This window comes from Epinephelus lanceolatus, chromosome 16, assembly GCF_041903045.1.
Source record: "Epinephelus lanceolatus isolate andai-2023 chromosome 16, ASM4190304v1, whole genome shotgun sequence".
In the NCBI taxonomy this organism is placed as follows: Eukaryota; Metazoa; Chordata; class Actinopteri; order Perciformes; family Serranidae; genus Epinephelus; species Epinephelus lanceolatus.
In genome coordinates, this window is record NC_135749.1 from 706,802 (window position 1) to 777,375 (window position 70,574).

Here is a 70,574-nt window from a genome sequence, read left to right on the forward strand (position 1 = left end):
TAATGACTAATGATGGCAGCAGCAGCAGGAGGCATCTGGCAGGACCACGGCAGCAGCACAACCACACACGTCACACTGTCCAGGCACCGCTGTGATATGAGTTAATCTGAGAGACAGTGGAGCACAAAGGCTCCGGAGAAGAAGCCGAGTTAGTGACATCCAGAATGGCCGAGTTAGCAAGATGCAGTAATAGGATACGAGAGAGAGAGAGAGAAGGTGCCCGGTGTATTATAGGGGGGTCCCCCGGCAGACTAGGCCTAAGTCAGCCTAACTAGGGGCTGGTACAGGGCAAGCCTGAGCCAGCCCTAACTATAAGCTTTATCAAAGAGGAAAGTCTTAAGTCTAGTCTTAAATGTGGAGACGGTGTCTGCCTCCCGGACCGTAACAGGAAGATGATTCCACAGGAGAGGAGCCTGATAGCTGAAGGCTCTGGCTCCTGATCTACTTTTGGAGACTTTAGGGACCACGAGTAACCCTGCGTTCTCAGAGCGCAGTGTTCTGGTGGGATAATATGGCACTATGAGCTCTCTAAGATATGATGGAGCTTGACCATTTAGAGCTTTATAAGTTAACAGTAGGATTTTAAATTCAATTCTGGATTTTACAGGGAGCCAGTGCAGAGAAGCTAAAACAGGAGAAATATGATCTCGTTTCTTAGTTCCTGTTAGTACACGTGCTGCTGCATTCTGAATTAGCTGGAGAGTTTTTAAGGACTTACTAGAGCTACCTGATAATAGAGAGTTACAGTAATCCAGCCTTGAGGTAACAAAAGCATGGACCAATTTTTCTGCATCTTTTCGGGTCAGGATAGGCCTAATTTTCACAATATTATGCAGATGAAAAAATGCAGTCCGTGAGGTTTGTTTTAAATGAGAATTAAAAGACAAATCTTGATCAAATATTACTCCGAGGTTTCTTACGGTAGTGCTAGAGGCCAGAGCAATGCCATCTAGAGAAACTATGTCATCAGATAAAGAGTCTCTGAGTTGTTTGGGGCCAAGAACAATAACTTCAGTTTTGTCTGAATTTAACATCAGGAAATTGGTGCTCATCCAGGTTTTTATGTCTTTAAGGCAGTTATGGAGTTTAGTTAATTGATTACTTTCTTCTGGCTTCATCGATAAATACAACTGTGTATCATCCACATAACAATGGAAGTTTATAGAGTGATTTCTAATGATGTTACCTAAAGGAAGCATATATAGAGTAAATAGGATTGGTCCGAGCACAGAACCTTGAGGAACTCCAAAACAAACTTTGGTACGTAAGGATGATTCATTATGAACGTCAACAAACTGAAAACGATCAGATAAATAAGATTTAAACCAGCTTAGTGCAGAACCTTTTAGGCCAATTAAGTGATCCAGTCTCTGCAGTAGAATTTGATGGTCAGTTGTGTCAAACGCCGCACTAAGATCTAATAAAACAAGAACAGAGACGAGTCCTTTGTCTGAAGCAATCAGAAGGTCATTTGTAATTTTAACTAGAGCTGTCTCAGTGCTATGATGCACTCTAAATCCTGACTGAAATTCCTCAAATAAATTATTATCATGGAGAAAATCACACAGCTGGTCTGCGACTACTTTCTCAAGGATCTTTGACATAAAGGGAAGATTAGATATTGGTCTATAGTTGGCTAACACCTCTGGATCCAGGGTGGGCTTTTTTAGTAGAGGTTTAATTACAGCTACCTTAAAAGACTGTGGTACATAGCCTGTTAATAAGGATATATTGATCATATCTAATATATGAGTGTTAACTAAAGGAAAGACCTCCTTAAGTAGCCTAGTTGGGATGGGGTCTAAGAGACACGTTGATGATTTAGATGAAGAAATCACTGCGGTCAATTCTTGAAGAGAAATTGGGGAGAAGCAATCTAAATATATATTAGGTCTTACAGCTGTGTTTGAGGTTAGATAGGTAGGCCTACCATCCGAGGGCAGGAGGTCATGAATTTTGCCTCTAATAGTTAGAATTTTGTCATTAAAAAAGCTCATAAAATCATTACTGCTAAGGGCTAAAGGAATACAAGGCTCAATAGAGCTTTGACTCTCAGTCAGCCTGGCTACAGTGCTGAAAAGAAACCTGGGGTTGTTCTTGTTTTCTTCTATTAATGCTGAGTAATAGTTTGCTCTGGCATTGCGGAGGCCCCTCTTATAAGTTTTGAGACTGTCTGTCCAGATTAAACGAGATTCTTCCAGTTTGGTTAATCGCCAATTCCTTTCAAATTTTCGCAATATTTGTTTTAACTTACGGGTTTGAGAGTTATACCAAGGAGCAAACTTTCTTTGCTTTTTTAACTTCTTTTTAAGAGGAGCTACAGAGTCGAGTGTTGTTCGCAGCGAGCCTACGGCGCTATCAACAAAATGATCAATTCGGGAGAGGTTAAAGTCGGTACGGGAAACCTCTGTTACTGAAGGACTTGGTATTGAATTTAACGACGAAGTAATCATTTCCTTAAATTTTGCGACAGCACTATCTGATAAACATCTATTATACTAACTATTGCTGAGTGGCGTGTAATCGGGTAAAAAGAAATCAAAAGTAATCAGATAATGATCCGATAGTGAGGGATTCTGTGGAAAGACTTTTAGGTTATCAATTTCAATTCCATACGTCAGAACTAGATCGAGGGCATGGTTAAAACAGTGAGTGGGTTCATGTACACCCTGACTGAAGCCAATGGAGTCTAATAATGAGATAAACGCGGTAGCCAGGGAGTCATTATCAACGTCGACATGAATGTTAAAATCGCCTACAATAATAACTTTATCTGATTTAAGAACTAAACTGGATAAAAACTCTGAGAATTCAGATACAAATTCAGAATACGGGCCAGGAGCACGGTACACTATAACAAATAAAAGTGGCTGCGAGGTTTTCCAGGTCGGATGTAAAAGACTAAGAACGAGGCTTTCAAATGAATTATAATCTAGTTTAGGTTTAGGGCTGATTAACAGACTAGAGTTAAAAATGGCTGCAACTCCCCCTCCTCGGCCGCTGCCTCGAGGAATGTGGGTATTATTATGACTGGGAGGAGTGGACTCATTTAGACTAACATATTCATCTGGACACAGCCAGGTTTCAGTGAGACTGAGTAAATCAATATGATTATCTGATATTAATTCGTTTACTAACACTGCTTTAGACGATAGAGACCTGATATTTAACAGTCCACATTTAATTCTCCTGTTTTGTCTTTCTGTCACAGAAGAGGTTTTAATTTTTATGAGGTTGTTATGCACAACTCCTCTTTGTTTAATTTTAGATTTAAATAATTTAGGTGGTCGGGGGACAGACACCGTTTGTATAAAACTATGAAAACTATGGCTGGGTAACTGAGCTAGAAGCTCAGAGAGGCGTTTAGGACTGCGTCTCCGAGTCCTGGTCTCAACTCTGGGTTGTCAGGGATTTAAATTACTAATAAAATTTGCCAGGTTCCTAGAAATGAGAGCAGCTCCATCCAAAGTGGGATGAATGCCGTCTCTCCTAATAAGACCAGGTTTTCCCCAGAAAGTTTGCCAATTATTAATGAAACCCACATCGTTTGCTGGACACCATCTGGACAGCCAGTGATTAAATGATGACATGCAGCTAAACATGTCATCAGTGGTCAGATTTGGGAGGGGTCCAGAGAAAACTACGGAGTCCGACATCGTTTTTGCATATTCACACACCGAGGCAATATTAATTTTAGTGACCTCCGATTGGCGTAACCGGGTGTCATTGCCGCCGACGTGAATAACAATCTTACTGAATCTATGTTTAGCCTTAGCCAGCCATAAGGAACTGGACTAAATAAATGTTACTGTGCGTTAAAAAATAAATATGAAAAAAAGTTACTATATGTTTAAATAAATACAATAAATAAAAAAATATTTTAAAAATATTAGTCACTTTAAATAATAATAATAAATAGTATTTAAAAGCTTATGTCTGTTAAAAAACAAAACAAAAAAACTAATTAATATATATGATATTGTGAAATACAAACAATTAATGTTATTACTTAGTTTATGGAATTTAATTTCTTATTGTTTTGTTTTAGATAGACACTTCTTTTGTGTAAATATGTTCGATAAATTAAAAAAAGTTCAGTTTTATGTATAATTTTACATTGAGTCAAAAAATATATTTAGAAAAGAAATTTACAAAATATAAACATTCAGCAAGTTAATTTTTAAACTCCACAATAATACTACATATTATTCTATTAATGCAACAGCTGGCATGTTTTTGTATCAAACTAAATAAAAATTCACATGAAAGTAAACTTTCTTGTTGAATTCATTCATTCATCTGATCATAAAAAAATAAAATCATCAGAAACTTTTTGAAAAACATGTAAAAATGTTTTATTGAAGCCTTTGACCTTCATTTATTCATTCATTCATATTCAATATGAATAAAAAGTTTCTGTAGCACGTCAGGATTACTAACACCAAGATAAACATCAGTACTTCCTACACTAATACCTACATAAGGCCACTAGGAATCATGGGACTGATGGGGCAGTTTAACCCCGGCGCATCATGGGAAGACTAATGGTGTAAATAAACAAGCAAACAAAAAACTAAGGAACATTAAAACAGACGGAAGAAATTTTGAATGAGAACTTGTTGAAAGTTTTTTTTCACAGTTTGTTTGTTATAGCGCTTCCTTCCTGACCTCACTGCGGCCACGCCCCCTTGTTTCCCAGAAGGCAGAGTCACAGTGAGGTCAGAGATGATAAATTAAAAATAAATAATCATTAAATATAAATAAAGAGGAGGACGGAGAGCTGCGATTGGTTCCTTCAAACCTCCAACAGATGAAACAATCTGTTGGTTCTGAACGAGAGAACCTTTGAAACATTCCCGAGTCCCGTCGTGGGATCAGGACGATCACTGAAACGGTCAATCTGATGAGAACGTTAAGAACGTCTTTGTACTGAGTTTTTATTTGCCTGAAGAACATGTTCTACCAACAAGGTTGCGTATTCTAGGGTAGCGAAGGAACAATCCACCCTACATACCCTCCGATTGGCCAGTACTTGTTGGCTCTGTTTGCATGATTGTTTAGGTTTAGGTTTAGGGTAAGAAGGTCAGGGTATGAACGTCGGGGTAAGGTCAGGGTATGAACGTCAGGGTAAGAACGTCAGGATAAGAACGTCAGGGTATGAAGGTCAGGGTAAGAAGGTCAGGGTAAAAACGTCAGGGTAAGAAGGTCAGGGTAAGAAGGTCAGGGTAAAAACGTCAGGGTAAGAAGGTCAGGGTAAGAAGGTCAGGGTAAAAACGTCAGGGTATGAAGGTCAGGGTGTGAACAGCAGGGTATGAACAGCAGGGTAAGAAGGTCAGGGTAAGAAGGTCAGGGTATGAAGGTCAGGGTAAGAAGGTCAGGGTAAGAAGGTCAGGGTGTGAAGGTCAGGGTAAGAAGGTCAGGGTAAGAAGGTCAGGGTAAGAAGGTCAGGGTAACAACGTTAGGGTAAGCAAATCAGAGGCAGAGTAAGGCGAACTATTCCTTCAATACCCTTGGATTGGCAAATTCATGAGCGTTTCACAGTGACTCATATTAGATCTAAGAACTCTACCGACCTTTAACCCCTCTCGTAGAACTCATTCCAGTAACACGTTCCTGAACACGGAACATGTTCCAGAGTCATTGATACATTCATGGATCATGTTTTATTAGCTTATAGTAACACTGTCTGGGTGTAACGGAAACACGACACATTTTCCATCTGGAACACATTCTCGTCTCTGATTGGCCACGCATTCAGTCCCGGGCTGCGTCCTGTCGGCTGATTGGCTGGCCCTTTTGGAAGGCGGAGTGGAAAAGGTTCATGAGGTCGTAGAAGCGCCGGCTCACCTGCAGGAAACAGGAAGCAGCCATTAATATTTACAGAGGAAGAAGAGCTGAGAGCATACACTGACGCTGAGGCCTCGCCCTCCTCTCACCTGTTGGGCGGTCTTGTTTCCCAGTTGGGTGGAGACCTGTCTGAAGGTTTTCTGATTGGCTCCTCTCTGCTGACAGGCTGTCAGGATGGCGCGGTCTGCCTCGCTGAAACAGGAAGAGCTCATCATTAAACTCACATTGTGGTAACGTAAAAAGTAACGTTTTGGTGTTCTTGAGGACGCACATTCACCAGATTGAGACACAAGGTCACATTGACCTTTGTTGACTAAATTCAATGAGGTTACCCATGACTCCAAGCGGAGGTTTGTGTGTTAGAGTGTGTTCATGTGTGTCCTGACCGTGTCCAGACGATGACCTTCTCTCCACTCGAGGTCATGGAGATGTTTTTGGCACAGACGGGTCGCTCCAACTCATCAGATGCCTCAGCTCTCTTCCTGTTCCCGTCAGGAGGATTCTGGGTGATGCAGTCCCTCTCTATGGTCTTTGGGCCAGTTGCTACTGGTGACGACTGGCCGTGAAGCTGCTTGAAGAATTCCCAGAATTCCTCCTGCAGGTCAGAGTGGCGTCTGAGCAGAGAGGAGATCTGAGAGGACAGAGATCAATAACTTTTCCCCCAATGTTTTAATACAAAATTTTCAGACATTTTATCGACATTTATTAAGACATTTTATTATTTTTCAAATGTTCAGTGTTTGACTTTGCAAAACTTTATTTACAAGTTTTGTTTTTTTATTTTAAGATTTTTTTGGGGCATTTTCGCCTTTATAGATAAAAAAACAAAACAAGTTGTGAGTACCTGCTCCATGTCCTCAGGTGGAGGGGTGGAGCTTGCCTGCAGCACTGACACCACATGTTGGTAGAGGGAGGAGCCTTCTCCCAGGCTCCGCCCCAGTAGCCGCAGAAACCGCCGGCTGCGTTCAAACAGCTGCTGCTCCTCCAGCTGACAGAGACATCACAGAAGAAGAGGAGGAGTTAACACAGGCTGGGTGTGTACCTGAGCACACTGTGAGGTAACAGTGATGTAACAGTGTCACCCACCAGCCCACAGCGGTGGGCCTGTCCTCGACTCAGGAAGGCAGCGAAGTCTCTGGTCAGCTGAGGCCACGGCTGCAGGACACACTTCAGTCCGTTGTACAGAACCTCTGCCGCTGCCGCCGAGGACCGATCCAACAGCTGCAGCAGCTGTTCAGAGACGCCTGGGGACACCTGCACCGCATCACACACCTGCACAGGAAACAGGAAGAACAAACACACACCTGGTTAGGTGGTAACTGATGTGTGTGATGTGTCTATCATCAGTGATGAACTTACTCTGAGCAGGTAATCCTGAGCGAACGCCTCGTCCTCACATTTCCTCTGACCTTCATCATCCTCTGAGGACTCCTCCTCCTGTGCGCATGCACACACCCACACACACACACACACACACACACACACACAAGTGTGTTACACAAGTTAACCTCATTTATGTTACACCTGTGTGTGAAACCTGCTCAATTAATATCCAAAATCTTAAAAAGGATAGTGCACCCAAAAATGAAAATTCATCCATTATCTACTCACCCATATGCCGATGGAGGCCCTGGTGAAGTTTTAGAGTCCTCACATCACTTGTGGAGATCGGCGGGGGGAGCAGCTAGCACACCTAATGGCAGACGGCGCCCCAGACTAACGTCCAAGAACACAAAATTGAATCCACAAAATATCTCCATACTGCTCATCTGTAGTGATCCAAGTGTGCTGCAGCCGCGACATAAAAAGTTGTTTCAATAAACATCATATGAACTCTGTTTTTAGCCTCATTGTAGCCTGTAGCTCTGACTGCTTCTCTGTGCTCCGCGCTCACGTGTGCGCGCTCAGGGTGATCGGTGATGCACGGTCTCTGAAGAGCAGCAGTCTCGTCAGTACTGATGTCCAGATTCTCAAGTGCAGGCATCGCCAACTCCCAGTCTGAGCAGCAAAGACTTTCCTCATCCGTTGGCATTGCTTTGCATTTGAAACAACTACACCACCAGGTTTCCAGTGCTCGACTCCGGTATTCTGCGGCTGGCTGAGGCTCATGAGCTGCGGCGGCTGCTTCGTCCAGTAGCCTGAGTTCCCTCTGTATACTCGGGCTCAAACAAATACGGCTCAACAAAGAAATGCTGTTCCTCCTCAGTTTCAAAGTCTTCAGACATGTTGGGCTGTACTTTGCTAAAAGACCGTAGTGCAAGTTATCTTTTAGCTCTGTGGTTACTGTTGTCTCTCCCTGCGGTGCACGTGTCACGTGATGTAAACACGGGTGAGCAAAGCTCATGCTTTCGCTGGTCGTAGTTGTTTCAAATGCAAAGCAATGCCAACGGATGAGGAAAGTCTTTGCTGCTCAGACTGGGAGTTGGCGATGCCTGCACTTGAGAATCTGGACATCAGTACTGACGAGACTGCTGCTCTTCAGAGACCGTGCATCACCGATCACCCTGAGCGCGCACACGTGAGCGCGGAGCACAGAGAAGCAGTCAGAGCTACAGGCTACAATGAGGCTAAAAACAGAGTTCATATGATGTTTATTGAAACAACTTTTTATGTCGGGACTTCAGCACACTTGGATCACTACGGATGAGCATGCTGAAGATATTTTGTGGATTCAATTTTGTGTTCTTAGACGTTAGTCTGGTGCGCCGTCTGCCATTAGGTGTGCTAGCTACTCCACCCGCCGATCTCCACAAGGGATGTGAGGACTCTAAAACTTCACCTGAGCCTCCATCGGCATATGGGTGAGTAGATAATGGCTGAATTATCATTTTTGGGTGCACTATCCCTTTAATAAAATGTTTATGATGCAACTTTAAAGCACAGAAGAAGAAATGATTTCTGTTTAATTAAGCCCTGAGCCTATTTTATAGGACTCTGATATTTGAGTGCTTTTGGTGTCATGGTAAAGGGAACACTTGTGAGATTTGTTAAGATGTGTAAATATCAGTATGTGTGTTATATGTGAGGAGTAGATGAAGATGGCACACAGCACAAATTAAACATTTTGAGGTCCGCCTAAAACAAAAAGCATTTTCAGGATGAGTATCAGTTTGTAATGATGCAGCTGCAGCTCTAAACCTCGATCACATCATAGTACAATATGTGAACATGAACTCTGCAAAGGTTGATTCTGATAAAGTGAAGCAGAACAATATTAGAGAGGTTTTAGTACAGAAAATTCAGGAGAGCTCTCCAAAATTCCACCATGTTTGCTTGTGATTTTTGAATGACCCTATACCCACCACAACAAGACTGACAGCACTATAAGCCAATCAGAGTCAACAGAACGCATTGTGTGGTGATGTCGGCTGCTGTGAGTGGTCATTGTTTTGGTTCCCCCAGAACCTTTTTTTCCACCCGGACTCATTTGAATGACGGACCACATCCGGTAATACGGGAACGAAACGTGAATCAACAGCAGAATACACTTTTCACGGCAAAAACAACAAGGTAAGAGAGATATTACAAATATATTTTGGTGAAAAGATTTCTGTTGTTGTTGTTCTTTGGCCTGTACTCTCTGATGGTTTGTGGTAGAGTGATTTGGTGCATATGTGTGAACACAGTGGAGTCTCTGCTTTCATTTGAGATGAACGGCGTGTGTTTTGAATGTGTGGTCGAGTTAGAGCCCAGAATATACTGAGTGGGTCGGGATATCAGTGCTGTATGGAGTTGGATTTGTTGTTTATTTAGTTGTTGTTTGAGCTGTGTTTGGGGCATGTAAAAAGGGTTTTACAGCCGTGTAGGTTCTGCTGTTTAATTTGATGTGCAGCATCACTATATTCCTCGTGATCATTGTTTCACACTGTGTTTGCAAAGTCGCTCTCAAAGTCCCCCAATTCAAGGACTTGCAGTTTTAACAGGTTTAAACTGACCTGCAGCTGGAGGATGGACTCATCTGAAGACGCCTCTCCTTCATCATCTTCATCATCATCATCATCATCATCTTCTGCTGCTGCTGCTCTGGATGGTGTCACGGTCACTTCCTGTCCACTCTCTAACTCCGCCTCCTCCTCAAGTGCCACACTTTCTGTTGAGCTGGACGAGGACTCAGAGAGCGCCAGGAGGACCTCGCTCTCCTCCTCTTCATCCCCCTCCTCCTCACTTGTCTTGATGACATCATCACCCTCCTGCATCTCCACCTGTGAGGGGGCGGGGCCTTCTGGAGGAAGAGGAGGAGTTACATCCTCTCCTTCCCTCCTCCTCACTCCTCCTCTGTTCTGGGCAGGAGGTGAAGCAGACAATGACCTCCTCCTCCTCTTCCTCCTCCTCTTCCTCAGGCTGGCGAGGGTCTTGTAGTGGTGCCTGATTCGATCTCTGGTTGTCATGCAGACGGTAGCGGTACTGATGACGTCAGGGGGGGTGTCAGTCCTGCTCAGGAGGAGGCGGCGGAGGAGAACCTGGGGAGGCCTGAGAGCTCGTGGGCAGCCCACCTGTCCGTCAGGGAGGGGGGAGGCGCCCACCTGTCTGTCAGGGAGGGGGGAGGCGCCCACCTGTTTGTCAAAGAGGGGGGAGGCGCCCACCTGTCTGTCAGGGAGGGGGGAGGCGCCCACCTGTCTGTCAGGGAGGGGGGAGGCGCCCACCTGTCCGTCAGGGAGGGGGGAGGCGCCCACCTCTCCATCAGGGAGGGGGGAGGCGCCCACCTGTCCGTCAGGGAGGGGGGAGGCGTCCACCTGTTTGTCAAAGAGGGGGGAGGCGTCCACCTGTCTGTCAGGGAGGGGGGAGGCGCCCACCTGTCCATCAGGGAGGGGGGAGGCGCCCACCTGTCCGTCAGGGAGGGGGGAGGCGCCCACCTGTTTGTCAGGGAGGGGGGCGGGGTCAGGGGGAGGAGGGGGGAGGGGCTGCTGCAGCTGCACAAAGCCGATGCGTCTGAAGTCGAGCTGTTTGGGGAGGCGGGGCGGGTACTTGGTGCCAGGAGGGAAGCTGTAGATTTGGGACGCAGAGCGCCGGAGGGTCATGTGACTCTGGCGGGCACCACCTGACCTGCAGGGGAGCAGGGCCTCTGGGGCGGAGCCAGAGGGGCTGTTGTAGTCTCTGATGGTCGGGTAGATGACAGGAAGGCTCCTCTGTGGGGGAGGGGGGGGGACAGATTTATTTATTACAACCTTCGATTACTAAATTCTGAAAAAAAAAACAAAAACAAAAAAAAAAAAAAACAGACAGGATCACAGTGACCTTGACCTTTGACCTATGACCATTAAAATCAAATCAGTTAATTGTTGAATCCAGGTGGACGTTTGTGCCAAATCTGAAGACATTCCCTCAGGTGTTCTTGAGACGTGTGCACGAAATGCCTCCAGTCAGCTATTGTTGGTGTGAAGGTGTGAGAGCACAACAGGAAGTTACCAGCAGCCACAGGGGCATTGACTCCTCCTCCCTCTCCACTGGGGGGCGCTGCTCTGACGGCTCCACCGGCCGGCACGCTACCATCATTGGCCACAACACCCGCTGGTACCTGAAGGCCTGCAGAGACACACACACCTGTGAGTCTGACACACGGTCACATGACATCAGCTGGAGGTTGTTGTCCTCAGTACGTTACCTTGACAATGTTGTCAGGGGAACCAGGTCTGCAGCACTGCAGGATCCTCCGCCTCACCTGGACCAGAGTCTTCCTCAGCAGGAACTGAGACACCAGCTTCGTCGGGTCACATGACCCCTCCATGTTTCTGAGGCCGAGGACCAGGAGGCTGATGAGACAACGTGACACCTTTTACGTTACCACAGCTACACGTCTACTGGCATTCGCCGCGTTTCCCAGTTAAGATCGATCTTAAGACTTAAGGGCACAGTTAAGAACGTCTTAGCTAAGAAGAGTTGCTAAGATAAGAGTGTTTCCCAGATGAGTTCTTAAGGCCCTTCTTAGGATCGCTCTTTAAGAAGTTTTTAACAGGAGCTGGACACTACCGCAGTGCTGAAACTAAATCAATTGATGTCAAGCACATCGATCACCCACCACTTCATCAGCGCGTAAGTCACTCACAGCGCTGCTACCTAACGCACTAATTCCCTGCTGCTCGTGTGTATGTATGTTCTAATAATTCTAATGAAAAACTAAGATGATAAATATTTGTTAATGACCTATTGTCATGACGAAAACAAGACTACGACTAAATAAGAAGTAGCCTTGGTAAGAGAATCATGAGGACATATTTTATATTTATATGAAAGACGGATGAATGGACAAATGAACTTAAGGACCTGCATTGTGTCCTACTTGCATTCATCAACGCTGTGTCTCTGCTAATGATCATCTTAACGAGACCAGTTCACGGAAGGACAAAACTGACAGATTTATGGACTATATCAATCTCCACTGAGAATTAGACAACACCCCGGGTATAAACTGTGAAAACACACAGGCAGCACGCTGACAGTTGTAAAAGAGTTAATGTGACATGTATGTGCAGATGTGTGAAAACACACAGCTGCTACCCAGCGCACTAATTCCCTGCTGCGCGTGTGTGTAATTACAGGTAACAGGTGTATCCAAGTAGCAATCACACCCATTTACGCACAGCAATTGGTTAATGCAGATATAAAATGACCTGTGGGTATAGGTGCACACATTTAGACAGAGGCGCAAGCAGGCCAAGCGGTCACCTGCATTCACCCCAGAGGAGATGACCATCCTGGTGGATGAAGTATGGCAGCAGCGGGACACACTCTTTGGCAGAACAAAAGGCAAAAAAAAAAAAATTAGTGGCCAAGAACCACATTTGGCACGCCATCGCCCAAACAATGGCTCCCTCCAGCCCCTGCAGCCTGCGAGACTGGTTGGCAGTGAGAGAGAAGTGGCAGGAGTTTCAGAGCCAAACGAAAAATAGGGCTGCAAGTGGCAGGCGAGAGAGCCAGGGCACAGGTGGTGATGGACCTGGTGACACTACCCTCACCCCTGACGAGGAGAGGGTCATGTCAATAATTGGCAAGACTGCCTCTGAGGGCATCGAGGGGGGGATAGGTGTCCTACGGGAACATGTTTGATGTGGCAACGCCTTTATGTAGAGTAGCAGGTGGAGCGTCCCTTGATGAGGTTCCAGCTGAGCTCAGTTACACCTGTCAGTTGCCTGATATCTGAATGTCGCAGGTTTGGAGGGTGGATGTGTTTCTGTTGAGCCCTGACACATTTTTGTGGTAAACTACCTGATACGTGCATGCATATGTGGGATATGTGCGGACAAGTTATGATAAATGATAGTCATGACGATTCATTTTATTTGTGTGCCTGATGTGCACAGCACATACAGGAACACACTTGTTATTCCTCATTCTTATCTTTCTTATTATTATTATTTTTCCGCCAGATTTCGGTGCGTAACTTGTGAAATTTGTTATTTTCTGTCACCAATTAATGCTCAACAACATAAATCTTAAGTATGAAATAGATCAAAATATATACGGTGCACACTGTTTTAACGTCTCCTTGCTTAGTGTAATATTAATGTGCCTGACGTGGCTAAATCTGTGAGCGTTTGGTCGCTAAGAAGACTGTTAAGAGTGGGTCAGCTCGATCTTACAACTCCTTCTTAGTGAAAGAAAAGATCTTCTTAAGTTAAGAGCGATCTGGGAAACATGTTTTTCTTTCACAGGAGGCTTAAGAGCGTTCTTAAGAAGCTCTTAGCGCTAAGATCTTCAAAACTGGATCTGGGAAATGCGGCCATTGTGTGTGTGTGTGTGTGTGTGTGTGTGTGTGTATACCAGTCCTCAGCTGCAGTGAACGCCGCCGTCCTGCGGGGACAGTACAGAGCCGGGTCCAGGCTGGCGCAGGGCAGCAGCTCTGGGTACAGGAAGACCAGACGGGTGGCGAAGAGCCAGGCAAGTTCAGTTGGCAGGACGGGGTAACAACGCACTGTGAGAACACACAAAAACGCACACATCATTGCCACATTTACACCACGACTCATCTAAGGGTCCTTGAACGCACCACAGGGTGGAGCTGTGATGCAGTCTTCATCGTACTCACTGTGTCCTCTGGCGTCCGGAGGGTGGTGCTGCTGCTGGTGGCTGATGGGAGTCTGCTGCAGCTCCTCCAGCAGCTGCAGGGCCCCCTGCAGGTTGGAGGCTCTGAAGGCGCTGCGGAAACCGGGACGCCCTGATGACATCAGCAGCTCACCCCTCTGAGCCAACAGGTCCAACTCAAACTGAGACACAGAGGAGACATTCAGAATCGGTGTGTTCACATATGTGTGTGTGTGTGTGTGTGTGTGTGTTACCAGGAACTGTCGGGTGGTCTCAGCCTCGCTTTGTAGTCTGACCACAGGTGAGCTCAGCAGGTGGATCTGAGTCAGCAGCTGGACATGCTGAGGGACAAACACAGTATTTAATAACCTTTATGTATACGTACACTGAAATAGGTACAACCCCATCATCCCCTGGCTGCGCCTAGAGATCTTGATCCTGATCAGTGACGTGGGACAACAGCAGCAGAGAAAAAACACCCACCGAGAACGTGATTGACTTTACAGGTGGCAGGAGGCAGATGCAGCTCTCACAGGAACCAGATGGCTCGTAGCGGCGACCCTGGTACCCCCCAAAAGACGCCCGCAGTCGTAACCCTTCTCCAAGTCCACACGTAGACTGGATGGGCAAACTCCCACAACCCCCCCAGCAGCCCTGCAATGGTAAAGAGCAGGTCCACTGTTCCACTGCCAGGATGGAATCTGCATTGCTCCTCCTGAATCAGAGCTTTAACAATTGGTCGTTCCCAGCACCCTGGAGTAAACTTTACCTGGGAGGCTGAGCAGTGTGATTTGATCACCACCCTGGACTGCCACTCTGCAGGCACCGTATCGGACCTCCATGTGACACTGAAAAGGCATGTCAGCAGAGAGAGCCCAACAATGTCCAGAGCCTTCAGCATCTCAGGGTGAATCTCGAACCTCTGCAAGGGATATGGGTGAGAGTTCCCCCAAGTCTTCAGGCTTTGCCTCCTCCAAGGAGGACTTGACGGCCGTGTTCAGGAGTTCCTCAAATACCCCTTTTCCACCAAAGCAGTTCCAGTGCTGGTTCTGGGCCAGTGCTTAATTTGGAACCGGTTTTCCTGTTTCGACCGACAAAAGAACTGGCTCTGTGGCAGAAAAACTGGTTCCAGAGTGGCACCAGTTCTTTGCTGGACTAGAAGAAAGAACCAATACGTCACAGGGAAGGGGGCGGGGTTATTGAGCTGCTCAGCCACTGCAATGAATGCTGGAGGCGATGGTGGACGAAAGCGCAAATGGACCCCGGTAAGTTTGTTTTCGAACATTTTCGCCTTGCACATAGTTGTTTAGTGTTACCAGTTTCTTCAGATAACAGCTGTGTCCCAATTTAGGCCCGCGTCCCTCGGAGGATGTGGCGCTAAATTGGGACACAGCTGTTGTATGTGATGTCTGCTCGGGTTAATGTTAACTGATCAACAGGTTAGCCTTGCTAACATTAGCTAACGTTAGCAAGTTACTTAGCCATGGGCTCACCTACCAGCCCCACTTTCAGTTGGCTAAACATTGTATAATGTGTAGTGGACAAGTCACTGTTTAAAGTGCTGTTTTTCATGTGGTCTACAGAGTTATCTGCCATCGAACAAGACGATGCTAACTTGGAGCTAACGTCGCTACTCCACTGCAGCTCGCCAACACCATCCAGCAGCTGAGGTCAAAGCAACACAACAAGAACCTGAATGATGCCCTGCTGCAGAAGCTGGAGACTGAGACCAGTCCAGTGGGAGCTTCATGGGAAGCTTTAGTTTTGCACATTCAGTGCACACTTGTCACTTTTATCATTAGCTTGTTTTTTGTATTTAAATTAAAAAAAAAATCTAAAGAGACATGTCTGCTTCTGTATGTTTTCACTTAATGATGTACAATTTAACTGTGTAATAAGTTCAAGTAAAGCTAGTAAAAACAAGTCAAGACCTCAACAGGTTACCCATTTATGAAGATGCTTTTCACAGATGTCTTCAGTCACTGTGTTTATAAAGAAATGAGAACATGACAGTCACAATCATTTCTATGAATTTATTAAACTGAAGGATGAAACAATATTGGTGACATGAAGTAGTCCAGCAAACACAGGTAAAAGGAGTCAGGTAAGCAGCAACAAAACAGCAAAAACAATGGAGAGTAGCAGCCATAACATGTGCAGCATACACAACCAGAACTAAATATAACAAACATTTGAATGGCAGGTTTTTAGGAGGCACCTTCACCGTCCTGTCAATCTCCCAAAACCCATTTCCACAACCGACCGTGCACTGCTTAATCTGTAGTTATAGGTGTGTTGTTCAGGGGTCAATCTGCCAGTGTCCGCAAAGTGCTTCATGAGCCAGCTCTGCATGGGGTAGGACAAAAATGTATAGGTAAATAAGCATGTTGAGTGGAGAGTGATCAATACTACAATTAATAGCTACGTATCCTCTTTTGTCCAGCTGAAACTACAATAAGCCCTCAGTTGTCTAAATAAGTACACAACACATAACGTTACACATTTGCATTGTGTATTAGCTGTGCTCTGCCAACTAACGTTAGCTTACAACAAAGGCTAACATAACAATCTCACGTTCAGTGTTAGTAAGAGACAAACCGTGTTAGGTTATTACCTGTCTTCTGGAACGTGATTGCTGTCCATACAAATCTTGTCGAGCAGCACAAATACGATGTATCTGCCGTGTTTGGCTGCCGATGAGGCCTCGTAGCTCCAGGAGTAACAGCTGCACAAGTACGTGGTCCGCCGTTGTTGTTGTTGTTGTTGTTGTTCTACGTAACTGATGTATACAGTGACGCAACGACGTGGCACCCTAACCACCTCGAGCTGTGGAAAAGCACATTGGTTCTCAGCTGGTTCGCAAGTTGAACCAACTGAGAACCAGCACCAGCACTGGAACTGCTTTGCTGGAAAGGGGGTAAAAGTGCTCCTTCCACTGCTCAACGATGTCCCCAGTTCAGGTTGGGTCAAGCCAATATATACACACATATATACATACATAAACACACACACACACACACACACGTATATATGTATACATACATATGCAAACAGTATTAGTATACATATATAATAGTGGTACGTACCTGTTGTAGCTGCTGCTGGAGGCGGGCCCTCTGCGGTCCTCCCAGCTTCAGTGTGTACGGCTCTGGACTGTGTGTGTGTGTGTTACACAGTGTGTGTGTCTGCTGTCTCTTCCTGATGGATGCAAGCTGCTGCTTCACCGTACGCAGCTCTGTGACTGGTCCGTCTCCGTCTGGTCCTCTGTGATGGAAGCAGAGAGGGTCAGTGGGTCATGTCTGATTGTGGTCGTGTGTGTTATGGTGTGTGTTACACACGTGTGGTGCAGCTCCTCAGCTGTGTGCGTTTGAACAGAGTGAGGCTCCTCCTGTGGCTCCTCCTCTTCATGGCCGTCATCTTCCACTTCCTGTCCCGCCAGATCTTCTTTCAGCTAAGACAAATGCATAGATAGCATGTAAATGCTACAGCGTAGGCCACATGTAAAGACTACAGCGTAGGCCACATGTAAAGACTACAGCGTAGGCCACATGTAAAGACTACAGCGTAGGCCACATGTAAAGACTACAGCGTAGGCCACATGTAAAGACTACAGCGTAGGCCTCATGTAAAGGCTACAGCGTAGGCCACATGTAAAGACTACAGCGTAGGCCACATGTAAAGGCTACAGCGTAGGCCACATGTAAAGACTACAGCGTAGGCCTCATGTAAAGGCTACAGCGTAGGCCACATGTAAAGGCTACAGCGTAGGCCACATGTAAAGACTACAGCGTAGGCCACATGTAAAGGCTACAGCGTAGGCCACATGTAAAGGTTACAGCGTAGGCCACATGTAAAGACTACAGCGTAGGCCTCATGTAAAGGCTACAGCGTAGGCCACATGTAAAGGCTACAGCGTAGGCCTCATGTAAAGGCTACAGCGTAGGCCTCATGTAAAGGCTACAGCGTAGGCCTCATGTAAAGGCTACAGCGTAGGCCTCATGTAAAGGCTACAGCGTAGGCCACATGTAAAGGCTACAGCGTAGGCCACATGTAAAGGCTACAACGTAGGCCACATGTAAAGGCTACAGCGTAGGCCACATGTAAAGGCTACAACGTAGGCCACATGTAAAGACTACAGCGTAGGCCACATGTAAAGGCTACAGCGTAGGCCACATGTAAAGGCTACAACGTAGGCCACATGTAAAGGCTACAGCGTAGGCCACATGTAAAGGCTACAGCGTAGGCCACATGTAAAGGCTACAGCGTAGGCCACATGTAAAGACTACAGCGTAGGCCACATGTAAAGACTACAGCGTAGGCCACATGTAAAGGCTACAGCGTAGGCCACATGTAAAGACTACAGCGTAGGCCACATGTAAAGGCTACAGCGTAGGCCACATGTAAAGGTTACAGCGTAGGCCACATGTAAAGACTACAGCGTAGGCCTCATGTAAAGGCTACAGCGTAGGCCACATGTAAAGGCTACAGCGTAGGCCTCATGTAAAGGCTACAGCGTAGGCCTCATGTAAAGGCTACAGCGTAGGCCTCATGTAAAGGCTACAGCGTAGGCCTCATGTAAAGGCTACAGCGTAGGCCACATGTAAAGGCTACAGCGTAGGCCACATGTAAAGGCTACAGCGTAGGCCACATGTAAAGGCTACAGCGTAGGCCACATGTAAAGGCTACAGCGTAGGCCTCATGTAAAGGCTACAGCGTAGGCCTCATGTAAAGGCTACAGCGTAGGCCACATGTAAAGGCTACAGCGTAGGCCACATGTAAAGGCTACAGCGTAGGCCTCATGTAAAGGCTACAGCGTAGGCCACATGTAAAGGCTACAGCGTAGGCCACATGTAAAGGTTACAGCGTAGGCCACATGTAAAGGCTACAGCGTAGGCCACATGTAAAGGCTACAGCGTAGGCCACATGTAAAGGCTACAGCGTAGGCCACATGTAAAGGCTACAACGTAGGCCACATGTAAAGGCTACAGCGTAGGCCACATGTAAAGGCTACAACGTAGGCCACATGTAAAGACTACAGCATAGGCCACATGTAAAGGCTACAGCGTAGGCCACATGTAAAGGCTACAACGTAGGCCACATGTAAAGGCTACAGCGTAGGCCACATGTAAAGGCTACAGCGTAGGCCACATGTAAAGGCTACAGCGTAGGCCACATGTAAAGGCTACAACGTAGGCCACATGTAAAGGCTACAGCGTAGGCCACATGTAAAGGCTACAGCGTAGGCCTCATGTAAAGACTACAGCGTAGGCCTCATGTAAAGGCTACAGCGTAGGCCTCATGTAAAGACTACAGCGTAGGCCTCATGTAAAGGCTACAGCGTAGGCCTCATGTAAAGACTACAGCGTAGGCCTCATGTAAAGGCTACAGCGTAGGCCTCATGTAAAGGCTACAGCGTAGGCCTCATGTAAAGGCTACAGCGTAGGCCTCATGTAAAGACTACAGCGTAGGCCTCATGTAAAGGCTACAGCGTAGGCCTCATGTAAAGACTACAGCGTAGGCCTCATGTAAAGGCTACAGCGTAGGCCTCATGTAAAGACTACAGCGTAGGCCTCATGTAAAGGCTACAGCGTAGGCCTCATGTAAAGACTACAGCGTAGGCCTCATGTAAAGGCTACAGCGTAGGCCTCATGTAAAGACTACAGCGTAGGCCTCATGTAAAGGCTACAGCGTAGGCCTCATGTAAAGGCTACAGCGTAGGCCTCATGTAAAGGCTACAGCGTAGGCCTCATGTAAAGACTACAGCGTAGGCCTCATGTAAAGGCTACAGCGTAGGCCACATGTAAAGGCTACAGCGTAGGCCTCATGTAAAGGCTACAGCGTAGGCCTCATGTAAAGACTACAGCGTAGGCCTCATGTAAAGACTACAGCGTAGGCCTCATGTAAAGACTACAGCGTAGGCCTCATGTAAAGGCTACAGCGTAGGCCTCATGTAAAGGCTACAGCGTAGGCCTCATGTAAAGACTACAGCGTAGGCCACATGTAAAGGCTACAGCGTAGGCCTCATGTAAAGACTACAGCGTAGGCCTCATGTAAAGGCTACAGCGTAGGCCTCATGTAAAGACTACAGCGTAGGCCTCATGTAAAGGCTACAGCGTAGGCCACATGTAAAGGCTACAGCGTAGGCCTCATGTAAAGGCTACAGCGTAGGCCTCATGTAAAGGCTACAGCGTAGACCACATGTAAAGGCTACAGCGTAGGCCTCATGTAAAGGCTACAGCGTAGGCCTCATGTAAAGGCTACAGCGTAGGCCACATGTAAAGGTTACAGCGTAGGCCACATGTAAAGGCTACAGCGTAGGCCTCATGTAAAGGCTACAGCGTAGGCCACATGTAAAGGCTACAGCGTAGGCCACATGTAAAGGCTACAGCGTAGGCCTCATGTAAAGGCTACAGCGTAGGCCTCATGTAAAGGCTACAGCGTAGGCCACATGTAAAGGCTACAGCGTAGGCCTCATGTAAAGGCTACAGCGTAGGCCACATGTAAAGGCTACAGCGTAGGCCTCATGTAAAGGCTACAGCGTAGGCCACATGTAAAGGTTACAGCGTAGGCCACATGTAAAGGCTACAGCGTAGGCCTCATGTAAAGGCTACAGCGTAGGCCACATGTAAAGGCTACAGCGTAGGCCACATGTAAAGGCTACAGCGTAGGCCTCATGTAAAGGCTACAGCGTAGGCCTCATGTAAAGGCTACAGCGTAGGCAACATGTAAAGGCTACAGCGTAGGCCTCATGTAAAGGCTACAGCGTAGGCCACATGTAAAGGCTACAGCGTAGGCCACATGTAAAGGCTACAGCGTAGGCCTCATGTAAAGACTACAGCGTAGGCCACATGTAAAGACTACAGCGTAGGCCTCATGTGTAGGCTTCTTTATACTTGTGCATCAGACTGAAAACACTCACCGTCTCAAACAGCTCTTCCATCAGTTCGTTCACCTCCTTCTCTGCAGGACACAACAACAACAACAGATAACATAAACAACACAACAACAACAACAGAAACACAAACAGATGTGTACTGACTGGTGATGCGGACGGCCTTGTCGTCACGGTAATCCTCAACATCAGGTTCATCGATGTCAGCCAGGAAGTTGTACTCTGGATCATCTTCATCATCACACTCCTCTTCATTTTCCATGTCTGATGTCATCAGGCCTCTCAGCCAATCAGTCCACTCCCTGTCCTCGTGGGCGGAGCTGGAGTCGTACATGTCAGGTGTGATGTCAGGAGCTCGGAGCTCCGCCTCCAGTCGGCCCAGCGGGACATCACGTAGAGGACGCTTGGAGCGCGTTCTGTACGCCATCAGCCCCACCTCATCCTCTGACTCCGACAGCGGCTGGTAGACACCGACAATCAATAATCAGAGTCAGAAACAGACAGACAGGGTCAGAAACAGAGTCAGAGAGAGACAGACAAGTCATTTTAATTTTATTTGATTGTATTTTCTATGTAGCACCAGATCACAACAGAAGTAATGTAAGGTTACCTTTCCTTGTCCTTTTATTAAACAAACTAAAGAGCCTTATGTTATTTATCGTATTTACATGATGGCATGCCATTTCTGTTTCTACATGGTTGCACCTTTACAATTCTCTCTGTATCGCATACGGCGGAGTTCCACCCCAATGTACGTACACACACACACACACACACACACAGACACACACACACACGGCTCGAGACGCATTTTCCTGACCAAACCAGACCCGAGTCCGAGACAATTAGAACCGAGCCCGGTCGAATCTGCAGCACTGTACACACATTCAATGGAGCAGAGCCTGTGTTGCGTTCAGGCCTTGTCACGTAAATAACAAATTCCAGCACTTGCATGGTCTCTTACACAGACGCCTATGACATCAGCACGCTGACTGACTCTGTTGTCTGTGGACATTCCCATAGGAAAGTTGTAATAGAACTAGCGCTGGCTCCCAGCGGCAGTGATGTGATTGGATCCATATCCATGTACTTCCGTACTTCCATGACCAACGGCTGATTAGCTTTGCCTTACACTGGAAATGCTGTTCCCCGAATTGTTGTCCGTAGTACAACAGAAAAGGAAGAGTTTGGTGCATCGCAAGAAGAGATTAAAATGGATATGATTTCATTTGATTCAGCTATATTGCAGAGCTGCAACGTCTCTGTTACATGTAACACATGTGCCGTACCTATGGCAACGCCGTCACGTGGTCTGGATGTGCTCACCCATTTCTATTACAAAACGAAAGACGAATGTCCCCAGACTCGCATTCCGAAGTAAGGGAGGCTGGTCACGCGAGACTAGCACTTGCATTGCCCATAGCACAACACAGCAGCATGACAAGTGGGCCAAACCTGACACACAGTGTCCAGAGACAGACAGAGACAGAGACAGACAGACAGAGACAGACAGACAGACACAGACAGACAGACAGACAAAGACAGAGACAGAGACAGAGACAGACAGAGTCAGACAGAGACATACAGAGTCAGACAGAGACATACAGAGGGTTAGGGTTAGAGAGAGAGAGAGATTCCATGAGCATGAAGATGAGCTCCTGAATATTTTTGCTTTTTTGGATGTTTTAAAGTGAGATAAACTACTGTTCTTCTAAGAGCTGGAAGAAAACAGAAGAGAAAACCGTTGTTTTTAAAAAAAATCTACCAAGAAGGAAAAAAAAAACAGCAAAAACCTCAGAAAACAGTGATAGACTGGAAAACAACGGAACCAACTGCCAAACTGACAGTTAGCCTAACTGTCCAACCAGCAACAAAAAAAAAAGGTCAAGCAAAGAGGAGGAAAACAGCTGAAGACGCAAGTGAGTGAACCATCAGAAAGAAAATATAACATTTAAAAAGAGGAAACAAAAAATTGCTGAACACTAAATAAACTTAAGCTAGCATAACACAGCTAGCTGTAAACAAGACCCTTAGCAACTGTTGCCAAGGAATTTAAATAGCAGCAGTTCAACAGCAGCAGAGCCTGATGGAATCCACCAAAGGCTGTACAGAGGCTGTTCCTCTCCTCTATCCTCCTGATGTAACCAATGAGACTGCCAGGAAGGCATTTAAACAAAAACTGCTAAAAGAAAGACCAGAAACCCTGTTTTCTGATCTTTACAAGACCGGGGAGGTCAGCAACCTGATCCTCTTCACAGACCAGCCGCTAGCATGGCACTCTGCCATCAGTGCCCACTACCCCTCTGTCAAAAAAGAGGGGATCTGTAACGGCTGGAAAATAAAAATAAAAGAAGCAGAGGATTCAGATACTTTCATGATGACAGTAAACTTATACAAGAATGGGACTATCATGGTGCAGGGGAACCTCAAACTGTTTGAGATGGACTTCCTCCTTATAAAGGAAAGAGCCCAGCAGGAGAGATCTAGCTCCACTGACAGTTCCCAGGTCCCAGCTCCCAGCTGCCTAACTACTGAGCAGCCCCCTGAAGAGAAGGAGCCCACCAGCCCAGAGCAGGTCCAGGACCCCCAGCTGAACCGCACCATCACCGAACTGAAGGTGAAATTCACAGAGCTGGAGAGAGAACTAGTACAACTGAGAGAGCTGATCAGCCAACAGCCATGCCAGCCCACCACAGCTCAGCCTGATCCCTGCACCATCAGCACAGAGCTGGGCATGCTGAGGCAGGACAGGGACAGCTGCAGGAGAGAGCTGAGCCTGCTCAGGACTGAGATCAGAGAGCTGCATCAGGACAGAGAGCAGCGTCTAGCAGCACTGACAGCTCTGACAGAGGAGGTGAAGGAGCTCAGAGGAGAGAGAGAGGAGCACAGGAGAGAACTTACCTCTCTGTCAAAGGAGGTGGAGGAGCTCAGAGGAGAGAGAGAGGAGCACAGGAGAGAACTTACCTCTCTGTCAAAGGAGGTGGAGGAGCTCAGAGGAGAGAGAGAGGAGCACAGGAGAGATCTTACCTCTCTCTCAAAGGAGGTGAAGGAGCTCAGAGGAGAGAGAGAGGAGCACAGGAGAGAACTTACCTCTCTGTCAAAGGAGGTGGAGGAGCTCAGAGGAGAGAGAGAGGAGCACAGGAGAGAACTTACCTCTCTGTCAAAGGAGGTGGAGGAGCTCAGAGGAGAGAGAGAGGAGCACAGCAGAGCACTCACCACTCTGTCAGAACAGCTTCAGGAGAGAGGTGGAGCTACACAGGACCTGGATGAAAAACTAGACCACAACCAGGACCCTGTGAGCAGCCAGGACCCACCAATCCAAGAACCTACCTCCACCCCCAGCTCCACATCCAGCCCACAGACCAGCACCTCCCCTCATTCCACCAGACCAGCACAACAGAGAGAGAGAAGACAGACATTGTCCTCCTCATCGACTCCAATGGAAAATTCCTTAATGAAAAGAAACTTTTCCCCACCCACAAAGTGGCTAAAATCTGGTGTCCAAACACCCACCAAGCCATAGACCTGCTGTCAGAGGAGCGGCTTGGATCTCCGAGTCACATCATCATCCACACTGGCACCAATGATCTGCGGAGCCAGCAGGAGAGGGTGTCAGAGTCACTCAAGAGAGTGACAGAGAAAGCCTCCACCACCTTCCCCAACAGCAGAGTGGTCATATCCACTCTGCTCCCAAGGAAAGACTTCCACCCTGACACCATCCACAGGATCAACAGCAGCCTGTCCAGAGACTGTGCACGGAGACCCAATGTCCACCTAGCCCACCACCCCACCCTGGACATCAGCTGTCTCTACGACCACGTCCATCTGTTTAAAAGCACAGTCCCCATCTTCGCCCAAACACTGAAAAGCGTCGCTCTCAACAGAGACCAATCCACGGCCCGCAGAAAGAGCACATCAGCCCACAACCCCCACAGAACACCAAGACATCCTCAACCAACATCCAGACCAACACAATGGAGACAAGACCACCCTCAGCCCCACCCACATCATGTCCAAATCAGACCCCACCAAGGCAACCATGATCCCCCTCAAGCCAGACCACAGTCACTCCTGTCCCTAGGGGCCCCACCCCAACCACAGCGACAAGAGCCACGCCCTGGCCCACTGAGTTATGCCCAGGTGGTCCAACCTTAACCACCCCCCCACACAATGAACTGAAGGACATTCAGCAGATGCTCAGCCTGCTTTGCTCTCATCTGATTGGACAGGTACCACAATAGACACTGTATGAATTATTATTATTAGAGTATTTCTTGTTCTCATACAGGTTTTTTTTTTTAAAAAAAGGACATTTACATTGTACATAAGTATTGATTATTTAATATACCAGTTATTGATTTGTTACCTTTTATAATATGTCATGTAGATACTCTTAAATTATTTTCTTTGACTTAGTAGTTTGTCTCATTTTGATCACCAAATGCAGCCTTTTGAGTTTTAAATGAAATCTAAATCTTTTGTCATCTCTTGTTTGAATGTTCAGGGTCTGAGATCTTCTGCTCTTGGCCTTAAGAGCAGGACCTCAGACTTTATTAGAGAGTTAGAAAATGCAGATGTGTTTATACTGCAAGAGACTTGGTGTAGAGGAGATGTCTCCACTGGTTGTCCCTCAGGCTACATAGAGATAATGTCCCCGTCCACCAAACTAAAGGGAGTAACACAAGGAAGGGATTCAGGGGGAATGCTGATCTGGTATAAGGCAAACCTTGTACAATACATTGAATTAATCAAAAAAGGAGAATTTTCAATTTGGCTCAAAATCAAAAAAGACCTTATCACCACAGATAAAGATGTATTCCTGTGTGCAGCATATATCCCCCCATCACAATCCCCTTATTTTAATGGAGACAGTTTCTCCATTCTCGAAGATGAGGTTAGTTACTTTCAGGCCCAGGGAAGTGTACTGATCTGTGGAGACCTGAATGCCAGGACTGGTACAGAACCAGACTTTATCAGCACACAGGGAGACAAACATATACCTGGTCAAGTCAGCATCCCCCTCCCTTCACACCCCCGCAGAAACAACTTTGACAAAACTGTCAATAAAAGTGGGCAGCAACTGTTGCAGCTCTGCCGAACATTGGGTCTGTACATGGTTAACGGTCGGCTTCAAGGGGACTCATTCGGTCTTTACACTCATAGCTCTCCTCTTGGCAACAGCACAGTAGACTATGGCATCACTGACCTAGACCCCTTCTACCTGAGAGCATTTACAGTCAGCCCCTTAACCCCCTTATCAGACCATAGTAAAATCACACTCTACATTAAAACGACAGCAAACGACCCTCACACAGTAGAACCCTGCAATCTGACCTACAGAAAACAACCTTATAAATGGACAAACAAAAGCAAAGACGAATATCAGACAGCAATCAAAAATCCAATCTTTCAATCCCATTGAGACTGTTTTCTTTCCACCTCGTATCCCCTCAATCAGGACGGCCTCAGACAGGCTGTACAGGACATGTACAACATATTTGACCATGTGGCAGACTTATCCAGTCTGAAAAAGCGCCAGCACCACAGACCAAGAGACCCGACCAATGACGAGTGGTTTGACACAGAATGCAGATAACTGAGAAAAACTCTCAGAAATGTGTCAAATCAAAAACACAGACAACCTGACAACCCTGAGCTCCGCCTCCAGTACTGGGAAACATTGAGAGTATACAGAAGAACACTCAGAACTAAAAAAGAACAGCATGTGAGGCATCAGTTACAAATAATTGAAGAGTCCATTGACTCCAATGACTTCTGGAAGAAATGGCACTCTTTCAGCAAACCACAAAAAGAAGAATTGGCTATTCAAAATGGTGACATCTGGAAAAATCACTTTGAAAGTCTGTATACTGCTGTTCCCCTGAATTCGGCCCAAAACAATCTTCTCAACAAATTACAAATTTTAGAATCAGTCATTAAAGACAACCAGAACCCTCTAGACTACCAAATTACTGAAGCAGAGCTGCTGGCTAAAATCCAGGCACTGCAGCCAAAGAAAGCCAGCGGTCCTGATGGCATTTTAAATGAAATGCTAAAATTTGATGACCATAAATTTAACATTGCCATATTAAAATTATTTAACCTTATTCTGGGTGTCGGACATTTCCCTGACCTCTGGAGTGAAGGAATCATCACACCAATCTTTAAAAGTGGAAACAAATTCGACCCAAACAATTACCGAGGCATCTGTGTCAGCAGCAACCTGGGGAAGTTGTTCTGCAGCATCCTAAACAGCCGACTGCAAGACTTCCTCAGAGAACATGATGTCCTGAGCAAGAGCCAGATAGGATTCACACCCAAACATAGAACAACAGACCATATCTACACCCTTCACACCCTCATTAATAAAGACGTCCACCAAAACAAGAGGAAAATCTTCTCTTGTTTTGTGGACTTCAAAAAAGCATTCGACTCAATTTGGCATGATGGACTGTTCTTAAAATTAATTGAGAAGGGTGTAGGGGGGAAGGTCTATGACATCATCAAAACCATGTACAGTCATATGAAATGTGCTGTTAAAATTAACAACATGGAAACAGATTTCTTCCCCCAGAGTAGAGGAGTAAAACAGGGCTGCAGTCTCAGCCCCACCCTCTTCAACATTTATATCGATGAATTGGCCAAATCACTAGAACTATCTGACATCCCTGGTCTCACTCTGTCTGACACACAGGTTAAATGCCTACTTTTTGCAGATGATCTCATATTGCTGGCTCCATCAAATGAAGCACTACAACAGCAACTGGATCACCTGCAAACCTTCTGTCAGACCTGGGCCCTGACAGTAAATCTGGACAAAACCAAAATTATGATATTCCAGAAACGACCCAGGGGTCAGGGAGACCAAACCAGGTTTTTCCTGGGCTCTCATGAGGTGGAGCACACACACGACTACACATACTTAGGACTACACATCACGTCCACGGGAAACTTTAACCTGGCTGTTGATGATCTCAGAGAGAGGGGAAGAAGGGCTTTCTATGCTATAAAGAAATCTTCAAACATTAATATACCCATTAGAATCTGGCTCAAAATATTCAAATCTATAATTGAACCAATTATTCTGTATGGTAGTGAGGTGTGGGGTCCTCTTGCAAATCAAGATTTTGAAAAATGGGACAAACACCCCATCGAAATCCTGCATACAGAGATTTGCAAGAGCATCCTCAGAGTGCACAGGAACACCCCCAACAACGGGTGCCGAGCTGAGCTAGGCCAATTCCCCCTTTTAATTAGAATTCAAAAAAGAGCCATCAAATTTTATAAACACCTTAAAACAAGTGACCCCAACTCCTACCACTACAAAGCTCTGCAATGCCAAGAGGAGAGCATGGAGAAGAGCCCCCTCAGCCAGCTGGTCCTGAGGCTCAGCTCCTCTAACAGCACAAGACCTCAGGACAGCCCTCACACAATCTGGACCCACCAAATTATAGAGAAACAAAAAGAACATTACATTAACTATTGGACATCGACCACAAAAATGCAAAGCAAACTTCAGTGTTATTTGGCTCTAAACAGACAGTACACGGTGGCAGAATATCTGAGCACCGTGACTGATGAGAAACTGAGGAAGACTTTGACCATGTACAGACTCAGTGACCACAGCTTGGCCATAGAGACGGGCAGACACAGGCAGACCTGGCTGCCCAGAGAGGACAGGTTGTGTGAGCTCTGTCCACACAGACAAGCGCAGACAGAGACACACTTCCTGTTGCACTGCAGCAAGTATGAACACATCAGAGCCGACTTCCTCTCAAAAATAAAACATAAAGTCACTGACTTTGATTCTCTGCCTGATCAAACTAAAATGCAACACATCCTTGGAGAGAACAGAGTCAGCAGCTTAGCAGCAGCAAAATATGTCAGGTTATGCCACAGCCTGAGGGACAACCATCACAACACCTGACACACCTGTCTATATTTACAGTCCTTGTAACTCACAACCTACATTTTTCTTTATTCATTTTTTTTTCTATATTATATATTGGTGTATTGTATTGTAGATTGGTGTATTTTGTATTATATATCATATATTTAATCTTTTTTTTTAATAGTTTTCTGACTTACTTTTATTATTGTACTTTATTTGTAAATTTTTAATGTCTTTGGTAATATTGTTAATCTACAGTCATGCCAATAAAGCTTATTGAAATTGAAATTGAAATTGACAGAGACAGAGACAGAGACATACAGAGTCAGTCAGAGACAGAGACAGAGACAGAGACATACAGAGTCAGACAGAGACAGAGACAGAGACATACAGAGTCAGTCAGAGACAGAGACAGAGACATACAGAGTCAGACAGACAGAGACAGAGACAGAGACATACAGAGTCAGTCAGAGACAGAGACAGAGACATACAGAGTCAGTCAGAGACAGAGACAGAGACATACAGAGTCAGTCAGACAGAGACAGAGACAGAGACATACAGAGTCAGTCAGACAGAGACAGAGACAGAGACATACAGAGTCAGTCAGAGACAGAGACAGAGACAGACAGAGTCAGACAGAGACAGAGACAGAGACATACAGAGTCAGTCAGAGACAGAGACAGAGACAGACAGAGTCAGACAGAGACAGAGACAGAGACATACAGAGTCAGTCAGAGACAGAGACAGAGACAGACAGAGTCAGACAGAGACAGAGACAGAGACATACAGAGTCAGTCAGACAGAGACAGAGACATACAGAGTCAGTCAGACAGAGACAGAGACATACAGAGTCAGTCAGAGACAGAGACAGAGACATACAGAGTCAGTCAGAGACAGAGACAGAGACATACAGTCAGTCAGACAGAGACAGAGACATACAGAGTCAGTCAGAGACAGAGACAGAGACAGACAGAGTCAGACAGAGACAGAGACAGAGACATACAGAGTCAGTCAGACAGAGACAGAGACATACAGAGTCAGTCAGAGACAGAGACAGAGACATACAGAGTCAGTCAGAGACAGAGACATACAGAGTCAGTCAGAGACAGAGACAGAGACATACAGAGTCAGTCAGACAGAGACAGAGACATACAGAGTCAGTCAGAGACAGAGACAGAGACATACAGAGTCAGTCAGAGACAGAGACATACAGAGTCAGTCAGACAGAGACAGAGACATACAGAGTCAGACAGAGACAGAAACAGAGACATACAGAGTCAGTCAGACAGAGACAGAGACATACAGAGTCAGTCAGACAGAGACAGAGACATACAGAGTCAGACAGAGACAGAGACATACAGAGTCAGTCAGAGACAGAGACAGAGACATACAGAGTCAGTCAGACAGAGACAGACAGAGTCAGACAGAGACAGAGACATACAGAGTCAGTCACACAAAGACAGACAGAGTCAGACAGAGACAGAGACAGAGACATACAGAGTCAGTCAGACAGAGACATACAGAGTCAGACAGAGACAGAGACAGAGACATACAGAGTCAGTCAGACAGAGACAGAGACATACAGAGTCAGACAGAGACAGAGACAGAGACATACAGAGTCAGTCAGACAGAGACAGAGACATACAGAGTCAGACAGAGACAGAGACATACAGAGTCAGTCAGACAGAGACAGAGACATACAGAGTCAGTCAGACAGAGACAGAGACATACAGAGTCAGTCAGACAGAGACAGAGACATACAGAGTCAGACAGAGACAGAGACATACAGAGTCAGTCAGACAGAGACATACAGAGTCAGTCAGAGACAGAGACATACAAAGTCAGTCAGACAGAGACAGAGACATACAGAGTCAGACAGAGACATACAGAGTCAGACAGAGACATACAGAGTCAGTCAGAGACATACAGAGTCAGTCAGAGACAGAGACAGAGACATACAGAGTCAGTCAGAGACAGAGACATACAGAGTCAGACAGAGACATACAGAGTCAGACAGAGACATACAGAGTCAGTCAGAGACATACAGAGTCAGTCAGAGACAGAGACATACAGAGTCAGTCAGAGACAGAGACATACAGAGTCAGACAGAGACATACAGAGTCAGTCAGACAAAGACAGACAGAGTCAGACAGAGACATACAGAGTCAGACAGAGACATACAGAGTCAGTCAGAGACATACAGAGTCAGTCAGAGACAGAGACAGAGACATACAGAGTCAGTCAGAGACAGAGACAGAGACATACAGAGTCAGTCAGAGACAGAGACAGAGACATACAGAGTCAGTCAGACAAAGACAGACAGAGTCAGACAGAGACAGAGACAGAGACATACAGAGTCAGTCAGAGACAGAGACAGAGACATACAGAGTCAGTCAGACAAAGACAGACAGAGTCAGACAGAGACAGAGACAGAGACATACAGAGTCAGTCAGAGACAGAGACAGAGACATACAGAGTCAGTCAGACAGAGACAGAGACATACAGAGTCAGACAGAGACAGAGACAGAGACATACAGAGTCAGTCAGACAGAGACATACAGAGTCAGACAGAGACAGAGACAGAGACATACAGAGTCAGTCAGACAGAGACAGAGACATACAGAGTCAGACAGAGACAGAGACAGAGACATACAGAGTCAGTCAGACAAAGACAGACAGAGTCAGACAGAGACAGAGACAGAGACATACAGAGTCAGTCAGACAGAGACAGAGACAGAGACATACAGAGTCAGTCAGACAGAGACAGAGACATACAGAGTCAGTCAGACAGAGACAGAGACATACAGAGTCAGTCAGACAGAGACAGAGACAGAGACATACAGAGTCAGACAGAGACAGAGACATACAGAGTCAGTCAGACAAAGACAGACAGAGTCAGACAGAGACAGAGACAGAGACATACAGAGTCAGTCAGACAGAGACAGAGACATACAGAGTCAGTCAGAGACAGAGACAGAGACATACAGAGTCAGTCAGAGACAGAGACAGAGACATACAGAGTCAGTCAGACAAAGACAGACAGAGTCAGACAGAGACAGAGACAGAGACATACAGAGTCAGTCAGACAGAGACATACAGAGTCAGACAGAGACAGAGACAGAGACATACAGAGTCAGTCAGACAGAGACAGAGACATACAGAGTCAGTCAGACAGAGACAGAGACATACAGAGTCAGACAGAGACAGAGACATACAGAGTCAGACAGAGACAGAGACATACAGAGTCAGTCAGACAGAGACAGAGACATACAGAGTCAGACAGAGACAGAGACATACAGAGTCAGACAGAGACATACAGAGTCAGACAGAGACAGAGACATACAGAGTCAGAGACAGACAGAGACATACAGAGTCAGACAGAGACATACAGAGTCAGACAGAGACAGAGACATACAGAGTCAGAGACAGACAGAGACATACAGAGTCAGAGACAGAGACAGAGACATACAGAGTCAGACAGAGACATACAGAGTCAGAGACAGAGACAGAGACATACAGAGTCAGACAGAGACAGAGACATACAGAGTCAGTCAGAGACAGAGACATACAGAGTCAGTCAGACAGAGACAGAGACATACAGAGTCAGTCAGAGACAGAGACATACAGAGTCAGTCAGACAGAGACAGAGACATACAGAGTCAGACAGAGACATACAGAGTCAGAGACAGACAGAGACATACAGAGTCAGACAGAGACATACAGAGTCAGAGACAGAGACATACAGAGTCAGACAGAGACATACAGAGTCAGAGACAGAGACAGAGACATACAGAGTCAGACAGAGACAGAGACATACAGAGTCAGTCAGAGACAGAGACAGAGACATACAGAGTCAGTCAGACAGAGACAGAGACATACAGAGTCAGTCAGAGACAGAGACATACAGAGTCAGTCAGACAGAGACAGAGACATACAGAGTCAGTCAGAGACAGAGACAGAGACATACAGAGTCAGTCAGACAGAGACAGAGACATACAGAGTCAGTCAGAGACAGAGACATACAGAGTCAGTCAGACAGAGACAGAGACATACAGAGTCAGTCAGACAGAGACAGAGACATACAGAGTCAGACAGAGACAGAGACAGAGACATACAGAGTCAGACAGAGACAGAGACATACAGAGTCAGTCAGACAGAGACAGACAGAGTCAGACAGAGACAGAGACATACAGAGTCAGTCAGACAGAGACAGAGACATACAGAGTCAGTCAGACAGAGACAGAGACATACAGAGTCAGTCAGAGACAGAGACAGAGACATACAGAGTCAGACAGAGACAGAGACAGAGACATACAGAGTCAGTCAGACAGAGACAGAGACAGACAGAGTCAGTCAGACAGAGACATACAGAGTCAGACAGAGACAGAGACATACAGAGTCAGACAGAGACAGAGACATACAGAGTCAGTCAGACAGAGACATACAGAGTCAGTCAGACAGAGACATACAGAGTCAGACAGAGACAGAGACATACAGAGTCAGACAGAGACAGAGACATACAGAGTCAGTCAGACAGAGACAGAGACAGAGACATACAGAGTCAGTCAGACAGAGACATACAGAGTCAGACAGAGACAGAGACAGACAGAGTCAGACAGAGACAGAGACATACAGAGTCAGACAGAGACAGAGACAGAGACATACAGAGTCAGTCAGACAGAGACAGAGACATACAGAGTCAGACAGAGACAGAGACATACAGAGTCAGACAGAGACAGAGACAGACAGAGTCAGACAGAGACAGAGACATACAGAGTCAGACAGAGACAGAGACAGAGACATACAGAGTCAGTCAGACAGAGACATACAGAGTCAGTCAGACAGAGTCAGTCAGACAGAGACATACAGAGTCAGTCAGACAGAGACAGAGACAGAGACATACAGAGTCAGTCAGACAGAGACAGAGACAGAGACATACAGAGTCAGTCAGACAGAGACATACAGAGTCAGTCAGACAGAGACAGAGACATACAGAGTCAGTCAGACAGAGACAGAGACAGACAGACAGACACAGATATAGTCAGAAACAGAAAGAGAGACAACAACAATCAATAGTAAGTTCTGTGATGGTTGGAGTGTTACCTGGTAGGGCTCCATGCACACAGCTAGCTCCTCCTCCACAGCGTGAAGCTTCTCCAGGAAGGTGCTGTCAGTCGCCGCTCTAGGGGGTGGGGCTTTGGGAGGAGGGGGAGGTCCCATAGAGACAGGCCTCGCTCTCAAACGCCTAAAGCTGCTCCGAGAAGTCTGACGGGGGGGAGGAGGGGAACTGTAACAGCTTTCTCTACGTCTGTGTCATCACCAACCAGGACAGAGAGGAGGCGGGGCTTAATGAAACAGGTGTTTGCATAGGTTACCTGCCAGGGGCTGCAGCTGTCATCGTCCACTCTGCTCACACGACTTCCTCTGGGGGACGACGCCGTGCTCTCCATGTCGCTCTCCTGGAACGTCTGCACACATCAACCAATCAATCAATCAATCAATCAATGAGTAATCGATCATCAGTATGACACTGTGCGGCAGCAGCCAATCAAAGCACAGCCTCACATCTTCAGCCGTCTCATCCTCCTCTTCCTCATCAGGACGGTACTCTTCATCAGAGGAGTCTTCCTCAGCCAGAGGGATGTCCACAAACTGAGGAGCCTGGAGACAGACGGACGGAGACAGACGGACAGAGACAGACGGACAGAGGTTTAACTCAAACGTGTCAGTTTAAATCTGATCAGAGTGAAAACTTTGTTGGTTGAACTTTGACCTTGTTGACGTCACTTGTCTTCTTTATGGGAGAAATGTTCCAGGCTGGAATCACCTGAGAGACAGAGTCAGAAACAGACAGAGTGAGAAACAGACAGAGTCAGAAACAGACAGACAGAGAGTCTGAAACAGACAGAGAGTCAGAAACAGACAGAGTCAGAAACAGACAGAGTCAGAAACAGACAGACAGAGAGTCAGAAACAGACAGACAGAAAGTCTGAAACAGACAGACAGAGAGTCTGAAACAGACAGAGTCAGAAACAGACAGAGTCAGAAACAGACAGACAGAGAGTCTGAAACAGACAAAGAGTCAGAAACAGACAGAGTCAGAAACAGACAGACAGTCTGAAACAGACAGACAGAGAGTCAGAAAGACAGAGTCAGAAACAGACAGAGTCAGAAACAGACAGACAGAGAGTCAGAAACAGACAGACAGAGAGTCAGAAACAGACAGACAGAGAGTCTGAAAGACAGAGTCTGAAACAGACAGAGTCTGAAACAGACAGAGAGTCAGAAACAGACAGAGAGTCTGAAACAGAGACAGAAACAGACAAAGAGTCTGAAACAGACAGACAGTCTGAAAGACAGAGTCAGAAACAGACAGAGTCAGAAACAGACAGACAGAGAGTCTGAAACAGATAGACAGAGAGTCAGAAACAGACAGACAGAGAGTCTGAAACAGACAGAGAGTCTGAAAGACAGAGTCAGAAACAGACAGAGTCAGAAACAAACAGACAGAGAGTCAGAAACAGACAGACAGAGAGTCTGAAACAGACAGTCAGAAACAGACAGAGAGTCAGAAACAGACAGACAGAGTCTGAAACAGACAGAGTCAGAAACAGACAGACAGAGAGTCAGAAACAGACAGACAGAGTCAGAAACAGACAGACAGAGAGTCTGAAAGACAGAGTCTGAAACAGACAGAGTCAGAAACAGACAGACAGAGAGTCAGAAACAGACAGACAGAGTCTGAAACAGAGTCAGAAACAGACAGACAAAGAGTCTGAAACAGACAGACAGTCTGAAAGACAGAGTCAGAAACAGACAGAGTCAGAAACAGACAGACAGAGTCTGAAACAGACAGACAGTCTGAAAGACAGAGTCAGAAACAGACAGAGTCAGAAACAGACAGACAGAATCTGAAACAGATAGACAGAGAGTCAGAAACAGACAGACAGAGAGTCTGAAACAGAGTCAGAAACAGACAGACAAAGAGTCTGAAACAGACAGACAGTGTGAAAGACAGAGTCAGAAACAGACAGAGTCAGAAACGGACAGACAGAGTCTGAAACAGACAGACAGTCTGAAAGACAGAGTCAGAAACAGACAGAGTCAGAAACAGACAGACAGAGAGTCAGAAACAGACAGACAGAGAGTCTGAAACAGACAGTCAGAAACAGACAGAGAGTCAGAAACAGACAGACAGAGTCAGAAACAGACAGACAGAGAGTCAGAAACAGACAGACAGAGAGTCAGAAACAGACAGAGGTGTCTCACCACTCCTTTCTCCACGACCTCTTTAAACTTGGATCGAGTCATTTTCAGCTCCTGGAGACAAAATAAAAAACACAGCTTAATTATCAGGTTAACGAGGTCAAAGCGTTTAATGTGATTGGACGACAGTCAAACAAAAGGACTCACAAATGGAGGGACGGCCTCGGTCTCATTGATGGCAGCTTTCATCATGGCCACCACATGTTCGTTGGTGATCACTTCCTGTTGGTCAGAATGTTTTAGTTAACTCGTCAGGTGTGTTGTGACTGGTTGAACTCAGGTGTGACTGGGTGAACTCAGGTGTGACTGGGTGAACTCAGGTGTGACTGGATGAACTCAGGTGTGACTGGGTGAACTCAGGTGTGACTGGATAAACTCAGGTGTGACTGGATGAACTCAGGTGTGACTGGGTGAACTCAGGTGTGACTGGATGAACTCAGGTGTGACTGGGTGAACTCAGGTGTGACTGGATGAACTCAGGTGTGACTGGGTGAACTCAGGTGTGACTGGATGAACTCACGTGGATGATGTTGCGGACATTGACCGTGGTCAAGTTGTGCTGTTTGGACTTGGTCTCCAGTGACTGGTCAAGCTGCCTGTCGATCTCCACCTCTACCTCCGCCTCTTCATCCTCCTCCTCCTCGCTCTCTGAGGCTCTGCCCCTCTCCTCCTCTTCCTCCTCTGTCAGCTTCTTCTTCCTCTTCCTCATTGCCCTCCTCCTCGCTGCCTTCCCCTCCACGTGACTGTCGTCTGACACACAGATGAGAGGATTATTTTCATCAACATGACGTTACCACAATGTGACACTTTTTACGTTACCACAGCAACACGCCTACTGTCACTGTGTGTGTGTGTGTGTGTGTGTGTTACCCATGGTGATGATGAGGCTGGAGTCGGTGGTGTCTTCCTCCACAAGCAGGTACCCCTCCTCTTCCTCCTCCTGAGCGCCGCCCCCTGCAGGAGGAAACGGCAGCAGCAAAGCATCATGGGAGCTGAGCTGAGGACTGGAGTGTGGCGGTCTGATGCTCCGGGCAGTGGCTGCGGCGGCGGGGGGTTGGGATTTGGACGGGGTGAGTTTGAAGCGTTTGCGGGTGGAGCTCATTCTGGAGAAACATGACCTCTGAAACAGTGACATCATTGCATGTCATTAACATGATAAGCCAATCAAGTTTATCCATTAGTGAGGTCACACTGTGAACATTTGTGCCATATTTTAAAGAACTTCCCACCTGGCGTTCTTCTGATACCACATTCATGAGAATGCCAGGGATGCAAGGTCACAGTGACCTCTGACCTTTGACCTCCAAATTCAAATCACATCGTCGTTGACTCAAAGTGAATGTTTGTGCCTAAATCTAAGAAATCCTGTCATGGTGTTAACATATCCTGTTTATGAGAATGGAATGGATGCAAGGTCACAGTGATCTCTGACCTTTAATCACCTTATTCTAACCAGATCATTCTTGGGTCAAATGGACGTTGGATTTTAAGGAAATTTTCTCAAGGCATACTTGTGATATCACGTTCATTAGAACGCTGTAGAATGCATGGCAGTTAGCCTCTGCCTGTCAGCAGTTAGCTCCTGTCTGTTAGAGTTAGCTTCTGTCTATTAGCAGCCAGTTTCTGTCTCTTGGCAGTTAGCTTCTGTCTCTTAGCAGTTTGCTTCTGTCTCTTAACAGTTAGCTTCTGTCTTTCAACAGTTAGCTTCTGTCTTTAAGAGATAGCTTCTATCTCTTAGCAATTAGCTTCTATCTCTTAGCAGTTAGCTTCTGTCTCTTAACAGTTAGCTTCTGTCTTTCAGCAGTTAGCTTCTGTCTTTAAGAGACAGCTTCTATTTCTTAGCAGTAAGCTTCTATCTCTTAGCAGTTAGCTTCTGTATATCAGCAGATAATTTCTGTCTGTTAGAGTTAGCTTCTATCTCTCAGCAGTTAGCTTCTATCTCTTAGCAGTTAGCTTCTGTCTCTCAGCAGTTAGCTTCTATCTCTTAGCGGTTAGCTTCTGTCTATTAGAGTTAGCGTCTATCTCTTAGCAGTTAGCGTCTATCTCCCAGCAGTTAGCTTCTGTCTCTCAGCAGTTAGCGTCTATCTCTTAGCAGTTAGCTTCTGTCTCTCAGCAGTTAGCTTCTATCTCTTAGCAGTTAGCTTCTGTCTCTCAGCAGTTAGCGTCTATCTCCCAGCAGTTAGCTTCTGTCTCTCAGCAGTTAGCGTCTATCTCTTAGCAGTTAGTGTCTATCTCTTAGCAGTTAGCGTCTATCTCGTAGCAGTTAGCTTCTGTCTGTTAGAGTTAGCGTCTATCTCTTAGCAGTTAGCTTCTGTCTCTCAGCAGTTAGCGTCTATCTCCCAGCAGTTAGCGTCTATCTCTTAGCAGTTAGCTTCTATCTCTTAACAGTTAGCTTCTATCTCTCAGCAGTTAGCGTCTATCTCCTAGCAGTTAGCTTCTGTCTATTAGAGTTAGCGTCTATCTCTTAGCAGTTAGCGTCTATCTCTTAGCAGTTAGCTTCTATCTCTCAGCAGTTAGCGTCTATCTCTTAGCAGTTAGCTTCTATCTCTCAGCAGTTAGCGTCTATCTCCTAGCAGTTAGCTTCTGTCTATTAGAGTTAGCGTCTATCTCTTAGCAGTTAGCGTCTATCTACTAGCAGTTAGCTTCTGTCTATTAGAGTTAGCGTCTATCTCTTAGCAGTTAGCGTCTATCTCTTAGCAGTTAGCTTCTGTCTATTAGAGTTAGCGTCTATCTCTTAGCAGTTAGCTTCTGTCTCTCAGCAGTTAGCTTCTGTCTCTTAACAGTTAGCTCCTCACCGTCAGCTCAGACCGGAGTTACCGTGTGTTCAGTCCAGTAAACGGTATCAGGCTGCTGCTGTCTGCTCTCCTCCAGCTAGCATGCTAACAACTCTCTGTCTGCCGGTAGCATGACAACAGACGGACTACAGCCCGAGCCGATGTCCCAGTGAGCCGGTCCGGCCTCTCACTCTCTGGTCCAACAGTCACACTGCCGGCCCGGTACCGGTGGTTTTAGTGTAACGGTTTAACGGCAAAACTCTTGGCGGAGACACACTTACCCGCCACAACTATGAGATGCTTCTGAGTAAAACTACATATCCGGCTGTGCGTCATTGCGTCACTTTAACGTTAACGACTTCTTCTATTTCACGCTAAATATTCCCCAGAATATTTAATAAAAAAGACAGAAATTTAGTAAATTACTCTGGCAAAAACATTTTATTCACAAATGTAGCTTAAAAAATAAATAAAACATATTAAAGGCCCTTTGTCTGTATGAATATCTGTGGACCTTCAATCATTTGTGACGTCATGGCTACTTCAGAGTGTACGTTTTGAAGTTGTTCAGTTACCACGGAAACTGGTCTTTAAAAGAGTTTTATTGAAACATTAAGTTATAAAATGTACAAATAAAGAGACCATGTGACATTAAAGAGGGCGTGTCCTCCTGGTGGCGGGACTCAGAGCCTTCAGGGCGGCTGCAGGTCTCTTCAGCTCCTTAATCACCTGCAGACCGAGCGCTCTGATGGGCCGCGAACGCACCGGGGACCTGCCGGGATGTGCAGGAGGAGGAGGGGGGTCCGCCAGGTCCTGGGGGTCAGTGTCAGTGACCATCACCATCACCGGGTTGTTCCGGTGAAACAGCGACTCCCGCCGGCGGGTGCATGGGCTCGTTGCCAGGACAGCGCGGAAGCCGTAGGGCGTGGTCACCTTCCTGACATGCGGCAGTGACATGGCTGCACGCGTAGTCAGGTCTGTGTCTGCGTCCTCTGCAGACGCAGTGGAGATGGCATGGCGGGGAGATCTGACCCGTGGCAGGCGGAGCAGGAAGCGGGGTGACGCCACAGGGCTGAGTGGGGGCTCAGCTCCTGGACTGTCGTCATCCTGGTCAGACAGCAGTCCGGTCCGGTCCGGGGATGTCCGCTGGAGCCGTGGGGAGAGGAAGAGGAGCGGACTGCGGGAGGGGATGAGGAAGGTCGGGGTCTGCTGAGGAGTCAGAACCAGAGACCGCAGAGATGAGCTGGATTTAAATGCTGACATGATGAAGACGAGGAGGAGCTGTAAGAAAACAGACAGGTTCATCTGTTGGGGACCGCTGTTTTCTTTACAAAGTGCAGGGGAAAAAAAATTGCTAAAAGTTTTTAAAGAACTAAAACTTTATGGAAAAAAATCTTTAAAGAAATAAGTCTTCTTAAAAAAATGACCAAAAATTTTTCAATTAAAAAAAAAGCCAATTCTTAAAAAGAAGTTTGTTTTTTTAATTACTAAACAAAAAGCAAACAAAAAAACACGAGACATGTTTTCTTAAAAAATAAATGTAATTTTTCATAAAAACATATAATAAACAAACCCAAAAGCTTTTAAAGGAAAAATGCCATGTCTGATCAGTGGAGTCTTCTTACCTGTGGGTATCTCACCTGGTCTGCAGCAGTGTGTTTCAGGTCTGAGGGTTTATGTGAGCTGCTGCAGCAGGTGGAGCCAATCAGAGTGATCAGTGACCTGCAGCCAATCAGAGTGTCCCCAGGTGTGTGTCATTAACCCTCAGCAGACTGAGGTGGTTACAGGTCCTGTGATCAATTCAACACTCTAATGTTGTTGGACAATTTTAAACACGTGTCAGGAGAAGTTTATCAGAAAGAAGGACTCAGTTCTTCGTGAAACTCAGAAGGATCCTTGACATTGAAAGTCCTTTGGCGGGTTGATGACAGAGCGTCCTTCAAATTAGACCGTTTGAGGATTCTTCCTTTAATCTGACAAACACACATTCATTCATTCACCAGACTTCAACATGAATATTAACATGTTCTTCACATCTGCATCAGAAATCTGAACATTAACTTGTTAGCATAACCTCAGTTAACATGCTAACCTGCTAATATTCTAGTCTGTCAGCCTTAATGAAAACTAAGTGTCCCCAAACTGTCCTCCATGTGTCCCCACCTGTCCTCCATGTGTCCCTCTGTCTCTCCTCCATATATATTTTATTACAAAGATCAGAGGACCGAGGACGTGTCCCTGAGGGACTCCATGTGTCTACTTGGATTTCTCTGTTTCAACCCCCCCCACACACACACACTGATGGACAAGCCCCGCCCCCCACAGTGATGGACAGGTGACACCATGAAACATTATGAACTGATTTTACTGCAGCGAGACAAACAGGAAGTGGCTGCTAAAAACAGCAGGAAGTCCAAAATCCCCCCCCCCCCCCCCCCCGACATAAAGCGAACAGGAAGTACAACAAACAACCACACTCGTCATCAACATCATCAACATCATCATCATCATCATCATCATCGTGTATTAAAATCAGTCACTGTTCCAGAGTTCGTGGTGCATCATGGGAGAGTAACCACACCGTGACATGTGACCCTGAGCTCAGTCAGTCCTCATCTCCATGGAAACAGCAACAGTCCGTTCATCACATGGATTTCAAAGTCTGTGGCGCCTCAGAGCCCCGCTCCTCCCATGGCAGCAGTCAGTGTGTGTAATCGGAAGGGGGCGGGGCCTCTTCCAGTGTCAGAGCGGCTGGTTGGCTGACGGTCCCTGTGGCGTAGCTGGCATGTGATTGGTCAGAGGGTTCCGTCAGTCGCTGTCGGAGCCGACCGCTGACGAGCCTTTCCTCTTCCTCTTCGGCGCTTTGGGCTTCGAGTCCTCCTCCTCCTGAAAGACACAAGACATCCTGTTACCATGGACACAACATGACGACATGTAATGTCATACCTCCTTACTTCTTGTCTGTTGTCTCAACTATCAGCAATAGTAGCAGGCGCCATCTACCAGAGGACCCAGATTGCAGTGGGGGATTGAACCTGTGGGGCAGAGCCTACGTACCGAGGCGCTGCTGGAAGCACTCTCCTCCTCGTTGTTGGTGGGCGGAGCCGCTCCCTTCCTGGAGCGTGGTGAGGAAGCCGGAGCCTTACGGCGAGACTTGGGAGGCTTCGACTGAGAGTCCTCGTACTCCTCCGCCAGGGCGAACAGGTCGCTGAACCTGCAGGAGGAGAAAGTGATGTCAACAGCACCTGGTGTGATGTCATTCTCCAGTGTGTGTGTGTGTGTGTGTGTGTGTGTGTGTGTATGTGTGTGTGCATACCTCATCTTGTGTGCTTCGTCACAGCTCGCCTGTACGTGCTGCAGTGCCTGAAGGATCGGGGTCTGAGTGAAGACTGACAGAGACAACCAATCAGCTGTCAATAATCATTTGTTTGTTTGTGTGTGTGTGTGTGTGTGTGTGTGGGTGTGTGTGTGTGTGTGTCCTCACAGTTGTTCTTGGTGTTGCTCAGACTCAGTCTCAGGTTGTCCATGTGCTCCAGGATCTGTTCCAGGGTCAGCTGAGCCAGTTTACTGCTGGAGCTGCGGAGACTGGGGACAGACACAGGTCAGTCCACCTCCATGTGTCCTCCCTCCGCCCCATCCCCACCTCTGTCTCTTGTGTCCCCCATGTGTCCCCTGTCCCCACCTCTGTCTCTTGTGTCCCCCATGTGTCCCCTGTCCCCACCTCTGTCTCTTGTGTCCCCCATGTGTCCCCTGTCCCCACCTCTGTCTCTTGTGTCCCCCATGTGTCCCCTGTCCCCACCTCTGTCTCTTGCGGGGCTGGTTGTTGTTCTTGATCAGCTGGGCCTTGATGTGTTCTCCCAGCGTGTCGTCGTACTTGGACGCCCAGTGTCTCAGGATGCTGGTGGTGAACTGGTCCTCGGGATGACAGGGACGACTCAAGACCATCTTCACCATCTCCTCACTGGGCCTGGGGACACACAGAGGGACAGAGACGTTATCTGGGACAGAGAGACGCCTGAGGACACATCCTGAGTGTGTGCTGGTGTGTCGTACTTCTCTCTGCGGAGCTGCAGCAGCAGACAGGACAAGGCCTCTGGATGTTCTGCAGGGGGACAGGACAGAGTGAGGACAACAGAACGGAGGACAGCAGACGTCTCCTGGATCATGTGACGTGGCTCACCTTTGTATTTGAGGTGCTGCAGGATGGGGATGATGGTTTCCAGAGGAATACTGTGAGCCAGGAACAGCTGCCAGGTGCTGTACTGCTCAAAAGTCTCCCAGTCCAGGGACTGAACTGTGGACACACAAGACAAGGAGACATGAGGACAGAGTGTCCACTGCTATCCAAACACTGTGTCAGTGTGTGTGTGTGTCTCACTGAGGATGTTGAGGACCGAGTCTTTCCTGAACATCACCAGGTTCCCCATCATCACGTGACACATCAGCTCCTGCAGCTGGAGACAGAGGGACAGACAGAGGGACAGAGGGACAGAGATTACATCCTGGTCAGTGAACAGGTGAGTCAGGTGAGTCTGGTGGTCAGTTACCTGTGTGGAGTCGATGACAGCGACGATCATGTTGAGCAGCTCACCGCTTCTTAACGTCTCGTCTGGAAACTGAAAATAAACAAAACAAATATCTTTAATATAAACAAAGTGACCACAGTGAGAGCTGCGTCACATACTTGGTGTAAAGTCAAACACGTATTCTGTGGGTGTGGCCTCCGCCAAGGTCGTCCCTTGTCACCGATCCTGTTTGTGATATTAATGGACAGGATCTCAAGGTGCAGCCGGGGGAGGAAGGGGTCCAGTTTGAGGACCTCAGAGTTGAATCTCTGCTTTTTGCAGATGATGTGGTTCTGTTGGCTTCATCACACCGTGACCTCCAGCATGACCTGGGGCGGTCGGGATGACAGTCAGCACCTCCAAATCTGAGGTCATGGTTTTCTGCCAGAAACCAGTGAATTGTTCCCTCTGGGTTGGGAGAGAGTTACTGCCCCAAGAGAAGGAATTCACGAGTCTTGTTCACAGTGAGGGTAGAATGGAGCGTGACATGAATCAGCGGGTCGGTGCGGCTTCTGCAGTGATGCAGGCGCTGCACTAGACCGTCGTGGTTCAGAGGGAGCTGAACCAGAAGGCAAAGCTTTGATTTCCTGGTCCATCTCCGTCCCAACCCTCACCTATGGTCATGAGCTCTGGGTAGTGACTGAAAGAATGAGGTCACAGATACAAGCGTCTGAAATGAGTTTCCTCTGTAGGGTGTCTGGGCTCAGCCTTAGAGATAGGGGGAGGAGTCAGACATCTGGAGGGAGCTCGGAGTAGAGCTGCTGCTCCTTCATGTTGAGGTGGTTCAACATCTGATCAGGATCCTCCTAGACTCACAAGTCAGTCTTTAGACTGATGACTTTCTCCCTGATTTTCTGTTTAGATGGGCGGATACAATTTCAGAGTTTAAAAAACTCCCTACGTTGCAGAATCAATAGTAAATCTGCAGGACGGTCCTTCGGTGGCTCGCTGAACTCTTGTGCTCATAAACATAGTCCCACTAGAAACATGTGTAGCGGTACAAAATGGCTCAGCCATGCTCGCAGAAAACTCAGTCAAAGTTAGTGGATGTTTGTCGCGTTTGCGGCGACACATTCTCACCAACTAAAAGAAACAAACATAATCTTTTACAAGGCCATGACTCATCCGTCCGGCCGGACTATAGAGGGAATCGCCTTGTTGTTTACAAATACTTCTGGGTAAAAAACCAGCAAATGTGATATATAGGCTATATATATATATATATATATATATATATATATATATATATATATATATAGCCTATATATCACATTTTTTACATCACTGTATCACCATTTGGACTAATCTGATGTTTGTAAAGTCTATAAACACAATGATTGAACAAACATTACTATTTCTTAGCCATTAGCAGTGTCTGTAATAGGTAATAACTCATTAAACGGTCCGTGAAAAAAAATTTTTTTCCAGCGGATATCTTAGTTACAACATGATTAAGCTAGCAAAGCAGTTTTGTGTTGCTATGTGTGGTATTTATTCAGTTTTGGGAAATCACGATGTCTAGAAAGCATCATTGGCTGCAGCTGACAGGGACAGCTAACAGCAGCAGCAAAGCTAACATCAGGACGTCATCTGTTAAAAGCCTCCCGTTGTTGGATACGACATGAAACTACTCCAGTTAGCTCAATCATGTTGTAACTAAGACATCCGCTGGAAAAAATATTTTCTTTACGTATGAGCACACGTTTGATAAAACGGAGTTAAATCTCTCGGCATCCATTTTCAAGCTCTCTGTGTGTTTGTTTCCTTGCGGACAAGAAAAGGGGGAGTGCACATTTCCGAGAAGGCGTGTCCTTTTCAAAAATGCAAGAGGCGTTGCTTTGTTGCCGGCCGTTTTCACCGGTGTGTTAAACACACTTTAGAAAGGAGTGTCCCCAGACTATCAGAAGGCGGAGATCTCTGATTGTCTGGTGGTGAGGCTAGGATCCTCCTGGTCCAGCTGGTAGGAGGCCCCGGGGCAGACCCAGAACACACTGGAGGGATTATAGATCTCATCTGGTCTAGGAACACCTCGGGGTCCTCCAGGAGGAGCTGGAGAGTGTTGATGAGGAGAGGGACGTCTGGAGGACTTTGCTCAATCTGCTGCCCCCGAGACCTGAACTCGGGTAAGTGGATGAAACTGGATGGATGTATAAACAACAAACAAACAACCGAAGACACGCCCCCTGACCTCGACACACGGGGTGACCTTGACACGTGACGGCAGGGTGTGTGTGTGTGTGTGTGTGTACCTCAGAGTAGATGGAGGGAGTGAGGTAGCAGAGCAGCCGGACGTCGTCCTCCTGGCACGCCTTCATGTCCATCATCAGACAGGTGTGCAGGTCGCCGAGCGCCGTCGCCTGAGCGAAGGACTCGTACAGCATCATCTTCCCGTTCGCCGCTTTACTGCACACACACACACACACACACACACACACGTTAACACTCCTCCTCTCATGCCGTTGGACGTCATGTCTGGGAGACAGCAGGTGTGTTGGCGCCCTCACCTGGCTTTGAGGTAGTACAGCAGGTGATATCCGATCTTGGGCTGTTTCTGGTAGAACTCTGCCAACATGTCGAGCAGCACTGAGAAGCCGCTGTTGTCCTCCTGCATGGTGACCAGGTTCCTGAAGACCAGGCAGACCGGTTTGGACACCGACTCCTCCAGGGACCTGAGGGACAGACAGAAGGACAGATGATGGTGGATCCTGTTTCTGGGGTCTCTAATCAATAAGCTTATTGATCAGTTGCTCTTACTCCTCAGTGATCTCTTCCGGCAGCACATCTCCTCTGAAGTGATCTTTAAACAGCTCCGCCAGACAGGACGCCAGAGCAGACATCTGCTCCGTGTCAAAGTCCTCCTGCAACACAACATGCTAACATTAGCTTAACTAGGTAGGCTATGCTAACGAGTCAATGTGCCAATAGAGTAAAATGTTTGCGAGTTAGCTTGCTAATTAGATAGGCTATGCTAACAAGTCAATATGCCAATAAGCTAGAATGTTAGCAAGTTAGCTTGGTAGTTTCCAAGCTAACTCGCTAATATTCTAGTGTATTGGTTACTTGTTAGCATAGAGTTCAGTCAAACCCAGTAGAGTCCAGTAGAGACCGAACAGGGGACACTCACCTCCAGGATCAGGTCCACGATCTCCTGCATGACCTCACACTGAGTCTCGGTGTCACTGAGGAGACATTTTGTTTCACAGATTAATGATGAGTTACTGTGATCTGAGGACCTGAAGGTGGACTGTGGGGTCTCACCTGGTCTTCTGCAGCTGCTGGACTTTCTCCTTCATGGTGTCGTCTAATTGGTCGAGCCAGGGTGTGATGTCAGCGGGTTCCTCAACCACAGCCTCTTTGATTGGATGGAACCTGAACTCCCTCTTCTTTCCTGCACAGTGATTGGTCAGTGACAGCACCATGACTTTCACATCTGAAATTTAAAGCAAGTTTAAACCGGTCGCATCTCCTCTCACCTTTGTTGTTGACCTCCTCCTCGTCGTCGCTGAAGGCGGCCTCTGTGTTGTCATAGCAACCCTCCTCCTTGTCCAACACATGGTTGTCCAACTCCAAGGAAACAACCTCCTCCATTTTGACTGCAGGACACACACACATACACATACACACACACACACACACAGGTCACATTTACTTGTTAGAATAGCCTATGTAGTTAGCAAGTTAACTCACTAACATTCTATGCTATTGGCATGTTTTGTTAACTCGGAGAGACACAGATAGGAAGTCAGACAGGAAGTGTGAGGGTCCAAAGGACAGAGGGATGTCGTATGCTGTAAAGCCCTGTGAGGCAAATTGTGATTTGTGATATTGGGCTTTATAAATAAAATTGACTGAAGTCAGGCAGGAAGTCAGACCGGTCACAGACATACTGATGGTTACCTTCAGTCGGGGGCGAAGGTGCGCTGCAGAACTCAGGGAAACGCTCTCGGAGCATCGATCGCAGCTCTCGGTCCAATTTTGGGTTATCAAAGAGTGGAGCGAGGTGACTGACAGACAGGAAGGACAGGAGACGATCAATTATCAGTCACAGACAGAGGGGAGAGAGGACAGAGAGGATATGGAGTGTGTGTGTGTGTGTGTGTGTGTGTGTACATACGCCAGCACTCTCTTCTCCATGATGAAGGTCAGCGAGTTGAAGACGCCCTGACGGACCTGAGACTCCAATGGAGGGAAGAAGTGAGGGATGATCTGAGGAGGAAAGGAGACAAGGGATGATGGAAGGCAATGACCCACAGGTGTGTGTCTCAGGTGTGTGTGAGGTGTGTGTGAGGTGTGTGTGTTACCCGGCACATGAAGTCCAGCAGCGTGGCAGTGATGGCGGGATGAGGCTTCATGGAGTGATGCATCACTAAGATGGCTGGCTCTGAGACACAAACACAACATAGTGTTTAGTGTTGGTTATTATGGGATGGTTTAAGGCCTCACAAGTACACTAACAAGTGTGTGTGTGTGTGTGTGTGTGTCAGTCAGTCACCTATGTTCATGATGCTGTCTTTCTCCGGGTTGAAGAACAGCCAATCATAGAAGAGCGCCAGCTTGGCGTTGGAGGCGGCAACGTTCGACTGGAGACACACAAAAACAGTGATTGATTGATTGATTATTGATTTTTGAGCTTCAGATTGACAGCCTGAGGCCCCGCCCCTTACCGTGCAGGTGGTGAGCAACCAGCCAATGATGGCCCAGCGCGGCAGGATGTCAGAGCTCAGCACCTCATTGGACGGATGGACCACACCACAGATGTAACGAATCAGATCGCAGCGCAGTGATTGGCTCTCTGCTGTGGACAAGTACTGTCTCTGGAACCAGTCCTGATACCGCTTCTGCTGCCCGAAACGTACCTGAGCACAGGTAAGATACAGTCAGGGGTCACCTGAGCACAGATAAGTTACACTCAGAGAGATCACCTGAGCACAGGTAAGATACAGTCAGAGGTCACCTGAGCACAGGTAAGTTACACTCAGAGAGATCACCTGAGCACAGGTAAGATACAGTCAGGGGTCACCTGAGCACAGGTAAGTTACACTCAGAGAGGTCACCTGAGCACAGGTAAGATACAGTCAGAGGTCACCTGAGCACAGGTAACATACAGTCAGAGGTCACCTGAGCACATGTAAGATACAGTCAGGGGTCACCTGAGCACAGGTATGATACAGTCAGGGGTCACCTGAGCACAGGTATGATACAGTCAGAGGTCACCTGAGCACAGGTAAGATACAGTCAGAGGTCACCTGAGCACAGATAAGTTACACTCAGAGAGATCACCTGAGCACAGGTAAGATACAGTCAGGGGTCACCTGAGCACAGGTAAGTTACACTCAGAGAGGTCACCTGAGCACAGGTAAGATACAGTCAGAGGTCACCTGAGCACAGGTAACATACAGTCAGAGGTCACCTGAGCACATGTAAGATACAGTCAGGGGTCACCTGAGCACAGGTATGATACAGTCAGGGGTCACCTGAGCACAGGTATGATACAGTCAGAGGTCACCTGAGCACAGGTAAGATACAGTCAGGGGTCACCTGAGCACAGGTAAGTTACACTCAGAGAAGTCACCTGAGCACAGGTAAGATACAGTCAGAGAGGTCACCTGAGCACAGGTAAGATACAGTCAGAGAGATCACCTGAGCACATGTAAGATACAGTCAGAGGTCACCTGAGCACAGGTAAGATACAGTCAGAGGTCACCTGAGCACAGGTAAGATACAGTCAGAGAGGTCACCTGAGCACAGGTAAGATACAGTCAGAGAGGTCACCTGAGCACAGGTAAGATACAGTCAGAGGTCACCTGAGCACAGGTAAGATACAGTCAGAGGTCACCTGAGCACAGGTAAGATACAGTCAGAGAGGTCACCTGAGCACAGGTAAGATACAGTCAGAGAGGTCACCTGAGCACAGGTAAGATACAGTCAGAGGTCACCTGAGCACAGGTAAGATACAGTTAGAGGTCACCTGAGCACAGGTAAGATACAGTCAGAGAGGTCACCTGAGCACAGGTAAGATACAGTCAGAGAGGTCACCTGAGCACAGGTAAGATACAGTCAGAGAGGTCACCTGAGCACAGGTAAGATACAGTCAGAGGTCACCTGAGCACAGGTAAGATACAGTTAGAGGTCACCTGAGCACAGGTAAGATACAGTCAGAGAGGTCACCTGAGCACAGGTAAGATACAGTCAGAGAGGTCACCTGAGCACAGGTAAGATACAGTCAGAGAGGTCACCTGAGCACAGGTAAGATACAGTCAGAGGTCACCTGAGCACAGGTAAGATACAGTCAGAGGTCACCTGAGCACAGGTAAGATACAGTCAGAGGTCACCTGAGCACAGGTAAGATACAGTCAGAGAGGTCACCTGAGCACAGGTAAGATACAGTCAGGGGTCACCTGAGCACAGGTAAGATACACTCAGGTCACCTGAGCACAGGTAAGATACACTCAGAGAGATCACCTGAGCACAGGTAAGATACACTCAGAGAGGTCACCTGAGCACAGGTAAGATACAGTCAGAGAGGTCACCTGAGCACAGGTAAGATACAGTCAGAGGTCACCTGAGCACAGGTAAGATACAGTCAGAGGTCACCTGAGCACAGGTAAGATACAGTCAGGGGTCACCTGAGCACAGGTAAGATACACTCAGAGGTCACCTGAGCACAGGTAAGATACACTCAGGTCACCTGAGCACAGGTAAGATACAGTCAGAGGTCACCTGAGCACAGGTAAGATACACTCAGAGAGGTCACCTGAGCACAGACAAGATACACTCAGAGAGGTCACCTGAGCACAGGTAAGATACAGTCAGAGAGGTCACCTGAGCACAGGTAAGATACACTCAGAGGTCACCTGAGCACAGGTAAGATACAGTCAGAGGTCACCTGAGCACAGGTAAGATACAGTCAGAGGGGTCACCTGAGCACAGGTAAGATACAGTCAGAGAGGTCACCTGAGCACAGGTAAGATACAGTCAGAGAGGTCACCTGAGCACATGTAAGATACAGTCAGAGAGGTCACCTGAGCACAGGTAAGATACAGTCAGAGAGGTCACCTGAGCACAGGTAAGATACAGTCAGAGAGGTCACCTGAGCACATGTAAGATACACTCAGAGAGGTCACCTGAGCACAGGTAAGATACAGTCAGAGGTCACCTGAGCACAGGTAAGATACAGTCAGAGGTCACCTGAGCACAGGTAAGATACAGTCAGAGGTCACCTGAGCACAGGTAAGATACAGTCAGAGAGGTCACCTGAGCACAGGTAAGATACAGTCAGAGAGGTCACCTGAGCACAGGTAAGATACAGTCAGAGAGGTCACCTGAGCACAGGTAAGATACAGTCAGAGAGGTCACCTGAGCACATGTAAGATACACTCAGAGAGGTCACCTGAGCACAGGTAAGATACAGTCAGAGGTCACCTGAGCACAGGTAAGATACAGTCAGAGGTCACCTGAGCACAGGTAAGATACAGTCAGAGAGGTCACCTGAGCACAGGTAAGATACAGTCAGAGAGGTCACCTGAGCACATGTAAGATACACTCAGAGAGGTCACCTGAGCACAGGTAAGATACAGTCAGAGGTCACCTGAGCACAGGTAAGATACAGTCAGAGGTCACCTGAGCACAGGTAAGATACAGTCAGAGGGGTCACCTGAGCACAGGTAAGATACAGTCAGAGAGGTCACCTGAGCACAGGTAAGATACAGTCAGAGAGGTCACCTGAGCACATGTAAGATACACTCAGAGAGGTCACCTGAGCACAGGTAAGATACAGTCAGAGAGGTCACCTGAGCTCAGGTAAGATACACTCAGAGAGGTCACCTGAGCACAGGTAAGATACAGTCAGAGGTCACCTGAGCACAGGTAAGATACACTCAGAGAGGTCACCTGAGCACAGGTAAGATACAGTCAGAGGTCACCTGAGCACAGGTAAGATACAGTCAGAGGTCACCTGAGCACAGGTAAGATACAGTCAGAGGGGTCACCTGAGCACAGGTAAGATACAGTCAGAGAGGTCACCTGAGCACAGGTAAGATACAGTCAGAGAGGTCACCTGAGCACAGGTAAGATACAGTCAGAGAGGTCACCTGAGCACAGGTAAGATACAGTCAGAGAGGTCACCTGAGCACAGGTAAGATACAGTCAGAGAGGTCACCTGAGCTCAGGTAAGATACAGTCAGGGGTCACCTGAGCACAGGTAAGATACACTCAGAGAGGTCACCTGAGCACAGGTAAGATACAGTCAGAGGTCACCTGAGCACAGGTAAGATACAGTCAGAGGTCACCTGAGCACAGGTAAGATACAGTCAGAGGTCACCTGAGCACAGATAAGTTACACTCAGAGAGGTATCTGTAGTAGTACCTGTAGTGTGTAGTGTGTAATGTGTAGTGTGTAGTGTGCCATGTGTAATGTGTAGTGTGCAGTATGTAATGTGTAGTGTGTAATGTGTAGTGTGTAGTGTGCCATGTGTAATATGTAGTGTGCAGTGTGTAGTGTACAGTGTGTAATGTGTAATGTGTAGTGTGCAGTGTGTAATATGTAGTGTGCAGTGTGTAATGTGCAGTATGTAATGTGCAGTGTGCAGTGTGTAATGTGCAGTATGTAACGTGCAGTGTGTAATGTGTAGTGTGTAATGTGCAGTATGTAACGTGCAGTGTGTAGTGTGCAGTGTGTAATGTGCAGTGTGTAATGTGCAGTATGTAACGTGTAGTGTGTAATGTATAGTGTGTAATGTGTAGTATGTAACGTGCAGTGTGTAGTGTGCAGTGTGTAATGTGCAGTATGTAACGTGCAGTGTGTAATGTGTAGTATGTAATGTGCAGTATGTAACGTGCAGTGTGTAGTGTGCAGTGTGTAATGTGCAGTGTGTAATGTGCAGTATGTAACGTGTAGTGTGTAATGTATAGTGTGTAATGTGCAGTGTGTAATGTGTAGTGTGTAATGTGCAGTGTGTAATGTGTAGTGTGTAATGTGCAGTATGTAACGTGCAGTGTGTAATGTGTAGTATGTAATGTGCAGTATGTAACGTGCAGTGTGTAGTGTGCAGTGTGTAATGTGCAGTATGTAACGTGCAGTGTGTAATGTGTAGTGTGTAATGTGTAGTGTGTAATGTGCAGTGTGTAATGTGTAGTGTGTAATGTGCAGTGTGTAATGTGTAGTGTGTAATGTGCAGTATGTAACGTGCAGTGTGTAATGTATAGTGTGTAATGTGTAGTGTGTAACGTGCAGTGTGTAGTGTGCAGTGTGTAATGTGCAGTATGTAACATGCAGTGTGTAATGTGTAGTGTGTAATGTGTAGTGTGTAATGTGCAGTATGTAATGTGCAGTGTGTAATGTGTAGTGTGTAATGTGCAGTATGTAATGTGTAGTGTGTAATGTGTAGTGTGTAATGTGCAGTATGTAATGTGTAGTGTGTAATGTGTAGTGTGTAATGTGCAGTGTGTAATGTGTAGTGTGTAATGTGTAGTGTGTAATGTGCAGTATGTAATGTGTAGTGTGTAATGTGTAGTGTGTAATGTGCAGTATGTAATGTGTAGTGTGTAATGTGCAGTATGTAATGTGTAGTGTGTAATGTGTAGTGTGTAATGTGCAGTGTGTAATGTGTAGTGTGTAGTGTGTAACGTGCAGTATGTAACGTGCAGTGTGTAATGTGTAGTGTGTAATGTGTAGTGTGTAATGTGTAGTGTGTAGTGTGTAACGTGCAGTATGTAACGTGCAGTGTGTAATGTGCAGTATGTAATGTGTAGTGTGTAATGTGCAGTATGTAACGTGCAGTATGTAACGTGCAGTGTGTAGTGTGCAGTGTGTAATGTGCAGTATGTAACGTGCAGTGTGTAATGTGTAGTGTGTAATGTGCAGTATGTAACGTGCAGTGTGTAATGTGTAGTGTGTAATGTGCAGTATGTAACGTGCAGTGTGTAATGTGTAGTGTGTAATGTGCAGTATGTAACGTGCAGTGTGTAGTGTGCAGTGTGTAATGTGCAGTATGTAACGTGCAGTGTGTAATGTGTAGTGTGTAATGTGCAGTATGTAATGTGTAGTGTGTAATGTGCAGTATGTAATGTGTAGTGTGTAATGTGTAGTGTGTAATGTGCAGTGTGTAATGTGTAGTGTGTAGTGTGTAACGTGCAGTGTGTAATGTGTAGTGTGTAATGTGTAGTGTGTAATGTGCAGTGTGTAATGTGTAGTGTGTAATGTGCAGTGTGTAATGTGCAGTGTGTAATGTGTAGTGTGTAATGTGCAGTGTGTAATGTGCAGTGTGTAATGTGTAGTGTGTAATGTGCAGTGTGTAATGTGCAGTGTGTAATGTGTAGTGTGTAATGTGCAGTGTGTAATGTGCAGTGTGTAGTGTGTAATGTGTAGTGTGTAGTGTGTAACGTGCAGTGTGTAATGTGTAGTGTGTAATGTGCAGTGTGTAATGTGCAGTGTGTAATGTGCAGTGTGTAGTGTGTAATGTGCAGTGTGTAATGTGCAGTGTGTAATGTGTAGTGTGTAATGTGTAGTGTGTAATGTGCAGTGTGTAATGTGCAGTGTGTAATGTGTAGTGTGTAATGTGCAGTGTGTAATGTGTAGTGTGTAATGTGCAGTGTGTAATGTGCAGTGTGTAATGTGTAGTGTGTAATGTGCAGTGTGTAATGTGTAGTGTGTAATGTGCAGTGTGTAATGTGCAGTGTGTAATGTGTAGTGTGTAATGTGCAGTGTGTAATGTGTAGTGTGTAATGTGCAGTGTGTAATGTGTAGTGTGTAATGTGTAGTGTGTAATGTGCAGTGTGTAACGTGCAGTGTGTAATGTGTAGTGTGTAATGTGCAGTGTGTAATGTGCAGTGTGTAATGTGCAGTGTGTAGTGTGTAGTGTGTAATGTGTAGTGTGTAATGTGTAGTGTGTAGTGTGCCATGTGTAATGTGTAGTGTGTAATGTGCAGTGTGTAGTGTGCCATGTGTAATGTGTAGTGTGTCATGTGCAGTGTGTAACGTGCAGTGTGTAATGTGTAGTGTGTAATGTGTAGTGTGTAATGTGCAGTGTGTAATGTGTAGTGTGTAGTGTGTAACGTGCAGTATGTAACGTGCAGTGTGTAATGTGCAGTATGTAATGTGTAGTGTGTAATGTGTAGTGTGTAATGTGCAGTATGTAATGTGTAGTGTGTAATGTGCAGTATGTAATGTGTAGTGTGTAATGTGTAGTGTGTAATGTGCAGTGTGTAATGTGTAGTGTGTAACGTGCAGTATGTAACGTGCAGTGTGTAATGTGTAGTGTGTAATGTGTAGTGTGTAGTGTGTAACGTGCAGTATGTAACGTGCAGTGTGTAATGTGCAGTATGTAATGTGTAGTGTGTAATGTGTAGTGTGTAATGTGCAGTATGTAACGTGCAGTGTGTAGTGTGCAGTGTGCAATGTGCAGTATGTAACGTGCAGTGTGTAATGTGTAGTGTGTAATGTGTAGTGTGTAATGTGCAGTATGTAATGTGTAGTGTGTAATGTGCAGTATGTAATGTGTAGTGTGTAATGTGCAGTATGTAATGTGTAGTGTGTAATGTGTAGTGTGTAATGTGCAGTGTGTAATGTGTAGTGTGTAGTGTGTAACGTGCAGTATGTAACGTGCAGTGTGTAATGTGTAGTGTGTAATGTGTAGTGTGTAATGTGCAGTGTGTAATGTGTAGTGTGTAATGTGCAGTGTGTAATGTGCAGTGTGTAATGTGCAGTGTGTAGTGTGCAGTGTGTAATGTGTAGTGTGTAATGTGCAGTGTGTAATGTGTAGTGTGTAATGTGTAGTGTGTAATGTGTAGTGTGTAATGTGCAGTGTGTAATGTGTAGTGTGTAATGTGCAGTGTGTAATGTGCAGTGTGTAATGTGCAGTGTGTAATGTGTAGTGTGTAATGTGCAGTGTGTAATGTGTAGTGTGTAATGTGCAGTGTGTAATGTGCAGTGTGTAATGTGCAGTGTGTAATGTGTAGTGTGTAATGTGTAGTGTGTAGTGTGCCATGTGTAATGTGTAGTGTGTAATGTGCAGTGTGTAGTGTGCCATGTGTAATGTGTAGTGTGTAGTGTGCCATGTGCAGTGTGTAACGTGCAGTGTGTAATGTGTAGTGTGTAATGTGTAGTGTGTAATGTGCAGTGTGTAATGTGTAGTGTGTAGTGTGTAACGTGCAGTATGTAACGTGCAGTGTGTAATGTGCAGTATGTAATGTGTAGTGTGTAATGTGTAGTGTGTAATGTGCAGTATGTAATGTGCAGTATGTAATGTGTAGTGTGTAATGTGTAGTGTGTAATGTGCAGTGTGTAATGTGTAGTGTGTAGTGTGTAACGTGCAGTATGTAACGTGCAGTGTGTAATGTGTAGTGTGTAATGTGTAGTGTGTAGTGTGTAACGTGCAGTATGTAACGTGCAGTGTGTAATGTGCAGTATGTAATGTGTAGTGTGTAATGTGTAGTGTGTAATGTGCAGTATGTAACGTGCAGTGTGTAGTGTGCAGTGTGTAATGTGCAGTATGTAACGTGCAGTGTGTAATGTGTAGTGTGTAATGTGTAGTGTGTAATGTGCAGTATGTAATGTGTAGTGTGTAATGTGCAGTATGTAATGTGTAGTGTGTAATGTGTAGTGTGTAATGTGCAGTGTGTAATGTGTAGTGTGTAGTGTGTAACGTGCAGTATGTAACGTGCAGTGTGTAATGTGTAGTGTGTAATGTGCAGTGTGCAATGTGCAGTGTGTAATGTGTAGTGTGTAATGTGCAGTGTGTAATGTGTAGTGTGTAATGTGCAGTGTGTAATGTGCAGTGTGTAATGTGTAGTGTGTAATGTGCAGTGTGTAATGTGCAGTGTGTAGTGTGCAGTGTGTAATGTGTAGTGTGTAATGTGCAGTATGTAATGTGTAGTGTGTAATGTGTAGTGTGTAATGTGCAGTGTGTAATGTGTAGTGTGTAATGTGTAGTGTGTAATGTGCAGTGTGTAATGTGTAGTGTGTAATGTGCAGTGTGTAATGTGTAGTGTGTAATGTGCAGTGTGTAATGTGTAGTGTGTAATGTGTAGTGTGTAATGTGCAGTGTGTAATGTGTAGTGTGTAATGTGCAGTGTGTAATGTGCAGTGTGTAATGTGTAGTGTGTAATGTGTAGTGTGTAATGTGCAGTGTGTAATGTGTAGTGTGTAATGTGCAGTGTGTAATGTGCAGTGTGTAATGTGCAGTGTGTAATGTGTAGTGTGTAATGTGTAGTGTGTAATGTGCAGTGTGTAATGTGCAGTGTGTAGTGTGCAGTGTGCAGTGTGTAATGTGCAGTGTGTAACGTGCAGTGTGTAATGTGTAGTGTGTAATGTGCAGTGTGTAATGTGCAGTGTGTAGTGTGTAGTGTGTAATGTGTAGTGTGTAATGTGTAGTGTGCCATGTGTAATGTGTAGTGTGTAATGTGCAGTGTGTAGTGTGCCATGTGTAGTGTGTAGTGTGTAGTGTGTAATGTGTAGTGTGTAATGTGTAGTGTGTAGTGTGCCATGTGTAGTGTGTAGTGTGTAATGTGTGTTACCCTGGAGGTCATGAACAGCAGCTTGGTCTCCATGTCAGGTGTGAGACGACACGCCAGAAACTTCCTGGAAGTTCGAGCAGTGAGCAGCTGAAGAACACCTGAGACACACATCAGAGTACAGGTGTTAACAGGATTGTGGGTAGTCTAGTAGTGAACAGAGGATTGTGGGTAGTGTAGTCTAGTAGTGAACAGAGGATTGTGGGTAGTCTAGTAGTGAACAGAGGATTGTGGGTAATCTAGTAGTGAACAGAGGATTGTGGGTAGTGTAGTTTACCTGTGAACTGAGGACTGAGGACTTGGGGGTTGTGCAGCAGGTCTTTCCACACCAGCTCCATCTCCGGTATCCGAGCGACATTCTGCAGCAGACGAACCAGATCTCTGCCGATGATCAGACACTCCATGAACTACAGAGTCAAAGAGACGGGGTTATCACGATAACCATCAGGGTCATCAGGACAGACAGACGTGTTCATCCATCCATCCGTCCTTCCTTCCTTCCTTCCTTCCTTCCCCTCACCTTCTCCCTCAGCATGCCGATGCAGTAGTCGACCTCTTTCTGACGCAGAGTCAGCAGGTTCGGTGCTCCGTGGTCCACGATGAGGCGCAGGTAGGTGTAGACCGACATGGCGATCAGCATCCCGCTCTTCAACACCCACTCCCTGCACACAGGAACATCTTTACCTGCTTCACAGGTGTGCCCTCACAGAAACACGTACACTGATACAAACATCTGTTGAAATAAATTAAACGTGAATCGTACTTTTGGTCCAGCAAGATGTCGAGGACGCTCTCAGCCAACCACAGGTTTTTGGTGGAAATGTCTCCTCCTGACGTGAACACACAGTGACGGCGTCATCACTCCTGATGCTCTGATTATTAACCATGAATAACACCACCATGAAACTGACCTGCGATCTGTTTGAGGAGCGTCATGACGACACCGTCGGCTCCCATCACGCCACTCTTCACCAACTCTCTGACCAGCCACACCAACTGCACGCACACGCACACGCACACACACACACACACACACACACCGTTAATACCTGAGCTCGTTAACGTCACACCTCATCTACATACAGAGGAATAATAATTATCACCTGTGTACCTGTCTTTGTTTACCTGGGTTTGTGTACATGTCTACACCTGTGTTGTTTACCTGGGTTCTGGGGACGTCCTGCAGCTTGAGGAACTTCTCCATCAGGATCTGGTTGATCTTCACCAGTACCACGTTCATCCCGTCTCTGGTGAGCAGCGTCAGGTCCCTGTAACACTGTCACACACACAGTGATGTCACAGTGATGTCACACACTCACAATGATGTGGCGGTGGCGGTGACTCACCCTCTGGGCCTGGGCGGGTTCTGTGAGGACCAAAGTGAAAAGACCCAGACACACCTCCTCATGCTGCTGCTGACCTTTACACACCTGCAGCACAGGTAAACAGGAAGTCAGACCAGTAATGACTGTTGCCTTGGAGACTGTTTATCACTGTGTGTGTGCTTCTTACGTTGCCGGTGAGCGCGTCATTGGCTTCTCTGTCTGACAGCCCATTGGTCAACGACTGGACGATTCCAACGCAACGCTCCAATCTCTGCAAATACACACACACACACACAGACACACTCGTGATAATGAGTTCTGAATTCGAGACGTTATCTTCATCATCATCACTATATCCACCTGCCCCCCCCCCCCCCGAACTGTAGAGAAGAAGAAATCATTTCACAGACATTAAAACAACATCAGAAAAAAATCTACGAGAATAAAGTCAGAAATCTACAGTTGACGCATTATTGTTTAATATTAATTATTGTTTTATTTAATGTTGAGATTTATTTATTTCTCTTGTCCTGCAAGGTTGATGATTTAGTTGACGATGTGACGGCGGCAGCAGAGACGTTACTGTGAAATAAAACGTAGTCGAGGTCTCAACCACAATCCTGAATCCTGCGTCTGGTGCCTTCTTCTCTCCGCACCACACTCCACCACAACTACAATTTCTTTTTGGTGACTTTTTTCTTTAAAACTGTTTTGGCAAAAAAAAAAAAAAAAAAAATTGGGGATTTTTAATTTAAAACGTAAGTTTTTGGCGATTTTTATTCTAATTTTTGGTGTGTTGTTTTGTGTTTTTTAATATTTGGTTTTTGTTTTTTCTATAAAATAGTTTGGCTTATTTTCCCTTTAAAAAGTTTTCCATGTTTTCTTTGAAAGAAATCACCTACATTACACCATTTATCATAGCCAGAAAATGTTAATACATATCGGCAAAGATGTAACATGGTGCATGTCGACTAAAACCATCAACATCAGTGTGTTTAACTGCTTCACCTTTCTGTCAGACAGCCTGTTCCAACAGGAGAGCCGTTAACACCTTCTGTTCTCCGTCTGTGCCAGATTACATTGAGAAAAACATCAATTTTAGCTGACTGTACACAGGAGCTGCTGGTGTACTGCTGCCTCCATCAGTTAGTTCTTTAGTGTCTCTGTGTGAGAGACGGTGAATCTGAATTAACCCTTTAAAACACCAAACAACAACAACAACAACAACACACACTGACAGAGGCAGCAGTACACCAGCAGCTCCTGTGCTCACCGATGTTAAATCACTGATTTTCTGAATGGAGTTTGGTCAGCATCTTTGTGACAGGCGAAACACGCTCATAGCGCATGCGTACCTGTCACTTTTTAAACCTCATCCTTATGTTTACGTGCAGTTAGCATGCTAAGCTAACTGTCCTCAGCCGTGTGTCTTCATGTGACGTCTATTAAACACCGTGTTTACACTCACTGCCGCACGGCTGCATGATGCTAGCCATGCTAACTAGCCTGCTAACCTCCATGTAGCTCCACACAAACACTTCTCTTTGTATCCGGACTGATCACAAACTGCCCGGACCCGCCGGTAAACCCGCTCCAACCCGCTCTGTCCAGAGTTAAATGTACTTCCGGGGCCGTTAAACCGGGTCAACTCACCTCCTCCAGCTCGTCTTTAGCGTCCAGCTGGGTGGACACCAGTAGCCGGCCCTGCGGCTTCGCCTTCGCCGGTGCGGGCTCCATCTCCTCCCGCCGCGCCTCGCCGGGCCCCGCGGAGCTGCGAAGGAGCGGGACTCCGGGTTCAGGGGTGGCTCTGACTGGTTCTGCCGGTGTACCGGAAACTGTGGGGCTCCTGTCGGTACCGGAGCCTCCGTGTGTGCCGGTTCGGTCGGTAACGGCGAGTTTTTAAAAACTTCTTTTAGGCTCGTTCTGACTCCAAGTCCCGCTCCGTGACCGAGCTCAGGAACATAACGGACTTCCGCACCGAGAAGGCCTTCTGACCACTCAGCGCACAGAGAGCTCTGAGTGACGTCCGGATGGACCAATGACAGCAGAGGAAATCTGGGGCCAATCCCCGGCCTGCTGCGCATGGAAACCATGATGGAAACCGTCCATAACAGCATTTAGCACAAACAACCCTGCAGCGGTTAATCGATTAAAATAATAACAGAAATAATCATAACAAAAATAATCATTAGTTGCAGCCTGATCAGTAATTCTTTTTTAAAACTGCCTAATTTCTAGTATTAAGATATTTTAGGGGCTGTTCATTATTAATTATACAGAGGAAAAATGTTTGTATTTTTGATGGGTTGTCAAATATTTTTTAAGCACTGGGGAAGGATTTATATTTTTATTTGGACTTAGCTCCCCAACATACAGTTTCAAATGGTTGTATTTTGTATTTCTTTTACCAAAAACTGCCCTACAAACCCGTGGGTGGATTTTTTATTATCTTTGGTGGTTTTTAATTTGTTGGGCGATTTTTTTTTTCTTTAAGAATTTTTTTTTGTGTGTGTGTTTTTTTTTTAATACTTTGGCAAAATTTTTATGGAGGAAAATTGGCAATTTTCTTTCTTTTTTTTGTGATATTTTTTCCTTTAAAATTTTTGGTGTTTTTTTAAGTTTTGGTGGGGTTTTTTGGGAAGGTTTTTTTAATATTATTTTTGATGGGGTTTTGTTTTCCATTTTAAAAATTTGTCTGTAATTTTTTTATTTTTGGTGACTTTTGCTTCGGGTTTTTTTTTGTGGAGAAAATATGGACAATTTAGTTATTTTTGATGATTTTGTTTTTCTTTAGAATTTCTTTAACAATTTTGTTTTCTTTACAATGTTTTGGTGATTTTGTTTTCCTTTAAAAACTGTTGGTATTTTTTTTTTCTAAAAATTTTGCCAATTTTTTTATTTAATTTTGGAAGATACTTTACTATTATTTTTGCCTGTTTTTTTAGCTATTTATTTCTATATGATATTTTATGGTAATTTTTTTGTGATATTTTAATTCAAAATTGTTTGTATTTTTGATGTTTTTTTTTCATTTTTTCATTTGTTTGTTTGTTTTTCTGTGAAAATTTTGGCAATTTTTTTCCTTTACTTCTTTTTTGGTTTGTTTTAAGTTTTGGCGATTTTTTTCTGATTTTGGAAGATTTTTTTAACTATTATTTTTGTTGTTGTTTTTTTGGCCATTTTGAGAATTTTTTTTGTGACTTTTTATTTAAAAATTTTTTTGGATTTTTTTTTTCTTGTAGTTTTTTTTCTTTTTTTGGCGTTTTGTTTGTTTGTTTCTTTGGCAATGGTTTTCTGTAAAAAAATGTTGGCAATTTTTTCTTTAATTTGGTGGATTATTTTCTTGTGTTTTTTTTTCTTTGAAAATTTTGGGCAACTATTTTGGCAATTCTTTTTAAGAATTTTTTGATTTTTTTTTTTCATCTGATGGTTAATGGCCTCTTCGTTTGCGAGGACAAGGAGGGCGCGCAATTCCTTGTCTCCCCAGTTGCTCATCTTTACAGTGTCTGTCAGGTTTGTGTTTCCCTCTTGCTAATTCCTGCTATCAGCTGTTTCCTGTTTATCCACCGCCAGTGGCTCGCACGTGCGGCGTCATCAACAACTCCTCCCACAAGTCTTCATCAGCCCCTCGCGTGGCAGAAGGCCGCCTAGTTCTTTTTAAACTGAAAGGGTTCCTCCAATATGTCTACCCTACAAGGAGGAAAATTGGGCACCTCGGATCAACTCGCCAATCCGGCTCTGTGTGTCTAAACGCTCGCAGCTTGCCGGCAAAACGGCCCAACATTCGCGGAAAATCTGGCAGTGTAAAAGAGGCTACTGTTTTTGGTGATTTTTTTTGTCTTTCAAATTTTTGGGCATTTTTTAATTCATTTTCATTTGTTTGTTTTTATTAATAGTGACAATCTTTTTCTTTAAAATGTTTTTTTTTTTTTTCTTAAAAGTTTTGCAGATTTTTTAAAATAAAACATGTAGGCTTGAGCGGCACATTTTCTTTTAAAAAAAAATGCCCAACTTACACCATTTATCAGAGCCAGAAAATGTTGAATTCTAACTTTTCAATTCAATTCAATTCAATTTTATTTATAAAGCCCAATATCACAAATCACAATTTGCCTCACAGGGCTTTACAGCATACGACATCCCTCTGTCCTTAAGACCCTCACAGCTGATCAGGAAAAACTCCCCAAAAAAAACCCCTTTAACGGGGAAAAAACGGTAGAAACCTCAGGAAGAGCAACTGAGGAGGGATCCCTCTTCCAGGACGGACAGACGTGCAATAGATGTCGTACAGAACAGATCAGCATAATAAATTAACAGTAATCCATATGACACAATGAGACAGAGAGAGAGAGAGAGAGACAGAGAGAGAGAGAGAGAGACAGAGAGAGACAGAGAGAGACAGAGAGAGAGAGAGAGATGCAGGTAATGACAGTAGCTTACAACAACATTAATGAAAGTAATAATATTATAGTTATAGTTCTGGCTACTGTGGTACAATATGTTGAAAGTATGTATTAATATCTGGCAGTATACATGTGTGACAATAGTCATATGTGTATAATAACAGTAGAAGTATGACTAATGACTAATGATGGCAGCAGCAGCAGGAGGCATCTGGCAGGATGTCATCAGATAAAGAGTCTCTGAGTTGTTTGGGGCCAAGAACAATAACTTCAGTTTTGTCTGAATTTAACATCAGGAAATTTGTGCTCATCCAAGTTTTTATGTCTTTAAGGCAGTTATGGAGTTTAGTTAATTGATTACTTTTTTTTCAGACAGTCTTTGGACACATCACGAGTGCTGAATGAAAAACATAAATAAATCTGAGCTTAAAAAAGTGATTTTTCATCTCAATCACTTTATTCTACATTTATTTATATTTAAAAAAAAAAAAAAAAAAAAAAAAAAGTTTATTTGTCATATTTGTAGCCCAGGGAGGGTTAAGAAAAAAAAGTTACACTTGAGCCACCCGTGTCTTTGTGTCCAAGAAGTTTTCTGGAAATGATTAAATTGAATTATTAAATAAAATAAAACACACACACAGATTTTATTTTAACAGGGCTGATTTGAAATGATTTATTTTTACAGTCGAACATTCATGTGTCTGAGTTTCTGCTCAAAAAAAATCCTGAAAACCTGAACTGTCCCTTTAAAAGATGTCAGAGGTCAGCGTCCAATCAGAGAGGAGGAGGAGGAGGAGTGAAATTTCAGCTGGTTGTTTGTGTCTGTCTGACCTTTGACTTGAAAGAGGAGCAGGAAGACCTTTAACTTTAGTTTTTAATTCTTTATTCCTCTATCCTTTCCTCTGTCCTCTCCTCTGTCCTCTCTCCTCCGTCCTCTCCTCTGTCCTCTCCTCTGTCCTCTCTCCTCCGTCCTCTCCTCTGTCCTCTCTCCTCTGTCCTCTCTCCTCCGTCCTCTCCTCTGTCCTCTCCTCTGTCCTCTCTCCTCTGTCCTCTCCTCTGTCCTCTCTCCTCCGTCCTCTCCTCTGTCCTCTCCTCTGTCCTCTCTCCTCTGTCCTCTCCTCCGTCCTCTCTCATCCGTCCTCTCCTCCGTCCTCTCTCCTCCTTCCTCTTCTCTGTCCTCTCCTCCTTCCTCTCCTCTGTCCTCTCCTCCTTCCTCTCCTCTGTCCTCTCCTCCTTCCTCTCCTCCGTCCTCTCTCATCCGTCCTCTTCTGTCCTCTCCTCTGTCCTCTCCTCCGTCCTCTCTCCTCCTTCCTCTCCTCTGTCCTCTCCTCCGTCCTCTCCTCTGTCCTCTCCTCCTTCCTCTTCTCTGTCCTCTCTCCTCCGTCCTCTCCTGTCCTCTCTCCTCTGTCCTCTCCTCTGTTCTCTGTCCTCTCTCCTCCGTCCCCTCCTCCGTCAGGCAGTGGTGTCCTCTCCCAGCAGCCAGTACGTCCTCATGCGTCCCTTCCCCTTCATCTCGATCTCTCCTCTGAGCTGCAGCTGGAAGCAGCTGAACTCCTGAAGGACCTGACAAGTTGCCTCCGACACGTGGATCCTCAGAGCTGAGGGAATGTCACGACAACATTAAGACAACGTCACAACAACATTAAGACAACGTCACAACAACATTAAGACAACGTCACAACAACATTAAGACAACGTCACAACATTATAACAACAAAAAGTTGTCTCATGTTCAGCTGAGACAGGACGTGATGCGTGTGTGTGTTACCCTCTCCATTGGACTCCATGCGTGACGCCGTGTTGACGGTGTCTCCAAACAGACAGTACCTGGGCATCTTCAGACCAACCACACCTGCACACACCGGACCTGCACGCACACGCGCACACACACACACACACACACACACACACACACAGAGTTGTTATTTTATGGTCCTTCTATAACACTCACACAGCCCTGTACTTTTCCACAGTGACAACTGCCCAAAATGTCCCCCTATTGCCGGTAGCTGACACTGGTCCTCACAAAGAGCACAGATAAGCACACACACACCCACACACACACACACACACACACACACACCACTGACCACTGTGTATGCCGATGCGCAGCCGCAGCTGCTGGTTGGCTCGGTGTCGAATCCTGAAGCTCTTTACAGCATCCAGCAGAGCGAGAGACATCCGGGCCACCTCCCGCCCATGGAGCTTCCCGTTCCTCACCGGCAGACCAGACACCACCATGTAGGCGTCACCAATGGTCTCCACCTGGGAGCGGCAGAGGGAACTGTTAGCTTAGCATGAAGAGAGGAAGTAGAGGGAAACTGTTAGCTTAGCATGAAGAGAGGAAGTAGAGGGAAACTGTTAGCTTAGCATGAAGAGAGAAAGCAGTGGGAAACTGTTAGCTTAGCATGAAGAGAGGAAGTAGAGGGAAACTGTTAGCTTAGCATGAAGAGAGGAAGCAGTGGGAAACTGTTAGCTTAGCATGAAGAGAGGAAGCAGTGGGAAACTGTTAGCTTAGCAAGAAGAGAGGAAGCAGTGTTAGCTTAGCATGAAGAGAGGAAGCAGTGGGAAACTGTTAGCTTAGCAAGAAGAGAGGAAGCAGTGTTAGCTTAGCATGAAGAGAGGAAGTAGAAGGAAACTGTTAGCTTAGCTTAGCTTAGCTTAGCATTGTGAGGAACGTTTTCACCTTGTAAACATCAAAGTTGTCGATGATGGCATCGAAGCAGGTGTAGAGGTCGTTCAACAAGGTCACGACCTGGAATTAGAAAAACAAACAGGTGATGATGTCATCACAGGGAATAGGTATGTGTTCTTCTGTAATAACTAGTGCTGCACAATTAATGTAATCACAATCGCGATGTCGGGCTGTGCGATTACGTAACCGCATAAAAGGCTGCAATTTGCGATTTAATGTAGGCTAAATAAATGTTAACGTGTGTCTGTGAACGTCACTGCCTCTCCTGTAGTGTGTGGAGTTTGTTGACATCACGTCCACAAGCTATCCTGGTGCGTGCAGCCGGCGTGCAGCAGTGACCAACACAGACGCTGAAGAAGAGCATGAGCTCGACCATGAACAGGCTGAGTTGGTGGCAAAAAAACGTCTGTTACATGGCGATACTTTGGATTCAGGTACGGCGACGTTGAACAGAAAGACGTGCTGTGTAAAAGTGTAAAAGTTAAAGTCGCCACGTCCTGCGGCAACACGACCAATCTATATCAGCACTTGAGACAGCACAGGGAAAAGTAGGAAGAGTGCATGTGAGAGAAAGACGAGCCGTGTAACGTTAAAGACAATGAGACAACTGAAAGACACCAGAGCCTCATAAAACAACATCCAAGCACAGTTAAGCAAACATGTGTAAGTGTCACAGGGAAATCACAAACTATATAACAAATGAAAAATTGAGCAACTTTGCTCGGGTTCGGCCCACTTGACATGCTGCTGTGTTGTGCTATGGCGCTGGAATTTGTCATTTACGTGACAACGCCTGAACGCAACACAGGCTCGCTCCGCTGTGTGTACAGTGTCGTGCTGCGCTGCTGTGTGAGCAGCGTGTTTGACTGTGCTCAGTCTGTTGATGGTCATTGACACACTGTCTGTCCATAACAATAACTCTGTCAGGTCAGTGCCCCCTGATATAATGTAGGGAAACACTGAGTCAAGCAACAAGACTCATGATACCATTTATTTATTATATTGTAATCGCAATCGCACATTTTTATCATATCATGCAGCACTAGTAGTAACACCTGGTGTCGCCACCAGAGGGCGTCTGAGCCCCGTGGGTTCTGCTGACCTGCAGTGGCGTGCTCTCAGCGGACAGGGCGGTGAAGCCAATGATGTCACTGAAGTAAATGGTGACGGAGTCGAACGCCTCAGCCTGAACCGTCTCACCTCGCTTCAGCTGCTCCGCTACAGAACTGCAACACAGGACAAGTAGTTGAGTACTTAGTATAGTTACTGTGGGAGTACTAGAGTACAGAGTAATAGATTACTGTGGCAGTATCTTGTACAGCAGTAGTGAGTATAGTGACAGTAGGAGTAATAGAATACAGAGTAAAAGTTTACTGTGGAAGTATCTGGTAGAGTAATAGATTACTGTGGCAGTATCTGGTACAGCAGGTTCTCAGCCTTGCGTTTCTCTTCATGATACGCATGTGTTCGTTCCTCAACCAGCTCCTCCAGGTTGTTGGCGTATTGTTCCATACGGGACAGAAGGTTGTCCAAGATGTTGGAGCCATAACCTCTGAGGAGACAGGGGGACAGACAGAGGACAAATAAGGGGACAGACAGAAGACAAATAGGGGGACAGACAGAGGGACAGACAGAGGACAGACAGAGGGACAGACAGAGGGACAAATAAGGGGACAGACAGAAGACAAATAGGGGGACAGACAGAGGACAGACAGAGGATAGACAGGGGGACAGACAGAGGGACAGACAGAAGACAGACAGAGGACAGACAGAGGGACAGACAGAAGACAGACAGAGAACAGACAGAGGGACAGACAGAAGACAGACAGAGGACAGACAGAGGGACAGACAGAGGATAGACAGAGGGACAGACAGAGGATAGACAGAAGACAGACAGAGGACAGACAGAGGGACAGACAGAGGATAGACAGAGGGACAGACAGAGGATAGACAGAGGGACAGACAGAGGGACAGACAGGGGGACAGACAGAGGGACAGACAGAGAACAGACAGGGGAACAGACAAAGGGACAGACAGAGGACAGATAGGGGGACAGACAGAGGGACAAGACAGAGGATAGACAGGGGGACAGACAGAGGAACAGACAGAAGACAGACAGAGGACAGACAGAGGGACAGACAGAGGATAGACAGAGGGACAGACAGAGGATAGACAGAGGGACAGACAGGGGGACAGACAGAGGGACAGACAGAGAACAGACAGGGGGACAGACAAAGGGACAGACAGAGGACAGATAGGGGGACAGACAGAGGGACAGACAGAGAACAGACAGGGGGACAGACAGAGAACAGACAGGGGGAGAGACAGAGGGACAGACGGGGGAAAGACAAGGGGACAGACAGGGGGACAGACAGAGGGCAGACAGGGGGACAGACGGGGACAGACAGAGGGACAGACAGAGGGATAGACAGGGGGACAGACAGAGGGACAGACAGAGAACAGACAGGGGGACAGACAAAGGGACAGACAGAGAACAGACAGAGGGACAGACAGAGGAACAGACAGAAGACAGACAGAGGGACAGACAGAGGATAGACAGAGGGACAGACAGGGGGACAGACAGAGGGACAGACAGAGAACAGACAGGGGGACAGACAAAGGGACAGACAGAGGACAGATAGGGGGACAGACAGAGAACAGACAGGGGAACAGACATAGGGATAGACAGGGGGAGAGACAGAGGGACAGACGGGGGAAAGACAAGGGGACAGACAGGGGGACAGACAGAGGGCAGACAGGGGGACAGACGGGGACAGACAGAGGGACAGACAGAGGGATAGACAGGGGGACAGACAGGGGGACAGACAGAGGGACAGACAGAGGACAGATAGGGGGAGAGACAGAGAGACAGACGGGGGAAAGACAAGGGGACAGACAGGGGGACAGACGGGGACAGACAGAGGGACAGACAGAGGATAGACAGGGGGACAGACAGAGGGACAGACAGAGAACAGACAGGGGGACAGACAGAGGGACAGACGGGGAAAAGACAAGGGGACAGACAGGGGGACAGACAGGGGGACAGACGGGGACAGACAGAGGGACAGACAGAGGGATAGACAGGGGGACAGACAGGGGACAGACAGAGGGACAGACAGAGGTACTACAGTTGAGGTTTGTAGTAAAGAGACTAACGTATCCCGTCCCACCCTGTCCTTTCCTGTTTTGTCCTGTCTCATCCTGTCCCGCCCTGTCCCTTTCTGTTTCGTCCTGTCCTATCCTATCCTGTCCATCCTCACCGGTGCTGTTTCCTCAGCAGGATCTTGATGGTGTTGAAGTCCGGTCTGTCCCCCGGCTCTTCACTCCAGCAGCGCTGCATCAGGACGCCCAGCTCCTCGCTGTGACTGTGGAAGCAGAGGGACGGACGAAGGGGGGACGCGCCGCCATGACGCACTGCCTGGACGATCTCTGAGGGGACAGGGAGAACAGTATTAGATCCTGCTGATGTGAACCTGTCTCAGCTACTCAGCCTCAGATCAGTCCACAGCTTTCTCTTTCCACCAATCAGGACTCAGCTTATCAGTACGTGTCATCACTGTGTGTTCATCACATGATGAAGAGAGCGGTGTGTCTGTGACAGTGTGGGGAGGGGACCTGGTAGGTAGTCCCCACACCTGATCATAGTCCCCACACCTGAACATAGTCCCCACACCTGATCATAGTCCCCACACCTGATCATAGTCCCCACACCTGAACATAGTCCCCACACCTGAACATAGTCCCCACACCTGATCATAGTCCCCACACCTGAACATAGTCCCCACACCTGATCATAGTCCCCACACCTGATCATAGTCCCCACACCTGAACATAATCCCCACACCTGATCATAGTCCCCACACCTGAACATAGTCCCTACACCTGATCATAGTCCCCACACCTGAACATAGTCCCCACACCTGAACATAGTCCCCACACCTGATCATAGTCCCCACACCTGATCATAGTCCCCACACCTGAACATAGTCCCCACACCTGAACATAGTCCCCACACCTGATCATAGTCCCCACACCTGAACATAGTCCCCACACCTGATCATAGTCCCCACACCTGATCATAGTCCCCACACCTGAACATAATCCCCACACCTGATCATAGTCCCCACACCTGAACATAGTCCCTACACCTGATCATAGTCCCCACACCTGAACATAGTCCCCACACCTGATCATAGTCCCCACACCTGAACATAGTCCCCACACCTGAACATAGTCCCCAAACCTGATCATAGTCCCCACACCTGAACATAGTCCCCACACCTGAACATAGTCCCCACACCTGATCATAGTCCCCACACCTGAACATAATCCCCACACCTGATCATAGTCCCCACACCTGAACATAGTCCCTACACCTGATCATAGTCCCTACACCTGATCATAGTCCCCACACCTGAACATAGTCCCCACACCTGATCATAGTCCCCACACCTGATCATAGTCCCTACACCTGATCATAGTCCCTACACCTGAACATAGTCCCCACACCTGATCATAGTCCCCACACCTGAACATAGTCCCCACACCTGATCATAGTCCCTACACCTGATCATAGTCCCCACAGCTGATCGTAGTTCCTACACCTGATCATAGTCCCCACACCTGATCATAGTCCCTACACCTGATCATAGTCCCTACACCTGATCGTAGTCCCCACACCTGAACATGGTCCCTACACCTGATCATAGTCCCCACACCTGAACATAGTCCCCACACCTGATCATAGTCCCTACACCTGAACATGGTCCCCACACCTGATCATAGTCCCTACACCTGATCATAGTCTCCACACCTGAACGTGGTCCCCACACCTAACTGTAGTCTCCACACCTGACCGTAGTCCCCACACCTGATTGGGTCCCCACACCTGAATGTGGTCCCCACACCTAACTGTAGTCTCCACACCTGAACGTAGTCCCCACACCTGACTGATGTCCCAACATCTGACTGTAGTCCCCACACCTGAATGTAGTCCCCACACCTGAACTTAGTCCCCAAACCTGAACGTAGTTTCCACACCTGATCATAGTCCCCACACCTGAACGTAGTCCCCACACCTGAACATGGTCCCCACACCTGATCATAGTCCCCACACCTGAACGTAGTCCCCACACCTGATCATGGTCCCCACACCTGAACGTAGTCCCTACACCTGATCATAGTCCCCACACCTGATCATAGTCCCCACACCTGAACATAATCCCCACACCTGAACATAGTCCCCACACCCGAACATAGTCCCCACACCTGATCATAGTCCCTACACCTGATCATAGTCCCCACAGCTGATCGTAGTCCCTACACCTGATCATAGTCCCCACACCTGATCATAGTCCCTACACCTGATCATAGTCCCTACACCTGATC

General features: G+C 46.5%; 4 protein-coding genes across 9 annotated transcripts in view; all 4 read right to left on the reverse strand.

Annotated features, from left to right (window-relative positions):
* Positions 1-4,330: 4,330 nt before the first annotated feature.
* gon4la (gon-4 like a) lies at positions 4,331-39,021 on the reverse strand. 6 transcript variants are annotated; one of them, XM_033637782.2, is made up of 27 exons: positions 38,971-39,021; positions 36,786-37,035; positions 36,436-36,665; positions 36,063-36,137; positions 35,919-35,969; positions 34,423-34,476; positions 34,215-34,310; positions 34,025-34,117; positions 33,753-33,914; positions 20,906-21,218; positions 20,786-20,826; positions 17,205-17,317; positions 16,953-17,130; positions 14,636-14,788; positions 14,350-14,520; positions 14,121-14,207; positions 13,871-14,048; positions 13,606-13,756; positions 11,450-11,597; positions 11,254-11,370; positions 9,783-10,973; positions 7,207-7,284; positions 6,934-7,119; positions 6,692-6,835; positions 6,234-6,478; positions 5,937-6,039; positions 4,331-5,847 (listed from the first exon to the last, which is right to left on the reverse strand). In XM_033637782.2, the coding sequence occupies exons 2-27, from the start codon at positions 37,015-37,017 to the stop codon at positions 5,755-5,757; spliced, it is 4,683 nt and encodes a 1,560-aa protein (XP_033493673.2). In that variant the 5' UTR covers positions 37,018-37,035; positions 38,971-39,021; the 3' UTR covers positions 4,331-5,754. The 6 variants fall into 6 exon arrangements, with proteins under 6 accessions (XP_033493673.2, XP_033493672.2, XP_033493671.2 ...); XM_033637781.2 differs by having other exon boundaries at positions 38,711-39,009; XM_033637780.2 differs by lacking the exon at positions 38,971-39,021 and adding an exon at positions 37,145-38,681.
* Positions 39,022-39,276: 255 nt separating this feature from the next.
* LOC117264019 (C2 calcium-dependent domain-containing protein 4C-like) lies at positions 39,277-40,896 on the reverse strand. The gene is made up of 2 exons (XM_033637813.2): positions 40,315-40,896; positions 39,277-39,970 (listed from the first exon to the last, which is right to left on the reverse strand). Exon 2 carries the CDS (start codon positions 39,950-39,952, stop codon positions 39,341-39,343), a length of 612 nt encoding a protein of 203 aa, XP_033493704.1. The 5' UTR covers positions 39,953-39,970; positions 40,315-40,896; the 3' UTR covers positions 39,277-39,340.
* Positions 40,897-41,036: 140 nt separating this feature from the next.
* Positions 41,037-60,067, reverse strand: ints3 (integrator complex subunit 3). Its single transcript, XM_033637793.2, has 29 exons — positions 59,742-60,067; positions 58,276-58,359; positions 58,110-58,193; positions 57,926-58,039; positions 57,675-57,759; positions 57,527-57,593; positions 57,284-57,425; positions 57,041-57,170; positions 56,767-56,864; positions 47,919-48,110; positions 47,747-47,834; positions 47,556-47,635; positions 47,369-47,460; positions 47,152-47,258; positions 46,728-46,847; positions 46,513-46,642; positions 46,379-46,433; positions 46,009-46,112; positions 45,759-45,923; positions 45,504-45,657; positions 43,237-43,305; positions 43,068-43,143; positions 42,870-42,983; positions 42,743-42,791; positions 42,489-42,656; positions 42,174-42,274; positions 42,006-42,078; positions 41,747-41,903; positions 41,037-41,575 (listed from the first exon to the last, which is right to left on the reverse strand). The coding sequence occupies exons 1-29, from the start codon at positions 59,823-59,825 to the stop codon at positions 41,498-41,500; spliced, it is 3,060 nt and encodes a 1,019-aa protein (XP_033493684.2). The 5' UTR covers positions 59,826-60,067; the 3' UTR covers positions 41,037-41,497.
* A 3,066-nt stretch (positions 60,068-63,133) lies between these two features.
* The window catches only part of npr1a (natriuretic peptide receptor 1a), a 45,247-nt gene continuing 37,806 nt past the window's right edge, over positions 63,134-70,574 (reverse strand). The window contains exons 16-22 of the mRNA XM_078175772.1: positions 68,447-68,615; positions 66,592-66,738; positions 66,289-66,412; positions 65,178-65,246; positions 64,582-64,756; positions 64,260-64,358; positions 63,134-64,089 (exon numbers count right to left, since the gene is read on the reverse strand). Of these exons, the coding sequence (XP_078031898.1) occupies positions 63,944-64,089; positions 64,260-64,358; positions 64,582-64,756; positions 65,178-65,246; positions 66,289-66,412; positions 66,592-66,738; positions 68,447-68,615 (929 nt within the window). The 3' untranslated portion in view covers positions 63,134-63,943. The remainder of the gene's footprint in view (positions 64,090-64,259; positions 64,359-64,581; positions 64,757-65,177; positions 65,247-66,288; positions 66,413-66,591; positions 66,739-68,446; positions 68,616-70,574) is intronic.

Coding starts and splice junctions, on each gene's coding strand:
- gon4la (XM_033637780.2), bottom strand. CDS start 37,171: ATGAATGTGGTATCAGAAGAACGCCAG. Junction 34,311..34,422: donor AGACAAGTGACGTCAACAAG/GTCAAAGTTCAA, acceptor GTCTGTCTCCAG/GCTCCTCAGTTTGTGGACAT. Junction 14,789..16,952: donor TCCAGCAGCAGCTACAACAG/GTACGTACCACT, acceptor TATCCCTTGCAG/AGGTTCGAGATTCACCCTGA.
- LOC117264019 (XM_033637813.2), bottom strand. CDS start 39,952: ATGTCAGCATTTAAATCCAGCTCATCTCTGCGGTCTCTGGTTCTGACT.
- ints3 (XM_033637793.2), bottom strand. CDS start 59,825: ATGGAGCCCGCACCGGCGAAGGCGAAGCCGCAGGGCCGGCTACTGGTG. Junction 58,040..58,109: donor AACCCGCCCAGGCCCAGAGG/GTGAGTCACCGC, acceptor TGTGTGTGACAG/TGTTACAGGGACCTGACGCT. Junction 42,079..42,173: donor GAGCAACACCAAGAACAACT/GTGAGGACACAC, acceptor TGTCTCTGTCAG/TCTTCACTCAGACCCCGATC.